At 40.2% G+C, this 51590-nt stretch overlaps 1 protein-coding gene across 4 annotated transcripts; it reads right to left on the bottom strand.

Annotated features, from left to right (window-relative positions):
- Window positions 1-425: 425 nt before the first annotated feature.
- On the bottom strand, window positions 426-43863 carry LOC125770346 (protein rhomboid). 4 transcript variants are annotated; one of them, XM_049439805.1, is made up of 8 exons: window positions 42861-43863; window positions 40591-41594; window positions 10459-10571; window positions 10066-10183; window positions 4427-4569; window positions 4101-4222; window positions 3863-4009; window positions 426-3523 (listed from the first exon to the last, which is right to left on the bottom strand). In XM_049439805.1, exons 2-8 carry the CDS (start codon window positions 40870-40872, stop codon window positions 3213-3215), a joined length of 1236 nt encoding a protein of 411 aa, XP_049295762.1. In that variant the 5' UTR covers window positions 40873-41594; window positions 42861-43863; the 3' UTR covers window positions 426-3212. The 4 variants fall into 4 exon arrangements, with proteins under 4 accessions (XP_049295762.1, XP_049295765.1, XP_049295763.1 ...); XM_049439808.1 differs by lacking the exons at window positions 40591-41594; window positions 42861-43863 and adding exons at window positions 25583-25782; window positions 26368-27239; XM_049439806.1 differs by lacking the exons at window positions 40591-41594; window positions 42861-43863 and adding an exon at window positions 25583-27257.
- Window positions 43864-51590: the final 7727 nt, after the last annotated feature.

The following is a 51590-nucleotide window of genomic DNA, read 5'->3' as shown; positions in this document are numbered from 1 at the left end:
CGTCATAAGCCACCCAATTTAATTACACATCCTTATATGCACCTTTCTTTATGTTTGCAAGTGTTTCTCCAAGTTGAATTTGTATGTATTATTAAATGATATCAATTTTTGGGAGGTTTCATTCCATTAGTGAGATCGTGTATATCTGTCGTTAACCAAATAAACACAAAATGTGATGTGATGTGTAATGTGGCGCCTTGTGGTAAGAGGGAAGCTTGGCTTCCCTTTTATACTATATAATGATGTATGAAAAACAAAATAATAAAAAAACTAAATACGAAATGGAAAGTAGTGGTGGCAACGACAGAAGGGGCGAAAAAAACATGAACCGAATCTACAAGATGCAATAAATAAACTATTTTACTCACCAACTTTTTTAATCTTTTCTTCTTTTTTCATAATTTCCCTTCATCTGTTCTGTCTTCTTTTCCTTTTTTTTTGTTGCTGTTTGTTAAGTAATGACATGAATCGGTTATGTTCAGCGGTGTGTGGTGTTCTAGTCATCTTCTTGCTTCCGTGTGTGATGTTCACAGTTCAAAAAACGGGGGAGAGAATTGATCGTACACGTTACTTAATTGCCTGTTGTTCGCTTCTTTAACGGCTTCAACTATCAAATGCCATCGATCCACTTCCACCATCACATCGGGGTTTTTTTTTCATAAAAAAAGGGATTAGAAATTATTTTCGAATTGTTTCCATTCCTCCACTAGGGTGGAGCTGGTATTGAGGAGAAGGGTGGATGGCGCAGTCTGATTTGCAATGATAATACGTTTGTTTTGATTTATTTGCTTGCCGTGTTATATATTTGAGTGTTTTTTTTCTCTTCTCCCTTCCTATACATACGCGTTGCTGTTCGGTTTGCTTTTTTCTTTTCTTTTCGACGCTCTCTTTTCGTGTATGGAAAAGCAAAAGAGCTCAGTTAAGTTAGTGTAATTTAATTATAGTAATAATAATAATATAATAATAATAATAATAATAATAATTAGAATACAATACAATAATTAGAATATTTCCGTAGAGATTTGACTAGACTTGGTGATTTTTTCCGTATTATTGAATATTATCTTATCGTTTCATTTCGGTTTTTTTTTTCATTTGCCTAACACCAGCACTTCCGACTCGCCTTCTTTCGCTAATCTTCATCTCTCTCTTTTTCTCTCTGCGGATTAGTCTTTAGTTCACTCCTTTAGGATTATTACGAGACACCACCCCAGCGACACGCGACGATGCCCAAGAAACAAAAAAACAATTGTTTCCATTTGGTCGCCTTTTACCAGCACCACTGAAATTCCTGTCCATTCAACACTCAACACCTATACTCACTCGGGCAAACGATATTACCACAGCAGCTTACTAAGGGGTCGTTAGTAAACAAGCAGCCTCTTAAAAGAGTCAATTTTTATTTCATAATAAATAATGTTCACGTGACACACGCAACACACACACTGGCTGGCGTATTGCGAGCTAGTTGGTGTCTTTTTTTTTGTTTCACAGAGAGTTCAAGAATTCTGGGTGGCCCTGGGTGGCGCATCCTTTACAATACCTTCATTTATTCCGGACCAACCCTTTTCTACCCTGCTTCTTGCGCACACCGCGCACATTGTATTTATGGTATTGGTTTCTCTTACATTTGGCTTTCTGGCTAACCTATCTAACACAAAAAAAAACAGGTGAAGGCTGCGCGCGGTTTTTAATGTTTCACTCCTTCGGCAGTGTTGTGTGTTGTTTGTTCTTCTGCTACATATCGCTGTCACGGACGGAGGCTCGATTGATTGTGTGTATGTGTGTGTGTTGATGTGCACCGTACCGACGCGCGTTTACGGCAGTTGCAGTCCATCACATCATTCACCACATCGTCATCACCTTTCTTTGCCGTGTCTCCTTTACCCGGGCCCGGGTAACTTTCCGCAAGGGCTTAAAAACCATCACTCTCTCCAGTTTCGAACTTTGCATTTCGTTTGGCAGTTAGTGGTTACAGTGGAAAAAAAGGAACTCAAAATGATGATGTACGAGCATGTGTATAAAACTTCTATTTGCTCGCTGATTGATTGGCGGATGAAAACGGTGCGAAACGAACGAACCATTGCCCGGTCTTCGTCAGCAGCAGCGAATGAGGGTGTGCTGCAGAGGTGTGTGTGTGTCCGGGAGTACAAAAAAACAGGGAGAAATAACGTTGGACAGAGGGGATCTCCATCTTGGTTCTCTGCTCCCTGCGCAGTCTTTGGTATACTGGTATGTTTTAGTTTGGATTTCATTAGGATCGAGAAAGATTATTTGCGAACAAATCCTTATCCTTTATCATTCTCATATATCGCGCGGTCATTTTGTTCGTCCTTTAGGCGCAATTTCCCTTTAAAACGCACGCGCACACACACACAACATACTGCTGCTCGAACAGAAAGGATGATCGGTCAGTGGTTGTGAGAGTTGTGAGATGATTCGTCCTCCCGTTGCTGGCCGTAGATTTATCGATTAAAATATAAAGTCTATGTACAATCACATTTAGTACGCAACAACTTCCTTCCTTCAATTGCAGTGTTTACGCTGAGGTGTTGAGTTTTCCATTGTTGTCCGAATAATGCCGGAGAGATAGAAACGTGTGTTGTACGTGTGTGTAAATAACGTGCGAGTGTGTGTCGCAAAGCCGTATGATACCCGTGTGTTTTTGACCACCTACACACCTCCTCTCTAGTGGCCCCCCAATTTTCTCGTTAAAGGCAAAGGGAGAGTAGTTTCCCGTTTTTTTTTGTTTGTTTCCTCAGCTGCTTCACACACGCACGCACGCACACAAGTGACTCTTTGGACGTTTTTTTTTGTTCTGTAGGTTACAGCATACTTATGCACGCTAAAGTCTTATCACCCTCCGAATCATCCCTTTGCGGAAGAGGTTGGCTGGCTTCGAATAAGGTGTGGTTGGGGAGGGGATTTTTGTTTCGTGTTTTACTTTCCTGGCCATTCCTGGACAATCCTGGTGGTGAGTGTTGTCATCGACCGTGGACAATATTCTCGTTTTACGACGATGCGAAGCACAGGTGGGAACGGTAGGTGGTGGCGTTTAGAACGCACGTTCGGTCGTGTGTTTGTTTGTGTACCCCAGTGCCCGAATCCGCGTGACACTTGGATATGGAAGGAATGGGGGATCCTCTCGTGATCCTAACCTTAGAGGAAGAGGTCCAGACGTTTGTTTTTTGGTCCACCAACACCAACGCACACTAGAACCCGAAGTTGGTGAATAGATGTTGTTTGAATACCTCTTCACTTTCCTCCTCGAGCCTCTGGACCGTTACCGTGTTGAGCAGGTTGAACACGATGGCGAAGATGGTACAGGCGGCATAAACACCGAGCGCCACCCACCATAGTAGCTGCTCGTGCAACTTCTGTTCGAAGTTTTTCAGCACCAGCAGCCCGATCGTGAGCCCAGCCAGGGCACCCGTTAGATGCGCCACGTACGATACCGAAGGTGCCCCACTGGCCGGTTCCACCGAATATCGGGAATAGATGGCGAAACCTACATCACAGGATGCTGTTGTAATGTAAATAAACAAGAGAAAAAAGAAATACAAAACCATTTTAGTTATGATGATATTAGTGCACACTTGGGATAGATTTTGAACAAAGACTTCTGGAGAATTCTTGAGCGAAATTTGGAAAATTACAGTAATTTCTCTGAACTCTTTTCAACTAGATAAGGAACTGAAATTTTTGTTCAAAATTGATTGAAATCTGTGAGAAGTTTTCTTATCGGCGCTCTGAAGATGTGACATCTACCCTCACATGTTCCAGTTCAACATGAAAAGAGTCCAGAAATGTCGAAACTCAAGAACTTAAAAAAAAACTAAAAATAACTTCCAATTTTACTTACCAAATAGAAATATTGCTAGTAACCGTAGAATGCCATACTGCATATTGCGGTAATTTAGCATTACATTGGCTAAGTGAGCAGCGAGAAGGGCATACACACCCCCACTCGCTCCTACGAGATATACTTCCGGATCGAATACACTCGTACCTGTGAAGGGAAAAATGAAAACCGATTGTTAAAGGCGAATTTATGAAAGATTCAAAAATAAAATTGCTTCGGTGTGAATTTTTTAACTTACCTAACGAACCGGCTAGTACACCCGCTAGATAAACACAACCTATCCTTGCTGATCCGTGTACCATCTCTAATGGTAGCCCAACGAGGAGTTGTATGATTAGATTGAAGCCTAGATGGAACCATCTGTTTTGGAAAGAAATTAAAAAAAAGAATTCGAACATTAGTTTCTTTAGTGGTCTAAATATAATTTTTTTAAGAATTTTGGAGAAATTGAAGAAAGAGACCAAAAGCCTAATCATGAGACCTTTGAGCAATTCAAACTCCTAGAACTCATCAAACTTCTAGCTGATCTAGTCAAATCAATATATAAGCGTAAACATAACTTACCCTGCATGCAGGACCATGTAGAATAGAAATCGCCACACTTCCTGTCGTTTGTCTGGTCGATAAATGAACATCGAATCGATCGGAACCGGACCCGCCGGATCCGCCGGACCGAGCGTTACTGAGTGATAGATGAAGAACCCGAGCTGAAAGTGAGAAGAATGGAAGCACATGTTATAATATTGTTTCATCTACTTCTCAATGAAAGCATAAAAAAAAACTGTGTATACAATATTGAAGAGTTGGCAAAATAGATCAAAAAGGGTGTGTTGAAAACATTTTCCTTGCCCCGGTTTCACTTGTATTGACGAATGTTTCCGGATCCGGTCCTATGTGAATGTAAACGCTCTTCCCATGCAAACCATGAATGAATGAGTTGGGTGAGCAGAGCAAGCTAAATTTAGGATTGCATAAACCTGGCTGCATTTTGGATAAACAATGGTGCGAAATAGTAGATCGATCGAATCGATTACGAGAGAGTGAGCGCATGTCTTGATTTTCTTTAAATAAACTTGTGCATCAACGTCAACTCCAGATGCTCAACTCCTCAAAACTGCCTGTCAAAAAAACCTTTCCCGTGCTAGGTCTTACTGGTTCTAAGATTTACAAGATAAAATGAAGAAGCACTTTAGTAATAAAATGACTCAAACAACAACCGTTGCTAGAGATGGTCTTTCGCTACTCATATTTATCTTGAGACATCTGACCAAGAACCGGATATGGCAGAATTGCTAACAATTGATCAAAGCTCGTTTGAGCTCGTTTGATTGACATTGACTTTCAATAAGGCGTTTCGTTTTATTGCTCATCATGCGAAGTTTTATTGCTGCATCCGGATATTAATTTCTCGGGTCAAGGCAGATTCATTGCCACGAATGAGATCTTGTTAAAATGTTTAACCTTACAAAACAACACATTAAACCCATGTATTTTGGTGTACTAGTCTTAGGATCTCTAAAAATTAATACACACTAAATTGAAAATCATCTCTCCCACACATTTGTTGTTGTTTCGTTTGAACTTGCCTCCAATTCGATAGCAAAAACAACAATTATCCGTTAATAGTATGTATTACGAGAATAATTGCAATAATTTGTTCACCATTCGAGACGCGTTCGGGGGTTTTTCGAGGTTTTATGGAGGGAATATACCGCATCGAGCATTAAGTGGCGCACCGAAAAGTGCTTCACAAGAGCAAGCGTTATTGAACTGTCTACTACTAATCTCACCATCACTCGGGGGAGCGTCCAGAACAAGTGTTCAATCCGGCGCTATAAATGCGTAGTACCGGGGCATGTGGGGGGAGGTGAATCGTTGCCGAAAATCCAGAATATGGCCCCCGAAAAAACAATTGAAGCAAACAGTACCGTACGCTTTACACACACACAGCAGTCCAGGCCTAATGTACTCGACTAATACCGCACACACGTTCTTCTCTGTGTGGGGGGCTCTGCCATGCTCTATAAAACTAAGTAAAGAAGGCGCGCACTCTCTTTTACGGGGAGGCTTCTTTTTCGGGGGCGATAGTTCCCATCCTCGATCGCGCACTTGTTCGGTTTCCCACCTTGCAACGGGGAAGGTGCGCCGCCGCACACGATCGCAACGGTTGATGATGATTTCAATCCGCACGGAACTAATTGTCTGCGCCCCCGCATCACACATAAGCCGCTTCTCTCCTTCGCGTTCTTCCGAGACTTCCGAAAGCGTGGTAAAATTATTGTTCTTAATCCATCCACACTGCGCGGCCAGAGTAGAGGCTCGCTGCTCTCTACCGTTACCGGGACCGGACGGAAAATCACACGACCGTACGACGACCACCACCAACCATCGTCTTCCTCATCTAAACTGTCTTTTCTTCACCCTCCCCCGAATTGTAATATGGACAGACAGACACACAGGTTGGTTTGCTGAACCATTTGTTATGGTCCAACTGCTCATCGTGTGTCTTCAGTTCGTTGTCGCCGTCTACTCCACACCACAAAAGGGCAGTGAGAAAATTCGGAAACGGATTTTCGGGTTCCGAAAAACTGTAAAATGTATTCGAAAAGAAAAACAAAACCATATTTGAAGACTTTATATTTTTCATGCAATGATCATAAAAAGCTTCCTTTTTTCAATTAAAAGGGGCAAACTGCTTATTGCACGTAGTAACAGACGAACAATTACATGATTCGAACCCTATTTCATACACAAAACTGATGTGGTCGCATTGTTTTTTAGATACCTTCATGGGTAATTTAATTAAAATTGATAACTCGATCAAGAACAAACCCAATTTCAGACGGTTCGTCTAAAATATCTAATTAAAATTAATTAATATCTCTATGCTTCCACATGGAAGTATTGGTCGAAGCTAGCGGTTCCACGCGCGCAATTTCCCCCTTTTTCCCACAGTTACGACAAAACTATGGAACCAACACAATCTGACCTAGAAGGAGGCCTGGTCTAGGAGATTTTTAATTATCTCTTTTCTATCCGAAATAAACCTTTCCACGCACAGTTTTCCATGAAAACACGCTCTACACGCATACCGGTCACCGGTTTTTGGGGATGAGCGATCGTGATCATGAGCTGTAAAAATCATTAATAACATTTCAAAACATGCTTCCTACAAGAACTGGGCCGGTCACTCGGAACGATTTGGTTGAGTTTATTTTCATATTACAGCAGTGCTCTTTAGTCTTATACTTTAGCAAAAATATAAGTCTTTTTAAAGTCATATTGAAGAACGAGGAATGAACTGTTATTTGTGTTGTTTATACTAATATATTTCTTATTTTCATTATATTATTAAATTTTGTCCAGATTCTTTATATATTTACAGACTGGTAAGCGAAAAAGCGAAAAAACAGCAAACACCTTAGGTAGAAAACGGCAGCATAAGGGTGGTCCCAACACTCACTCCAGCGCAGTTATACGTGATCGCTTTTTCAATGAATTTCCGAATTCCGTTTTTTTATTATTTTACATCCTGAATTCTTCGCCTGTTACATCCGGACACAGGATGCCAGTGCATAAAACGGAGCAGACGAGCAGATGTGTTCACTAAGTTCACATTCTGTTTCATTTTCCAATAATAAAAAACTGATCCGTACCAGGTTAATTAGGACAAAAATGAAGGATATGTGTTGGCGGATGCATTGTTAAGTAGAAGAATCGCTTCTGTAATGCAAAATATATTTAAAATATACAGTGACACAAAATACCAGTCAAATAAAATAACTCAAAAGATCGATTTCTGCTCTTCTTGCTCTTGTAATTAAATGGTTGCTTATGGTCTTCAGCAAAAATGGGACACGAGCTAAACGGACGTCTTTCAGCATACCTTTGCCTGCCGACAGCAGCTGTTCCATTTTAACGATTCGCTACGAAGTGACACATGTGCGACACACGGTTGGACCTTTTCATTGTATGTAAAGACTCCAACAAAAACCAACTGTTACTCTACGGTCATTTAACTCGTCAGAGAAACAGATTTTTTTGTGAAATTTTTTTGAACCTGTATCTCGAAGTTTATTGTCAACTTATAAGCTTTGATATGATATTAATAATTATTAAATATAATAAATTATTACAAAATAAGTCGAAAAAACATTAATGGAATAATTATTGGGAGCTATTGCAAAATGATCATAACCTCAACAAGCCACTTGAAGTTCACATGTGCTCCGTTAATAGGTTACAAAACAATCAGTTCATCTGGTCGTTTAAAGTGTGGTTTGAAATATCCAGTAGATAAACCGAAAAACATGCTCGAAAACACGTGCCTTACTGCTGTTGGCAGACCCATTCCTCTCAACTCTTTACGGACACGATCGTTGCGCACGGGATGGATCAACTGGTTAAAGAACTTTACTTGCTCATGATCAACAATTTACCGTCTGCTTCATTCGCGTGGAATAAAAACAATGCGCAAACCAAAGACGAACCATTTGTACCACACATTGGTCGCGTGCGGTGCCTTCATTACTGGATAATGCAGGTGCATCTTCTACCCTCAGCTGCCACACATCCAGCAGATCTCCACTGTCCGAAACTCCACGCGGCAAAAGCGAAACAATCGACCGAATCTCGGCGGCTTCTTGTGGTGCGCGGCGGCGGTTTGTGTTTTGCTGGAATTATGATTGGTATATCACGATTCAGCACTTATCCTTTGTTTCTTCGTACTTTTGCCCTGCTGTTTACCGGTGGATTAACAACGCTGCATTTTACACCTTTTCCTTTACTGCTTCCTTTACAAAGAGAAGATCAAAAAATGCATATGGCATACGGCGGGGGACAGATAAAGCAGCTGCAATAATGTTCCAAAACTGACGAAACATAAACCCACACACACATTCGGAGGCGTGTGCGGAAGCATAGCGAAGAGCAGACACACGGCCAGCAGCAAAACGGAAGTAGTTTTATTCGTCATACAATTCAACGAACCTTCAGACGACTCAGGCTTCGGAGCTTCTTTTTCTCTGGAGCACACACAGCTGACAGGTGAGTTTAATGTGTCTCTGGCCACAACTTGCCTAGGTACCATATTATGATCATTTTAAGCTAGTTCTAAGAATCGAAGCAAGGGATGGAAAAGAAAAGGATCCCAAAACGACACCGACTGTACACAGATTTATGCTGTTCATCACGAACCATATATAAAGAGAAGGTCACAGCTTACTGGTGCTTCATTTCTTTATTTATATTTTCCAAACGCGCGTTCCGGTGCATTTGCTGCTTTGCAAAGGAAACAAAAAAAGGGAACTGTCGGAATGTGAACGTGCTCGTGCGCGCAATGCACTAAAACCTTTATAGGATTTCGATCAGCATGCATCAACAGCGCCAGGCGATGATGAATGGAATCATCGGAACAAAAGGGAATCGAAAATAATAACAACAACAAGAAAAACTACGAGAAAGAGTGACAACATCCGGTTGTCGTTAAAAAAAAACAGTACGTCCATGAGCGGAAGGCACGCGTCATACGAAATATACCACAGCGCGATAAAAAAACTAAACGTGTAGGTAACTATACGGAATGTTGATAGATTTTTTCGCAAATAAATAAAAACATGGCAGAAAGCTACATCAAAATATTTTCAATATGTAAGGAAATGTAAGACGAAATCCCGTTATGGTTTATATTATATTAATGTTTTAAAACGAATTAAATAATGAAATCATACAGAGAAAATCCCGATTCACATCTGCATTAATATATGCACTCTACATTATTAAAAATGAACAAAAGATCGCATCGAGTGTCAAGCGACGAACCCCTAAATACTTTTAGCAGTGATGCAGGTATTTTTACCTTTTTATATTGAAAACTAACAATTCAACAGCCAAAAGACAAAGACAAAACAAAAGACTGCATCGAGTTTTGCAAGCGACGAACCCCTAGATATTTGTAGCAGTGATTTTTGTTCCTTTTTTATGTGAATCATAGCTGAGAACGCTGTTCAAAAATAACAATTCAATGTTGCTATTGCGCGACAAATGCAGCATAACACAAGAATGTGGATGCTCTTGGGTAAACATTCACGATCTTGTATCGTTTCTTCCTTTGACGCATATAGAGACCCCCTCTTTCCCGCGCATCTCTTTGCTGAAACTGGCTGAAAAAAAAAACCATTGGTAGAAAAGGAAATGATACATACCTCGACGATTGTAACTAGTATCACAAATAACGGAGGCGGACAGCATGAATAATTGTCTGCATAATATTTCCGATCCCGCTCCTCGGGGAGCACTTCCATTGCAATTACGTGCACCATTCTGTAAGTGGTAGAGAAAAACAAGAGGAAAAATGGAACGTTAAAAAAAAGCGAAAATATAAAATTAAATCAAAGATTTTTGTTCGAATTAGCATACGTGTTATGTGTCTCCACCATAGCACGTTTCGCAAAAACAACGCGCATTTACGATTATTCGATTCAATCCAACGATCAGAAAACACCCACACACGGAATCGTCGCGTTCGTCCTCGGCTGCTAACGACGGGTGTTGGTTGAGTTGTGCGGTGGTGTCAAAGGGAGAAATATTTTGCTTACCTGCGGAATAGTGGTGGATCCTCAAATATCAGATGAAAATCGTTCTCGGAACAAACCTCACGATCGCGATGATGTACTGCACACTTGAAGCTACGTGAACGCTTGCCGCTCATCTGCAGAGAAGGAAGACGAAAAAGAAGGAAAAACAATCGCTGATTAGATTGATTGTCTGTTGCAGAAACAAACATCCGGCGTCTACAGGGAGGCGCATAAACCGCAGCGCGCATAGGACAATTTTCTATTCCCACGTATACGGCGGCCAAGATCATCGTTTAGCACAACATTGGCCTTTTTTTCTTATCACATCTCGCTCACTTTTCTCACCACTTTCATCCCACAATGGACAACACGTGAAAACAGCAGCCTTGCAAAACCCACAGGCTCGGCACGAAGCTACACGATTTCACACAATTTTAGAGAAAGTATAAATTAAAGCAATTAAAATATTAACCCTTTGTAGCGCTCTTATTCGCCACAGAACAAACAAAACAAGCGACTTCAACGATCAGAAATTTCTCAGCAAATAACTGTGTCATTTCTGTACATGTTGGCATGTCTACTGAACGAACGAACTAAACAGAGAGTGATCCAAATAAAGGAAAACAACCTTCATCGAAGAGAACTGGTGGAAGAAAAAAATGCTCCCACCCACAGTTGCAATCATATGCCATAAGAATAAATGCTTGACTTTGTAAAACGATGAATGAGATAATATGCTTTTGCGTAGCGTAACGTTTGCCACAAGAAGACTGGATCATAATCGTTACCACTAGGGAGTAGAGTACACACCACTGTTGGTGCTCGGCGGGTATATTGACCCCGAGAAAGCGGCTGTCTATAAATTCTACCTAGGCTGGGGCACACACCTTGCAATTTGTGGCGCGTTCATGCACATAAACACACATTCAACCATCTTCGCAAACAAAAATTACACGGTGCGTGTAAGAAACGAGACAAAGATCACATCACGGCGAAACAGCAACCGCGTGACATCATCTCTCACCTAAATGTCAATCCCCTAAACAAGTTTTTTTTCGATTCCATTTTGTCACGGAACCACCGAACACGCTCCCCAAAAAAAAAAGTACGATTTACTAGACTTATTTTAGTTTACACACTTCGTACCAACAACAGGTAGCCCCCGGAAGAAAATAATCCGTTCTGCCATTGTTATTCTGCTTAAGGCTTAGGCAGAGCAAGAACGCGCACTTCGTGATACCAATTTGGCATTTGGATTGTTTTCTTGCTTTCCTTCCACACGTGACATTTTGTGGTGTGTTGGGGTAGATGTGCCAGAAATTCAGAAGATATTTTGAAAATATGTATCTTAAGAATTCATTCCAGCAGTTCAATACAACATACATAAACATTATTTTAAATAATCTGGTGAAGATCTAGCGGAGATCTTGGTGAGATCTTGTGGAGATCTCGTGGAGATCTAGTGAAAATCTAGTGGAGATCTAATGAAGATCTAGTGAGAATCTAGTGAAGATCTAGTAGAGATTTAGTGAAGATCTAGTGAGAATCTAGTGGATATCTAGTGGAGATCTGGTGGAGATTTAGTGAAGATCTAGCGAAATTCTAGTGAAGTTATAGTTAAGTTCTAGTGAAGTTCTGGTGAGGTGCTGGTGGAGTTCTGGTGGAATTCTGGTGGAGTTCTGGTGAAATTCTAGTGGAAATATTGCTGCTAAGCATGCATTTTCTTCAACAAAATAAATTTCTTCAAGAAATAAAAAAAGTTATCTTTAAATTTATTTCCCTCAGTGTAGTGGATATACTCTGGAAGCTTTTTTAAAAAAAAATTGCAACTCTTCCAAACGCTAGCGAAGAACAATCCTTCCTAACATACAATTTGTGATATTGCTTTCATGATGACGAAGTACGAACAAGAAAATTATGGCAATATTGAGCACTTGTTATTAAAAGGTTGAAGGATGTATCTTACACCGACTCCAATAAACACAGAAGCAAAAACGGAACGATATAGAAGGATGAAGAAATAACTACATATCTCACTTCTACCGCGTTGGTTCGATGTGCCGCCTCCCTCCCCGGACCTGGTTGATCCGGTAGGCCCAGGAAGAACACACGATCATCGCGAGATAATGATTGATGGCGCACAAGAGAGAGGACCGCATTCCTTACATTTTCACATCACATCGCTGTTTCAATAGCTGTTTGAAAAGGAAAACACACACTGCCACTTTGAACATTGGTTTCATAAAAATTGCTATCAATGAGACAGAGAATTGATAGAAGTATGAATATCGAATTTCGAATATTCAATCTTGCTACTGTATAAGACCAAATGCTTCCAAAATTACTGATACTTGTGCTGTTTGATGTATTAAATCATTTAATCAAACAATTTCATAAACGTCCCTCTTTAATATATCTTTTTTCCCCTTTACATCCATTTGTGCCACAACTTTCACGAGGGTTAGGAATGTGGATATCCCACATTAACCCAGGTCCGCGAGTTCCTCGTCGTACCATTTCCAGTTGCTGTTTTTTTTTTCAAATGTGTCTTCAGGTCCTGTGCATGCAAAACGGTCATTAGCAACGGGGGGCCCAACGACTCCCATAAACCTTCGTCGTCGTCGTCAGACAAATAATGTTCCCTATTACCGAATAGTCACAAGAGTCTTCCGAAACGTCTCTATACACTACCGCCGATCGAAAACCACCATGCGGCGGCGAGAAGACAAAAGTAAGCACAAAAGGCAACGACCGCCGCTATTATCAAATGGTAATAATTCAAAGCACTCAACAGGACGACAAGGGAAAATTTTGATGTGAAACTGCATTTCAAACTGCGGTGTGTGAATATATATGTGAGACTCCTTCGTCTCGTCCGTATAAAGGATGGGTACAAAACGAAAGGACAGAAAATTCAGAAAGTCAGTAGGCGGCAGTATGTAAAGGGCTCCCGGGAAGCGAATCCCTTTAATATAATACACATTTGACAGCTGATGGGTAACAAGGCGCGCGCGTTGTCCTTCGCGCGAGCTTGGGCGAAGGTTGTAAGAGGTTGGCTCCGCCGCAACATTCTCATACCCAAAACGAGTTGGTTGAATAAAGCCAAAAAAGACAACAAGACGAAAAAATGCAGCAGTAGCGGCGCCTTTAGAAACACACACGCAACAGTAAAAGTTGGTTTACATATACACTGACTCGAAGCTGCTTTCGGTTATTTACACCCCAACACCACATCATTCTTCACGGCGAAGAGATCAACCTCTTCCAGTTCCAGAAGGTGCGACTGGAACACTGTTGTGCTTCACACACGGGCGAAGCGTCTGCGCCCGCCTTACACATTTTCTGTAATGTTGAATTTAAATATTTTCTTATGATCTTTCCACATTGTGAGTTTCGTGCTTCCAAACTTACAAGCGGCCAAGCTGTGTACTGTTTCACGATGGACCGAAAGGAATAATATTTGCATGCTTTACAGGTTGGTGTGTGGGTCTCTCGTCGATGCAACCGACACCCGCAACATGTTTTCTCTCTAATCTTGGTCCCCATCGCTTCTTTCCTTCTTTCGCAGGGTGCACAGAGAGTTGCCACTCTCTGGAGCGAAAGCTACCGAAAAAAGGAATTCTTGAAATTAATTGCAAATTGGGTTATCTTTTCCGTGCCGGGGGAATGGAAGATTGCGTAAAAATTGAAGAAGCGGCAACATTTTACGAATAAGGAGACACGATCGGCGAAATGCCATTTTACTCCATCATTGCAAGACGCAACCGTGCGAGAGGAAAACTGTTGAAATGAGTTTTGTGTATATATTCTTTCTCAAATGCTTGAAACGGATTTTTGAGTTCTAAAATTGTTAATTATCAATTAAATAAGAACACATTTAACAGAAAAAAAAATCATAAAAATATATTGCAAATTAATAAACTGCAAATTAATACTCCAATCTTCAAACAGCTAGTGAAGAAATACTAAAGAAATATAAAAATTACTGTCTGTCTGCCATCCTCCACGTCGTTGGGCGGTGTTATCCATAAAAATGGCCCCAAATAAATAACCAATTGAAAGATCAAATCCACACATGTGTCTACAATATTTACATGGTTCATATCATCTCACACCTAGGTGGTAGGCAAGCGCGCCGCCCGTCTAGGTCTGATTAATGATCAGGCGTTTGACTTCACACGCTCACATCTTCGACCGGAATCGGGGTGGAGGTTCGAAAGGCAAGTACAGCATCTGTGCTTGACCAAACCACCGATGATAGTCACACATTCAGCTGATCATCAACATGGAAAAGAGGTATGCACTTATAAACCTGCTACTACTCATGCTCGGTTGCAGTGAGCGCCTTGTAGACATTCGCTTTTGCTTACAGAGAGTGTCAGGAAACTCTCGTCCATATCTCCCCACCTTTACACGCCCGAGCTGGAATAGTTTATTTTCTTTACCGGCTATTATTAACTACCTTCAACCTACGGCGAGATAAACAAAGCCTATAATTGGAGCTATGAAATCCGTAAGCAAAGCGATTTTCCGCACATAATAATTCTCTCATTCACTTGCTGCTACTAGCCAGGCGTGCTGGATCTGGGATTCCAGGAGGATGACCCGACAGCTAAGCGCTTTGTAAACTTTGAGATGTTCTTTCGCTTTGATAAAGTGAAATTAAAAAATTGAGAAATTATCTTCATCATCATCCCATTTTTGTGTCCTACTTGGAACATCGTTCAAGGATATTTTTGAATTAAAACCATATTAAACCATGCATAGTGACTAAAGGTTATTGAGAGCTTAGTTCCCGCCCTTTAGTTCTAAAACTGAGACAAGGTACTAGGCTGAGGCTAAGTTACTATAATCTAAACTCTTTAAATTCATTTCTGATATTCAAAGGAACTCTTGGAAAAGATCAACAGATCTCACTCATTTATAAAATGACATATTAGACGAACTGAGAAAACGATTCCTAAGGGTAATTAAGGGAAAGAACAACCTTGCGGAAACTGACAATTTCTTACCTCACTCATCCACAATTTTGGAGCCGAAGCTAAACTCTTGTTTTTCCCCCCCTGGTGATCGGTTAGGAAAGGTGAGAAATTTATACAACCTACATTTCAAAGAAAAAAAAGCTTCAAAATGTAGAACAGGAAATTCACATTTAGCCCAGACGTGCACCATCTTATCTAGATCAAACAACGCGGCTCACCTTTATCAAGAAATTCCCACAAAAAAGCAGAACTTCATACTTCCGGAAGTTCGGTAACTTCGATTAGCTCCAGTGGGGCTCTTTCTCTTTCTCTCTATCTCTCTCTCTCTCGTCGAATTCTCGTGGTCAAATTATAACCAATTATCGAAACTTCAAGGCAAAGACCAAATATGCTCCTCTGTCTGCTGTATGCGCGCAAGGGAACAGCAACGAGACACGCTCAGTCTTAAAAACAGATAATTATACACAAACTTCACAGGCGACAACACAGCTCGAAACGCCAACGTGTTGATAATTTGAACAGGTGCATTCTTTCGCTTCTCTGCCTGTATTATTTTGTGTCGCTTTTCTACGTTCGATCACGTTCGACTGTCAAACGTATCCTTCTCGCAGACGACGAGAACTTCAACATAATTTGATATATTAACATCACACGTGCGCGAACCAAAACCTATCGAAAGCACGAGACCGGCTTGCCGATAATAACAACCACGAAGAGGCCTGAACAGACAGGTGGTGATGGTGGTTGCAGTTTTACATCCATACTGTTGGGTTTTCCCTTCCTTCTAGCTTTTTTCCACGAGTCTGTTGACCCTCTGCCGATTTAGTAACACAGTACCACTATACTATTTAAGCATTAAGGTTTAATATAATAAGAAAAAAAAATATTACACTACAAATGCCCGGGAAAGGTTGAGAATGTGGCGCTAACGAAGGACCCACGGGCAACCTAGAATTACTCTCACCTAGAAAATATAATATATTCCATGAACGCCTTCTACAGGCACAAAATAACCACCGAACGACTTCGTGTGCGTTCCAGTTATTCTCCTTGAGCTCATTGTCTGAAGGGCACCAGCTGGAAGGGAGGCCACCGAAGTGTAACAATACACACCTTTATTTAATCGCTTTTCTCAGGATTAACGTGCAACGCACACATTAGCGATAACTGATGGATATTAATTTTATTCAACTACATTATTTTTTTCCTTTCATCTTCTATTAAGTAAATCATATATCCTCGTCTACACCGACATTATTTTTTACTGTAAAATATTTTTAAAAAATATTTGAGTTTTGCTCCAGAAATGTAGGAACAACAAGATTACAAAACATTCAAAATTAGAATAATATTCTCAACATCAAATTGAGAACAAGAAATATACACAAAAAAGCCCCGAAAAAGCAAAGATGCCGATCAACGAAATAATTTCACGCCTTGCTAACCCCTCGTGAATCGTGCAGCAGCATGAAAATAAATTCTTCCTTTGGTATCTACTCCTCCGAGGGGAAAAAGAAGTGCTTCGTCATCTATCTATTGTTTGGTATCAAAACACCGCCAAAACTGTGAACAGTCAGAAAATATCGCCAAAAAGATCGATCTAAAATAAGTGGATAAATGTAAAATTGAGAAAGAAATTCCTTTTTCTTATGCTTGTTCCTTATAATACCAGCATTTATGCAATGTTTTAGTTAAGAACAATACCACAATGAATTGTTTTGTGGCAAACAACAATCTCAGAACGTTTTCCTGCAGTCTTTTTCGTCGTTTAACCGTAGCTAAATGAGTGAATTATATAGAAAGCTGATTGAAGCCTCAATTGGCCTTGGAATAAGTCCCATTTCGTTCAAAGCTTTACATAAATCTTAAACGAAAATGAACCGCTTGAGTTTAAAGCGATGGAAAAGAGACAGCATTTAGATACTATTTAACATCTTAAACTGTTTTATCGTTACTTTTTTCTTTATCCACTGCCATACTGCACACATCAGAATTAACCTAATGATGGCTGGAGAGAAAAAGCCAAACTGTCCCAATTTCCATGCTCAAGATTAACGGCGAAAAACATCGACGGGCCCCGCGGTTGATGACCCAATTTTTGAAACTGTAACAAAAAGCAACGGTGTGACATAATTTTATGATTTTATTCCTTCTTAATTCAAACAAAAACTCATCGCCTTTTTGGTGGGAAATTAAGTTTGTTATTAGGAAAACCAGATTGAGCTTTAGGTGAGTAACGTTTATTTTCCCTCCGCCAAACAACAAATGGTTTGCATTTATTTACATTACACACACACACTTGTGTTTTGAGAACTTGTTGCCAAGCTTATAACAACTGTACGCACCCCAGCAGTAAATGTTGAAAAATAAAACTTTTTTTTTATTTAATTCAGTACAAAACACATTTGGTTCACAATTCTTGGATGAAGAAAATAAAAACGATTCACTCATTTTAAAAGGAATATGCACCCGATGCACCAAGATCGCACATAAAATAACAATTTCCCAAGAACACAACTAGGAAAACATGTCCCTGTGTTGGATGATTCATTCATTCCACGCAAAACGAATGGGCCCACACATTATTATAAAGTGTTCCTCTTACTCAACTTTTGGTACCAGCGGGCGCGATCGTTTCCTGCCCCCGATCTTGCTTCTTCGATCTTTGATCATTCGTAAAGTACGACAATGAATCGCAACATCATGTCGCGATCTCTCCTACTCACCAAAAGCACTTCCTATAGGTGTTTTTTTCATTCTTCAATTTCTTGTCTTTCCGGCGCCTGATGTGCGTTCTCAGACGGTTCCACAACCGGACCGGAAAAGGTAGGCTCACAAACATATACTGTGCGCGACCTACAATGACATCTTGTGAACTTTTGCAGACGCCTCATCGAGTGTGGACCACCTCCGCTACATTTAAAAACTTAACACAGAAAGCGTCTGCTTCAAATCGTAATAAATCGTAGAATGTTGGAGATTGAAAAGGTAATGGAACGAGATTGAACACATTCATTATATCAAACGCAACTTAGAGAGGGGCAAGAGGGGAGCGCACAATTAACTACTCCCCCCGGTAGTTGACCAGTCTCCACCGAAAGCTCCATACCACAATAATCGATTGTGGCAGCATAAATTAAAAATGTTAATCTCGTAATGAAACCGCGATTACCCAAAGCTACGTCTGCTCTCACTTGCCCAAATGCCCGGGGTTGATGGGAACTATAAAGCGTAACACCGAAACAAAAAAAAATGGAATCAAAATGCATCGCTCACAAAAGAATGCAACTGGCGCGCAATAAATGGAGTGCATCCACCAACAACTCGAGATCTGTTGGTGTGTGCGATGAAAACTGAACGATCATAAAAGCTTGCGCATTATTTTCCCCAAGCCTCAGACACGTCAAAATGTAAGCGTGGGGGGAGGCCAAGCACAAAACTTTAATAGAATGCAACACGTTTATCACGATATGCAGCAGCTGGGGAAGGAAAAAGAAAAAAAAACACTTACAAATGTATAATGTGAAATCACACAATGGGTGTGTGTCTTGGTTCCGCATTATTTTTTATGCCACTGCAAAATAGTAAACACTCTCAGCTGAAATGCAGAGTAAACGGAAGGGAAAATTGTTGCAATCCACACTTGGGTCGATGGATGCTACTACTATTTCCAGTACTACAACAGTTCCAGAACAGCAACAGTTTGGTGAACTCCACAAAAATGGGAAATGAAATATAAACAACTGCAAAAGCAGACAACTGCGAGGAGGTCAGACCGAGATAAAAAAAGTTTTAATATTTCACTATCCCGATCGGGTGAAGTAAAACCGGAGGGAGGAAAAACAAAAACAAAACAATCTCTCCCCCCAACGACACACAGGTGCATCCGCAACCAAGCGCATCAATCAACGCGCGCGAAAGCACACGAAGCGTGCCCCAACGGGAATTGTGCATTGCGTGTTATTTCTGCTGCTGCCTCTGTTTTTTTTATTCGTTAATGAGGAATATAAAACAAAAACATTATTTACTTTTGTCCGGTTACGGTTTTCCACACTTCTGCCATACATATATATCTCTCTCTCCAGCAATACTGGAGAGGGAATGTGTATTTTTTCTGTGAACTTTGAAACCTCAGTAAGACACCGATGTAGTAAACAAAACAGAAAAAACGGGACTAATCAGAGCGCAAAATGGTAGAGTTATAGTGAGGAATGTCTATTCCTGGCAATAGGGTGGCAGCTGTCATGTGCTTCTCCACGCGACAGAACCGATACCAAATCTCATCTGGAACACGTCTTCCTACACAAAGAACTGAGCAATAACAGTTGCGAAACGAATTCAAGGAAAAGGCAAATCATTCCATTTCCTGAAAGGATTTTCAGGATTCCAAGAGGCTTCTCAGATATTCAAGCAAAAATGGATTTTTTTTTGAGTACATGAGTCAAGAGGTATAAAAGAGGTATCAAAATATGTTTCTTTTATCTTTTTCTTGGAAAGAACCAAACTGATATTCGCAGTTGGTCTTTGACAGATATATTAGAGTTCTTCCATTCTGGAACTCAATATCCTCAGATATTGAGATCTTCAGATTAAATGGTCAGATTTGGGAACTAGTGCGTCAATATCATTATTTAACGTTTGTAGCACTAGCTAAACTAGTCGTATTTCTCAGATGTATACTTCAATATAACCTCTTTGGGACTCAAAGAATTGTAATTTAAAAGCAATTCAATCGGAATCCCTCGCTTTTCAAACCAATATTGTTGAAGACTTGAATCTTCAATAAAAAGAAATGATAGGTCTAAATCTACGCCAGTTTCCAATGTCTAAAAGAAGAGATATTTGTTAAACAAAAATAAAAAGCAAACCGTAAAAAAAATCTTACTTTCATCTGAACTACCGTCAAACAACTTAGAGAAATATTTCTCTCTTAATAGTATTTACAAAACATAATTTGCAATCCCTACAGACAATGTCAATGGGTGAAAATCAAATTAACGTTTGGCGTGCAGCAGAGTGGAAGTTGTTTTGCTGACGTAAAAAGTACATAAAAGCGTGGTGTGTGTGTGTGTGTGTCTGGAGTGGAATGAATAATGACACCCATTAAGTGTGGACGCAAACTGGGGCCACCTAAACAGCGGGCTTGCTGCTTAATTTGGCGTTTAAATCAAACAACCACCAAGCTTAATATAGAAACCTTCCTGGGTTTCCGTGGGTATTAGGTTAACCTCCAGCCGAGTTGGAGCAGAAGAAAATGGAGGTGGTGGGCCAGTTTTTAAGCCACCCCATTTTACGCTTAACTCATTGCGCTACTGTGCCTTCCGCACACACACATGTGGTTGTGGCGTTGTCTTTCCGACACACAGATGTCTAGTGCACAAAAAGCCAAGGCCAATCCGAGTAACTGCCCACGCGTATATGCTAGAGACCCGTTGGTTTCACAAACCTTACCAAAGAACCAAGTGGAGTTCATTCATAAAACTAAGCGTCCAAATAGCACAGTCACAGACCCTTATTTGCCACCTACCAAGTATTGGAACTACGGCGCGTGCTTACGGATGATCGTGTGCTGATCATCATGATTGAGTGATAGGAATTGAGTGGCAAACCAGGCGCTACAACACCCCTCTTTTGAAGGTGGTGATGATCGGGGTGAAGAAAATGGGCGTGAAAATTCACCTTCCTTCTGCATCATCCACCCCCAACACACTGACCTCCTGGTACGGAGTGATCGTGAGCGCGCGCGCGCTTCGACAGTTTCCTAAGCAGAAGCTCTACAAAACACCCGCAGCAGAAGTTAGACGGAACGCGGCGGGATCGAACACGCGGGCCCGCGTGTGCTTCGACCGATGGGTCTTAATTGTAATCCTACCTTTTTTTATTCTCCCTCCTTTTTATGATCACGAGACGATGATCTCGATCTAATAGCTCCTGGCAGGGAGAAGGCGAAGCCCGACCAAGCCCACCAAAAAGCCTATCGAATATCATGCCACCTGATCGAAAAAGGGCAAGACACACCTCAAGAGCAAGTGGACGCGCGTTCGGTAGATTAAAAAAAAACCGCCCGTGTGTTAAAGATGATCATTATCAAAGAGCATCCCCCATCCCAAGAAACGGGAGGATAGAAATTAAAAGTAACCGCGTTGCGAGAGCCAGCGCTGTAGAGCGTCTTTCGTTCATATATGCATGTTTAGCGGCGTTTGTAACACACACGAACAAGCACGCGGAACACGTCTATAAAAATGTGCTTTCAGTAATCTTTGCATGAAATTTCTCCACGCGCCGTTTGTGTTGCACTAGGTCAAGAACGACGGAATTCCCCGACAGTCCGATCCAAAACAGAAAAAAAGCTTAAGTTTGAATCTCGCGCGCTGGTGAGTCATGTGTGTTCGGGTGCACGTGCGTGAATCCGAAGGTCGACCCCATGTCGTCGTAATCGTCATCATCCGGCACCTCCCGCGTAAGAGCACGGACAACACATTATAGCAAACACTTTCGATTACGATTGAAGATTTATCGCCACACTAGAGAGAGTGTGATGACGGTGTCCGTCCGGGACGTCATGAGTTCATCGTCAGTACACATCGGAATGGAATTTTACTCTCCTGGAAATAGTAGTGACAAAGACGTGTGACAACACTCTGAAATTCCCGATTTACTTCAGTATGTAGTGATCTTGTGACGTTTATTATAGAGATATAAACGTCAGAAAAAAATAAGATGGAGGTAGTAATAGGCTAATCGACTAATAACTTCATGAAAATGTGGCGATTTAGGTAAGTTCGATTCAGGATAGTTTCGTAATGGAGAACTGTATGAACTCCAGACTTTTCTTGATATTATTCACCAGTATGGTAAGTAATGACTTATTCTCGTTAGTCATTACACTTGACCAGTTGAGATTCCATCTACGACCTTCGGTATATCAGACCTAACACACGTCGTAGCACAACCGCAATATCTGCAATCGAACTTTAACAGTTGAAAGAAAATAGAAACACTTTTCGTGAGAAATTATCGCCATACCAAATAGGCTCACTTTAAGCGTTAAATATACGATACAATACAGAGACTGCTGGACCCTTCTCTTTTCTCATAGGGTTATATAGGCAGTAATGCATTGCAATTAAAAGAAACCTTCACCTCTACGGTAGAAATGTGTAGAGAACCCATATCTACCATTGGACCACACAGACACACAAACTCACGCACACACGTCTATCTGTGCACTTCCATATGCATTGTGCAACGAACCGGAACCGGAAGAAACGTGTGGGAGAAAAACATGCGTGCGTATAGGGGGGAGTATGGGCGCTTTCCCAAGTTTTTGAAGAGAATTTGTGTTTGTGTGTATGTGTGGTTCAGTTTTTGCCCTTTCTTCCTCAAATGAAGGGTTATACAAATAAAGCAAAGCATATAAAAAATATTAATAAAATAATTTCCTCAATATAAATTCATAAATGTTTATTTAAGACCATAATACGAAGAAAAAAAAATAATAGAAATAAACATTTCATAAAAATTTATGCACACAATAAGAGGTCCATTAAAGTCGCATCTTACAACATCTAAATCTAATGATGTTTGTTTCTTCCTATGGACACAAATCTAAAACATAGCATTTTGGAACAATAAATACCATTTCCGTCATTCCTCAAAAAAAAACCACACCATCAATTTCTCACGATAATTGTAAATTCCCAGCTGCGAGACAGAGTTGTGTTTTAATTCCCATCCTACTAGAAACGAAAGTTGACAAAAGTTTCCAAACCTCAGCCCAAAGGGGCCACACGGCCATGCTGAAGAAACGTGATGATGATGTGCTGGGAATTTTCTTTTCTTTTTGTTGTATTCAGTTCCACTTGATTCGGAAATAAATTTCAAAACCAGAAGAAAACAGACACCACCTTTAACAATAGTCTGTTTTTTTGCAACAACAAAAAAAAAGCAAAAGAAAAGGTGGGAAGGAACTTGAGACAATTTCGTTACCATTCCCGGGTATCAAAATATGGGTATTTAAACTACTCGACGCGAAGCCACTGCTGGAATCGACGACCCCTATGTGCTTCTCGCGCGCCCCTATTCAAAAACGTATCGCGACCTCTCGTTCTGTTTTTGATTTTTTGAGCTTTTTCCTGATTTTTAAGTAGGCGGGGCTGTAGCACCGCTCTACAATTATAGTGTAAGACGTGTAACAGTGTGTGTCATGTCGCATGCTTCGCTGCATGGCAAACACGACGACACACGAACAACACCGAAGAGGACGACAAAAACACGATCCTTCACTGCACACTGGATTAGGGTGCGCGTACGATGCGGCAAACAGCGCAAGAAGAAAAAACGATCCTTCACTGCACACAGGATTACAGTGTGCGCACGGCGAATGACGCAGCACAAAAGAAGCACAAAAGGAAGACGAAAACACTATCCTGTACCAACGCGTACAATATGTTTTGACACTATTTATCACCAAAATACACGCATAAACATTCAAACACCAAACACAACACCAACTGAATTCATCGTCGTGTGAAAATGGGAAGAAGTTTCCACAACATGCACCGAAAGTTTTTTCCCTCACTACATTTCAATGCGCTTGCCGAAGCAAGCACGGAGTGAAGGGAAAAAACTAACACCACACGTTAATGGCATGAAAAGGCACATCAACTCTACATAAATCACAACACTGGTCAGCATATTGCACTGCACAAAGCAATCGCGCATACTTGCAAACTTCCGCGCATCATTTACGCACGCACAGATATAAAATTTTCTAAGTCCCACAACACGTCCGCCCTGGACTTAGCGCACAGCAAACTGAGCTCGTCACAGTGTGGGATGAACGCTAGAGTAAGGACGCAGGATAACAATGTAGGTCAGAACGAGATGGAAACAATTCTAGCTTCAACAAACTCTGTCGGCTCACACACACAATCAAGGGTTTCATGCTTTTTTTCGGGTTTCGCCGTCGTTTTCCATGTTCTTCTTGATCTTTTACCGTAATTTTCTCAAATTTGAGAGAATTTTACCGTCATTCTCCCAAATTTGAGGTCTCTTTGTCTGTCGGGTTGCGCCCATCCCAAACAATCCCACGATGATTACGAAACCACACAAAAAATCATTTTTATAAGGGAAGTTTAAGGAAAATGATAACAAACAACAAACCCAAACACACCACGTTTTTTGGAGAGAGAGAGAAAGTCGCGCACATTATACGGTGGAAATTGTTTGCAATCATTTCCACGAAATAGTTTCGAGAAAAAAAAAAGAGTTGTGTAAAAAATTATAGCAAACTGGATGTCATGTGCTCTTTCTATTTTATTATACCGTTGAAACGAGCGAGTTTATTATCTACGGTAAAATTACACAACAATTTGGCACTATCATCGAAAATCGTGGTGCACGCCAACTCCGAAAGGAAAGTATATAATCCTTGGGCGAATGTGTACACCACTCGCCTATCATCAATTTTCCGGACTTTGAAGGACGCGCGGTGGTGTACCACAAGAAGAGAAGGCGGACTCCTACTCTCGACTTCTGGGCCACCCTAAATCCGAACACACCCCTCCACGTGCATAGAATAATTTTTTTCGTTTGCCATATTTCAGTCTGGATACGTGGTCAGAGAGAGAGTTGTAATAAATTTCCACTTCACCCTAGTGGCCAAGGCTGGAGGGGGGGAAGGAGATTGGGGTTGGAGGGAAAAACTCCGACTCTTCAGTTTTCCCTTTGGTTCCTCTTAGACAGCCACATAAAAATACTCTTCTCTCCTACACAATACACCTTGTGTTGTTTCCTGGTGATTGCCTTCGTGCAAATATCCTTCCGGATGTACTTATCAATCCAGGGCCTTCCCACTCTTAATCTTTTCCACCCTCGCAATCGCAAAAAGGAGAAACGGAATTAGTTGGCAAGAAAATAAATGAAACTTTCCAGACGGGCGGACACGGACCAGACTCGAGACTGTCATAGATACCAGACAGTCGACAGTGAGTCAGACAGCGGTAACGGATACCCTGGTCCTAGTGGAATATCCGATTGAATCGGAAGAATCATTGCACACAACTCTCTTTCCCATATGTCCATCTTGGATGGGATAAATGCTTTTATCCTCACACACTCACCACTTCCTACTTTAAGACCTAGAGAGTGCCACCACTTACCTAACATTGTCACTGAACGTTGGGGATGTTCGTACTGGTTTTTTGGGGGGTGTTTTTCAACGCACGAGCCAGTCTAGGCTAATAACCATCGGAAACCATCGAAGTAGTCGACGCAAAAAAAAACGCCCAAAAGAACTATATTGATGGTGATTTTCTTGCGTTGTATTCAGCACACAGCAATACACCACTGTTGCTACTTGCTGATCAGTGAGAGATGAGCACTTTCATTGCATTTCCAACGAATAAAATCAAACAAATTGCAGATCACAGAAAACGCAACGATGATCACCAAGGAAAAAAAAGACGAATGCGTACACAGACACACATATACACAAACACACGCGCTTTTCCTGGAATGCGCTGAATGACAAGGCGGTGGTGTAACGTTGCTATGTAACGCGTTATGTTGCTATGTTGCTAACGGTTTAATTACTTCCTTCCACATACACGACAGACGGCACACAAACAAACATACACACACACGCACGTTTTGAAGTTGGGGGTGAAGCGAAAAGATCACGACTCTCGTGTATTTCTGACCCACGAAGGACTATGCACACAACATTTACACACATAGATGCAGGACAGCGCACATAAACGGAACGTGTGTAACCTCACTCACAACACACCGCAACACACATTGGGAACGCGAATGCAGTAGAAGACGACACAACAAAACCAGCCTTAAAACGCCACACTAAACACGTAAAAAACTGCACTGCACCAGGACGGACCTTCCCGTGGCAATGGGACGATGGGAGGAGAAGCAGATATTTTATTTTTACCTGCTATTGATTCGCGTTACTCCTTTTCGTCATATGCTCCAATTATTTCACTGCTTTATCGCGCGCTTGTTTTGGAGAGCCGATTGGTAGGTGTGCACGATCGATTCGATTTAGCACAAAAACAACAAAACACATTCCACTAAATCGGCCCAAATCCTGTAATTGTGTGGATTTGTGCTTTGTCACGCGGGGTATTTACACTCGATACCGCTTCACACTTTTGGGGCGCTCCAGGGAGACTCCGCTTTTCAGGCAGCGAGACTGTGCCACACAACTTAGCAGGAAAGCCGGCTTCTTTCTTGCCGGAAATTTCTGTTTGAAGCCTTCGAAATCTTTTGCATTTTTTGTTGTTGGTTGTAACACTCTCCCCCGTTGGAAGTACCTTTCCTTTTGGCGAGACAATTCCCGGTATCTGGCCAACCACACACGACCACGTGTTTTTGGATGCAGAGAAACGAACGGCGAGACAGTAAAACCGCACACCGAATTGCACACACCTTTACACTTATAGCAGATGATCGAACGGTCGCGTGTAGTGGTATTTTTTTCTTCTTTTATTATTTTTGGCGAGGGTTGAGTGCAGACACACGAGTTTTTGAGATCGAAACTTGCGTTTTTCTTAAATGTGTACGAGACGATATATTTTGGTTTTGTCGACTTGCAGTGTACCAGACACACCAAACACGCACGATTTGCAAAAGAGGTGCTGTTAAGTGCAGCAGACACACACACGCGGCGAACACGGGCAGACTTGCGTTTGAGCGTTGAAGCGTGCCGTTTTCGTCGTAGCACACACGCTTCCTTCGATGTCTGGAAAAAAACTGACTGGCTTTGGTTACGCCGAACACCAACTGAACGTGTCTGGTTTGCTCGACCAGTGTGAGAGTGAATTTTGACGCGCGCGAGAGAGAGAGAGAGTGAGCGAGAATGAATTCAAAACGCCGGCAGTTCACGCAGCAGCGAATGATTCATTCGTAGGGCGCGCGTGAGAAAAAAGGAGATGGACAAAAGAAGCGAGAGAGAGGGCGTCTGTGTTCATTTTATAGCATATTAGTGGGGGGGAATTTTCATGCAACAACATTTTTGTGTATGGAATTCGTTGCGTTACGGCTTTGGTGAGTATTTCTTTTTCTGCGCTTCTTCTTACATTCCGTTAATCTCTTAAGCCCAACATGAACATAAGGTGAAGGAGAGATTTTGGCAGCATAAAATGCAACATAACTCCACCCACTCCACACGGTGTTGTGGGGATTGCGTGATCTTTAGCTCATCCATCAAAAGTAGGAGCTTTACTTTCGACGATCAATTTCATTGTAAGAACTATTTTAATAACTTTGACTTTAACATGATCATAACATGTGCTCTAATATGCTGGAGATGAAGTTTGTAAATATTTTACAATAAAGTTTTAATTAATTTTTGTTGTTTTTTTTCAAAAAAACCTATCTTTTACTTGAACACCTGCTATAATGAATCTTATATTGCTTTTATCAGGAAATAATGAACATATGTTAATTACCAAGAAATTTTCCTGTTAAAAAGGGGTTTTCTCATCGCCTGAACGTGCAAAACCAAGAACTTCAAAGTCATAATTATGCATTTTTTTCTAAATCACGTTTATGACAAGGTCAAATTCTTTTTCAAACTAGCAAGATCTTAGAATTCCAGGAATGGAATTTCGTACGCATCGATCTTGGACAAACGTGCCGAATTCGTATGATCAGGCTGCGTACATGTCAACACAATGAAATGAGCCATAACTTCAAACGAAACACGTTCGGCAATTTGATGTACCTGTCCTGCAGTTTCCGCCTTTCCCACACTCACTGCGACTGCATTGTTATTGCATATAGTTCCGCTTTGGTTGCGAAACCATGCTGTTTATGTAGGAGGTTTTCCTCGCACGGGTGGTAATGTTTTTGTTTCATCAGTTTTCTTTTAGAAGATTGCTGTTTGCTTTATTACATTGCGTTAGATCTTTTGCCTCACTTGAACCGACTGTTGTTTTTTTTTGTAAAATTCCTTTGACGATCATTTTTTCTTTGGTTTTCCTCAATTCCAAATTCAATCAGCTACTTATTTCGAAGCACGTACGAACACAGGCGGCGAAGTTAGGAGTCATGCTGCTATTTTATTTTATCATTTTTTGTCTATAAAAATACAGTTTAGTGTACACAAATTAATATTTAACAAAATTAAATTGATTGTAAAAAGTTGTAGCTTTAGTTATTTGTTGGCAACGTGTACAAAACACATTATAAAGAAGTTATAAAAAGGGAAAACAAACCTATTTATACATATTACTGAAAGTGTCAAAACTGTCAAAATATTGAGTGAATTTATAAAATCTTTTCTGTAATCATTTTTGATATTTTAAATGTAAACATTGATAACATTGTAACTGTTACATGACCGTGTTAGAATTAAAAAAAATAGACAAATTATCCAATTTCAACAAAAAAACGTTTACCTATAATCGGCCAGACCGTTCTATCTCAATAAAAAAAAACAACAACAAATTTTTACCAAAAAAAAACAGCCAAGTAAGGTCCAGTCATGCTGGGAAACATTCCTCCTTGTAGCCGGTGTTCATCTTCGTGCTGTCTTCCGGACGTGATGACAACAACAAGGATTAGGCTACCCTTTTGGGATTGCATTGTTTTGTTTGTAGATCACGGTCAATTCTCGTCCCATTTCCGAAAGGGATCGTTCCCGATCGGTACGTGCTTTTGAAGAAATTCAAAACTCCCAGCGAAAGGAAGCAATCACAGCATTCGACAACAAGACATGTATACCGAAACGAGCGAAACGAGCACCAGGACTACGGGTGTTTGGCGGGTGTTCGTTTCCATTTCTGCGGTTCTCAAAATATGCCGACCAAAACTAAGATGAGATGGCAGAATTTTACAAAACAGTGCGACAGAGAGAAAGCAAAAACAGAGATAATTGTATGTGATTTACGGTAAAAGTACGAGTCCCAACTCAAAACATTTGGTTTGAAATTTTAAAATCACAAAACAATATAATAACCGACAAGGTAAGCAGTAACCGAGATCCGATATAGAAAGTAAAAAAAAAACAGAAAAGAAGACTTCTCACCAACTCCTACTTCTAATGCGATTAATTATCACAAATATTTGTTTGAAGTGGAACCGGAAAAACTGAAAGCAAGTGCGAGAGAAAAGGGCTTTTTGGAAAGCAGAAGTTTAGCGTTAACTGTTGGTACGAAGCAGTTTTTGGTTTGTTTTTAACAAATCTCACGCTTTTGTTTCCCACAGGATGTAACAGGATAATCTCGATTTCTCGGTTGGATTGAGCGGCTTTGAGCCGCATTTTGGTTATTGTCTGTGTCTGTGTACCTTATTAGCTCTGCTTGAGAGAGCCTTGTTATCTATTTTTGTATATTGTTTAAGTGTGCATTAAAGAATCATCCTTACGAAATTTAATTATTTCAATTACCCAAAGTTACGAGACAAAGTCAAACCTTAAAAGTGTAAAACAATTACAAAGAGAAGGTATCGAAAATAAAAAAGACGTTCTGCGATCGTTTTTTTTTTGCAAGACTTCTGCTGCAACCAAAAGTAATGCCGGTGGTAAAACATTTTTAACTTCACGCTTTCATTTTGCCACCGGCTTTCAGTAGCTTTTCGAAGGTTCTCCGCTACTTATAATGCATTGCAGCATTGTCTCATGTCTGCGCTTGGAACTACTCAACGCCGCACAATATTTTCCCCCATTAGGGTGAAAAACAATCTCAGAAATTAATAAACCCCAAAAGTGGCTCTAAATGTAGAAAAATCACCATTTGATTGACCATCGTCAAACGCTTGCCGGACTGCGTATCGTTACAGACGGCCGTAAAAGCACGGTTACATGGGCATCCGTACTGTACGCTGCCATTAGTTTCAATTACGCAGCAATAGCGGCGTCCCTGATGATGTCTCAATCAGCTTACAAGCTCCGTTTCAGTTCTGTTTGATGGCTCAAAACGCTAACACAAATACACACCAGAGCTGCTCAGATCAGCATTTTTTGGGCTCAATTTTCCCAATGGACCGCACCAGCACGAAGTGGGAATGGAAAATTCTCTATAATTGGCCAAACAATCAAGTGCACTGGTTAACCTTCGACACACGAGAGGTACGCTTGTTGGGCAGTTTTGGTAAAGAGATGTTTTGGAAATTTTGCATCACTTTAATACGTTTGAAAGCCATTCAGAAAGGGACAAATCAAAATGTACTTCATGGTTGGGAGTTTTTTTATTGGGACAATTTCGTTGTTCATTGGATATTTTTAAATTCTTTATGGAGATGTTCTCAAATCGTTCCTTCAAAAGAGGCAAGTAGAACTCTTCGTGATCATTTCAATAAGTTTGAGTTAAGATATTGATCCTCTCTTGAAGTCGAAACTAAACCTAGATGATTGCTTGGACGAAGTTTATGAAGGTGAAGATCTCGAGAAATCCTCCAAGGAATTCACTAAGAACAAGATATAAAACGAAGTAGCGTAACGAAGTTCGTCGTTTTGGTTTTAGTACTCTAAGTACTCTAAGTAGCATTATTGGATAACAAAATTGATGGATTGTGATAAGCTTTAGAATTCTTTAGGAATATAAGGACAGGGGTTTTGGAAATTTAGTTTTAATCCACATCTTGAATTCTCACGATTAAAATCATAAAAATTAGAAGATCTGTCAAGGACCATTTAGAAATCGTTAAACCTAGGAAAATATTGGTATTTCAAGCATTCGTTGAAACTTTACAACTAGTTATATTTCCTCAAAATGAGCTTAGATTTTTATTTTTAGGTTAGGAAATAAGAACAAATTATTCTCATACAGTTAAACTTCAAAATTTTAAACTTCTGTCTATAAAATTCATGTTGCCTAAATAATAATGTACTAAATGTGTTTTTTATTTAATTTCTTCTACAGAAATTATTTTGTTTGGAAGCTACTATGCTAATTGTTTTTAGTACATCTTCATTAGCGTCCACCAACCCAAACGGATAAGTCTGTGGTAAGTTGTCAGTACATTTTCGTCATACTTCGCTGCATCGCAATAATAAAAAACAGATATAAAATGCATTTCGATTCCCAGCAAGTCGTAAATGGGCCGGTGGTTTAAAAAAACTATTCCGCGCTTATTAAGATAAATCAGATCAAACAGTTGTGCCGCTGTGAGAGTTGCGATTTTAAGAATAGGTTATAAACACAAATATGCCTATTAATCGGAAGCAGAAGCTATTAAAGAGGGTAAAAAAGAACAATTGTTTTGTTTCGTTTATCAGTCGTTACAGATTTTTGGTACTTTTGGTTCCTTGCCATTAATTTTTAATAACTCTTTTTTTATGGGGATGGAAGAACACGTTCGTTCACCTTTTTCTTTGGATGAGAATAATTTTAATTAAATTGAAACGTTAAAACAATTTAATCCGGTTTATAAGGTTTTGCATAAGTAATATGCGTGCTTGAGAAACGCACTCGATCGAACCATAAATATAACTTTCAGTTGTATAAAGCAATTTACATTCCATGGTGATGCCACCGTACAATGCAATACAACATACGCTCCAAAGAATGAGACATACTTCCAAACGAGCCAACTTTGCAAGAACATAATCAATGCCCATCGGAGGATGCCAATGCAATGGTGTACACTATCGAAAAACGGGGAGTGGGAAGAAATTAATAAGCCGCATTAATAAGGTGAGAACGTCGAGAGAACCCTTTTTCTTTGGTTGCGGAGTGTCGAAATTCAATCAATCATCTTCACGGCAACCAACGGCAGGCAAACAGGAATTCGTCCAAATTCATTCGAATTAATTGATGAAATCCAATATTAGCCACTGAGAGGAGCGGTTTTTTTCTCTCTGCTTCTTCATTTGGTGTTCCTGCGTTTTTGGGGGTTTCATTGTAAACGCAGAAAATCACACGCGTCCATACTTTGTGGTTTGTTGTGCGAACAATCGAAACAATCGCACAAAGTTCGTTCACGGTTCTTATGCTTCCTTCGCATTACTTTCGTTCGGCACTTGTCAGCCCGTGCTTTGATCATGTCTTGGGAAGGTTGAGGGTGAGGTGTTCTTCCACAGGCCCATGGTGGAGGTTTCCCTACCAGAATCAATCAGCTAGCTCACATCCAAACTCACATCTTCATCGATCTGCTGCCAACGGAATCGTTCGTTTCTTTTATTCGATCGATATTGCTACAGCCACTCACACAAACAACGGTGTCCTTTTGCTTTTGCTGAGACTAAGATCGGGCCGGTGCTGCTCGCCAGCACGCCACCGTGCAAAAGGTGTACGAAATGTATAATGATGGGCATAAGTATGTAATAACATTTAATTGTACCGGCATCATTTGATTTCATTCAACAAAATACTTTAAAGTACGCTTCATTTCAAGCTGCGTTATGCTCATGGTGCGTTTTGTCTGTCTTTCCCGTTTGCTGGGCTTCCCGTCCCCGTCGTTCGTTATTATCGTTCGTGGGGGAGTGTTTGGTAATACGGAAGCTGTGTGTGATCGGAAAGGAATTCCGTCTTCCGCTTGATCGGATGGAATGAGGAACTGACATTTTCCCACACTTCTGGGAGCGCTAAAGCTGTGCGCCAGTTTTTCATCTTTTAGTTCGATGTTCTGGATTGTGTGTGTTGTGTGTGTTTTTTTTTTCTTCTCTCTTTTCTTATGTGATGCCGCGGTGTCGGACTTTTTGTTGTTGTTGTTTTTGTTTGCCTCCCCCCGTCCCCGCGGACCTGTGCATTGTTCCGGTGTGGCTTGCTCTTGTTCTTCTTCAGCATGATCGGCTACGAAAATCATATAAGTGTGTTTACCTTGCACTGATTGATTTCGGCTTCCAATCAATCTTTCGAAAATTTCGTTGCCAATGATGATGATGATGTATGATGAGGTTTCGGGAATGCCGCCGACAGAAATTATCGCTCATTCGCCGAGAAACCATTACCGGCCCGGGAGGTGGTGGTGGTGGTGGGAAGCGGTAGGTGCTATGTACCCAACGGCTGACCATTTGGGAACGATTATTTTATTCGACCAATGGTCAATCTTCTGCTTAGCAAAAGAGGCAACCTTTCACCAGAAACATCAACGAATTTGAGCTTTGGTTGTTGTTTTTTTAAGGGTTTTTTTAGCAACCCGACAGCCGCACAGAAAATGCGATCTGGCAACTGACTGACGATCTGACTTCCTATTGTTTTGATTATGTATATGCGATTGTTTCTCGCATTCGCTTTTATCCCAAACTTCCCTATATGGGGCGAGCTTTAAGCATACGCAAGACACTCGCCTGCCCCCTGCATTAGCGGCTTCGGGATTTGTAACAAAGGGAAGAAGCGCAATACAGACGAGCTTTTCCGTGGGAAAACAAAACAGTTCCTTTGAAGGGAAAACAGCCCGAAGCCGATTACTGACGCTCTCGGTGCGTGTAATGACAATTATTGATGGCGGTGTCTACGATTGATGATTTGTTCCGTATCGAAACGATCGCGACAGGTTGCTTCCGATCGATTACTATTCGGCGACTAACAAAGTAGAGATTTTTTGTTCTGTTTGCTCTACGATCGACCAAATAAATAGTTTTATTGTACAAATTTCTATTAGCAATTTTTTGTTACTTATTTTATTTTTCTCTCAAGCTATATTTTAAAATATAATAACAAATGGAACACATTTTTGTAATGAATTCTGGTATATTGTCCTTTATTTATTTAAAAAAAACCTATTAACTGTAGTCAGTTATTGATTTAGAGTAGTGATGGGTAATTTATAAATTTTGCCGGAGTCGGATCTGTCCGAAATCCTCGGATCCTGCGAAATTTATTTATAATTTACTCATCACTAGTCGGACTCGATCAAACTCATCTGGACTCATCCGAACCCATCCAGAATCGATCGAACCCATTCGGACTCGATCGAACTCAGGGTCGACAGGACTCGACCGGACTCGCCGGAGTCAACTTTGGTTTTTAGTCGGAGTCGGAATCAATTTTTCATACGCGGAGTCGGAGTGGATTCACGATTCCTCTCCAAATTACACAGGTATGTATCGTTTGAAGATATTTCTTATATTTTATGTTTATTTGTTAGTTACTTTTTTGGTAGAAATTAGTAGTAATGATAACTTTAACTTAAAACTTAAAGCTTCACAGCTTTGCACCGAAAAAGTTCGAGAAAACACATCAGCATCGTTTCGAACACATCTCCAAAAACGAAATCTACCCGTACCGCCATCAATCCGTTAAATGTTGTTAAGTGGGTATTAAAGAGCAAGAAAAGGAAACTAATAAAGCTAAATAATTAATTTTTATTGCACAGCGTTCGGGCAGCACACGCCAGTTGTATCCTTTTTTTATGTGTGGCTGATGACGCCGACGCAAGGATCGTTCAGGAACATTTAGAACCTTTTTTATAGACTTTCTCCACCAGCAACAAAAGGTAGCGCACATATGGGGTTTTGTTTTGGTTTCGCTTCATATTTTTTTTACAGAGGCGTCATGTTAGAAACCTTTGAAATGCAGAACATTAATTGCGTGAAAGGAACATTTGCTCGGTTTAAGAGGGAATGAAATTAGTTTTCGTACTAATTGTGACAGAGCGTTAGAGAGTTAGAACAATAGAGAATATGTTATAACAAATCATTATATATTTTTTTTAAAGTCATAAGTTATTACATTGTGCGTTAAAAAATGATAATCGATGTAAAAATATTACTTTTATGTTGTTAAAATCCGTTTATAAATTTTCACAACTGTCAATAAGTTAAAATTTACTGGCAATAAGAAAAGAGAACGATCGAAGAGTATGATAAAATTCAAAAACATTTTCTTCAACATGAATATTCTTCAACCTCAAACAAGTACCGAGCCGTTGCCGCCATGTGGCTTTTATGAGCTGCCTGGCTACGTTGACTTGCAATAAAAAATGTTGCTTTATTATGTTTGGCGACGAGCGTTTCGAGGTCGAGCCACGTGTAAAGGCGACTTTACGAAAAAGTTGTCGTCTCTGCTACAGAATCTGAATTCTCGTCTGAATCTGAAGCATGGGCAAGAAGATGGCTTCAAATGGGAAGGAACTTACATAATGTTTTCCCCTTCGATAGTTTTATACACTTCGTCAGAATAGATTCCAAATCGATCTGCTCTAGTAGCTTCACTATTTCTAGGTCAAGGTTGTTTAAGAATATCAATCATCTTTTTTCTTTCATCGACGTAACAACTTCCTTGGGTATGCTTGACATTTTTGTACTTATAGATTTATGCTCATCACGTAGCTTTATGCTTAACACTGAGAGGCAATGATGACGTAGTTGGACTGCTAATTCTTAATATAAATAACTGACTTTAAATAGAACTCGAGTTTAGGAGAAAAGATCTAAACAAGAACATGCAAATTTCAGGATTTGGCGAAAAAACAACTAAATTACTTAAGATTAGAAATAACAAAAAAATAATAAAGAACACTTAATCGTACCGAGGGATTAAAAAAAATGAAAATGCTCCAAAATACTCCTAAAAAGGGGTAAAAACAAACTTTACTTAACCATCTGGTAGCATCGAAAAAAAACTCCAGAAGGTAACACTCTATTTGACCTAGATTAAGATCACAGGGTATCCTAAGAGAAGGTTTCCTATTCCAAACAAGCTGGATGAAATCTGAAGCTCTGATTTCTTACCAACCATCTCGTAAATGCCATTCGAAACCTGTCCATTGTAGCACCTTCTTAGGGAAGAAGGTTCGCTAAGATCTCTTGATATCCTCGCCTATGATCGACCAACAGATTGGTGCGACATTGAGAAGCCTGTTGGTGGTTCGTTTGCTATCCAGCTAATTTGTAGGTGTTGAACTGGGAAGGATGTTTTTGGAGGTATAAAGAAAGGAAACAAAGTTTGGTACGCATATTGGTTATTGGAGGTGAATTAGACAATTCATTTTCTCCCAAGGTTTTTGACAATTTACATTCATGCGTTTCCAAGGAAAATTGTGGTAACTTTTAGTTATATCCATTGCCTCGCTCCTCAGAACTCTCACTCAAAAAAAAAGGTACAAAACCTTCCATCAATTAGGGCCAAGAAACAAACACGTCGCTTACTAATGCGACCAACACACAAATGCATTTGCAAGTGTTACGCATTGTGTATAAGCGAAACGGTATGTACTTGCAGCTGGATGTAATATTTTCCCTTTTTCCTTCCTGCCCGTCGAACATCTTTCCACTGTGGCGGACAGAACAAATGTGTTAAACCGTTGTTTTTTTTTCAAGTTCAAAACGGAAGCATTAACTGCTCTTTCGGGAACACCACTTCTGCCAAATGCTGGCGCAGTGTAAAATCATCCGACCAGGATGCAATATTAAAAATACGTGCGCTATATCCTGAAGCCCGAAAAGAGTCCTCCGGCACGGCCAATGCCCAACTGTTACGGCAGACACGTGCGACGGTTTTCTTGCAGATCAGGTTACAAACAGGCAGGATCAGCAGCAGTTGGGCCGGTTGAAACACATCGGCCACCAGGCGCACATTACATCGACTTATGACGGCCCGACCGACCCCGGCATCTTATTGCGGCGCACCGACGGAACATGGCATTATGTCCAGGCTCACGTTCCGGCCCCTTTTTTGTGCAGAAGCTACGGTGCCCACGATGAGCGAAACCAGTTCATATTGCACATCGGCTTGGTGGTGGTGGCCGGGTGCTTTTCATGGTTCAATCATTCTCGCTTCATGCTTTTAGCATCCATATAATTATTCATTCCGTTTCGAGTTTCTAGCCTTCGTGGTTCATATGTTTCGAGACGCAAATTAACTGCTGGAATGTTTAAGGAAGCTGTGAGTAAGTCAACAATCGGCATTATCTAAAAATAAATCAAAATAATTATATTTTTGCGCGTTGCACAAATCGCAAACGAAAATGTTCGATAGAGTTCTTAAGGAATTCGAGACAAGTTGCGGATGAAATGTTTACCAAGAAACTTTCTTTAGGGTTTTAGTGATTTTGTATCAGAATAGAGTAGAAACTAGTTCAAAGATTGTTAAATAAAATTATTAATAATAAAAAATTAAATAACATTGCTTGGCGTAAGAGTTGATAAAGCACAGTAAAAGGTATAAAAAAGCTGTATTGAGGACCATAAAACATATTCTGCAAAAGTGAAGCATTAATTACCACGTGGCACAGCAATTTCTCCAACATGCGAAAGTGGCAACTGTTAAAAAGAAAAACAGACTAGAATCGAGATAAAAAAACAACTCTTCAATCGGGACAAAATCTACAGCTACCACATGTTCCGGAAAAAAGATGATTTTTTGGCACACGACAGACACACGCTTGCTACCACCATATGGCATATGTGCCGCGGATTTTGGGCGAACCACAATAAAAGTGACCTGACCCTGATCCTTCGAACGATTCCGTTTGCCACACAATGACCCAGCAGGGTCTGGCTGCCTTTAGCAGTCTTTTGGAATAGGTTCTTATCCACCGAAGCAACTGTTGCAGTGTGTAACGCAGAAAGTGGCACACACCCAGGAATATCCGCGACCGAATGGAAATGGTCGATCGTTTTAAGATCGGTAGCACCGGAACAATTAAAAAGGTAGCAGCATTCGGGGTTGTTGTGCATGATTTTTGACAAAGCGATTTAGCGCTGACAAGCGGATGCAGGGCTGGAAGGTTGCTGAACAACGACAGCAGGCAAGCCTGCGCTGGAGATTCTGGATGCAGCCAGTTGAAGAATGCCGTTAAGTTCGATTTTGGTTTCGAAGATTATTATTTTGGTATTCGAAGATTATTTCTTAGTGATATAGCTGTGGATACTACTTTTAATTGGATTCTCGTTGTTACTAGAAAATTTGAATTTAAATGCGAAATATCTACTGAGGATATTCCAGCAATATCTATTCATAAAAAGATAATTTTGAATGCGATTTAACAAAGAAGCTAACGGATAAGGGAAAGATGCGTGAATCAAAAAATCAGCTGCTCCGGCAATTCTGTCGCTTGCCTCCCTCGAACAATTTGTTCCGGATAATATAATTCATCCGATGTGATCTTTACTGTTTGAGTCGAGAAAGTAGGAAATTTACAGTTGATCACTTCATTATCAGCTTTTTTTTCTCATTCTTTGAAGTATGTAGAATTGTAAGTTAACCAATATATCTTTCTCTCATCGTTGTTTTGCTGTTGGGTTTACGGTTTGTCGATACCGTGTGCTAGTTAAGAGCAGCTGGTTTTCTAAATTCCTGCCGAACGTGCGTGTGATCTATACATTTTTTTTTCTTTCGAAAAATTGTCCGTCAAGGATCGTATTTCATCAGCTAGTTGCTCCAATTTGGTGTGAAGTTTGACAGTTGTCGATCCATTAGTTGCGTCAGCGTGACTCTTGTCACAGGAGAGATCCGATGAGAAATAGAGTCGAATTTTTTTGTATGAAACGTAGCACATGGAAGGTTAGGGCAAAAAGAAAAAAATCCCAAAGTCCAATTAAAAATAGCCTACAATCTGTCAACCTTCGGAACCAACTACATAGTACCTAACTATTTAATCTTTGAACCCAACCGACACTGCTGGACCGTTGCCTCTTCCGAAGGGAGTCCGATACCGTTTATCGCTGATCATTCTTCTGTGCTCGGGAAAGAATCGGGGTCATTTGGTCGGTACTGGTGACCGGTGTCTCAGATTTATTATCTCAATTTTCCGTCTATTCGATTGCATTTGTTCACAATGCTTTCCTCACACAACAATTGGGTTTTGGAATGGGTGTCCTTACGCTACCTGAATCGTCACGGCGTTAGGTCCTAGGACCTAGGCTAGGCATCTCAGTCCTTCTTAGCGTTTATTCTAACCGCTTTCGTAATTTTTGTGCAGTCTTTGCTCCTATCCATTTGCTGTCCTTTTTCTTCAATGTTTACTGAACAAATAAGTAAAATTGACCAAACAAACCACCCTGAAAAGCGTCCTATGCTGAGGAACACACTGTTCCTGTCACCAGCAATAGCATTAATTGAAGATGAGGAATTCCGTAGAAAATAGTTCAATAAATGACAGCGCGGTAGTTGATGTTGCTGTAGGATTAAAGGTACCGGCTGCATTTCCGGATTCTTTTAAAGCAACACAAATCAGCGGTGGTCCTTTTAAATATCACATCTCATTGTAAGAACAGCTAGAAAATGGCAAGAGTCCTCGGAGGGTGGGATTTTTTTTCGTGTCCTTAACGAAAGCTTTTTTTAAAAGATCACACATCCTGATCACACCTACCGCCCAGGTCGCGGCCGGAGATATGATGAGCTGGAAAAGGCAAGGTGGTAATCACCGAAAAACAAACAGACTACGAAAAAAACAGAATGTCACTCGCAGGTCACAGACTGATTATGTCTAATTTATTTCAAAACCTTCCTCAAACCTATCCTTGATCCCAGACCAGACCTTTAGTAAGAATATTACTCTTCACGTGGTGTCTTTATTCCAAGGCGGCAGCCTGATGTATCTCCAGCTAAAGTGTCCCAAAAAACACTAATGATATTGATCCGAGCAGCAGGGCGGGCGGATTTTTCTTCCTTTCCTTACAGAAACGATCAATTCGCTATGGCGGCAACGTCAAATGAGGAAAGGGTAATAATGATAATGATGATGGCGATGTTGTAATTTTCTAGATAAACTATCTAACGATACAGAACGCAACTTCACCGTCCAAACCGTCCAAAGGCTTGTAAACGAGAGTGACATATTGAACGCGAACGTAATAATGTGCAGCCGCGGTCACCCTTGCTTTGTTTCTTTGGGGGATGTATGGATGTTGAGAGGATTTTATGGTTTGTGTAGTTATTTGATTGCCCAAGAGGTCGCTGACTATGTATTCAGCCATAGAACAAACAAATCAGCTGTAGAATGAAAGACACAGTGACACTCCATTAATGGGTTATTGATGGCGCTACGCAGTCGGGATTTTAGTTCTTCAGATAGTTTAGTGAGGCGAATAGGAAGGCAAAAGTTAGAAGAACAGAATAATCGTACTAGAAAGAGCGTTTTAATAAAGTCATTAAATTTCTTATAATTTAGTACATTTATACAATATAATTATTATAGATTTTTCTTAGATGAACTACAAATATATAGAAGTAAGTATAACATATCCAAGAAGTCAGTAAAAACGGTTCCAGTTTTAAAGCTCCCTGTTAAAAGTCCCAATAAAAAGTTAACATTCTCCACTTACCACATTCACAAAATCTTGAAAAGAGATCGCTTCTACCTTGGAGGTCTTGGCTTTCAGGGCGCGATCGTACAGTATGTCACGTTTGTTAGGCGGTACGTTGGCGAGAAATTCGGGTGATTTGAGTGCTGCGACAAAATCGTCCACAGGAATTTCGCCAAATCCTTCGGGATCGAACTGCAAACGAGAAGAATGCAATTGGATTGGACAATGCACCCAAGATGATGAGGGATCGGTCATGTTTTTTGGTGGTTCATGCTTACCGCATCGAATAATTGATGCCATTTCTGTGGAAATACAAGAATTACAGATCGAATCAGTAAGTTAACAGTTTGGGTAGTTTGCAATTTGGGTAGCACACCAACGACTTCTCAACCCACAGCGATAACGACATTCATCTCCAAAGAGTCTGGTGTGTATACTCACATCCTTCATTAGTTCCCGGCGCAGTTCGACTTCGTCATACTCCGAGTTGAGGTCTGTGTGGTCCGTGTCATAAACTGGTTCGCCGTCACCGGACTGCGAGATGGTCCCGATGCTGCCGAGTGAACCGGCAATCGTTGAAATGTGCTCGATATCGGCCAAAGTTTCTTGTTGACTGTTGCTGGCAGCATCAAGCTTCCCACTGCCCCTATCATAACCGGACCACATGACGTGCTGGTTTGCATGGGCTGGTTGAATCGAAACTCAACAGATGAGCTGTGAGTCACCAAGTATCAGTTATTGAGATGAAGTTTAGAATAGCATGTGTCTGGTTGTGGGGTCTTTTCATAAAGATGTCTTAATACGATTGCTTCCCAAATTCTGGCTTGAGGTGGTTATCGCTCCTGTTGTCATCTACGGCAACCACCGTCCTTTCTTATAGTAATGTTGTCGTTAGCCATCCAGAGGTTCGTCCACCAACTTTGGGCCATGCGTTGAATGATGCAGGTAACTCAAACTCAGTTCACTATGCAGGCTTTTAGAAGAATAGGCTTCTTGACATGAAAATACTGGCATCTAATGATCTGGAGAGAGAATCAATGGAGGATAGTATAAAAAATATATTTAGCTCGTTAAAGTTATCTTCAAAGACTAATAATTGCATTTCATTTTGACGACAAAAATATTATACACCACCTTAACAACATCCATACCGAATATTCTGACGAGAGTAAGGACTATTCTTATGATTGCTTCAAGATCCGGACAGGAGATGTATAAAACACCATTCATTTTCTAGTTCTTTAACTAATTTTACTAATTAGTAGAATTAAGAACTAATTTTACGTTCTTTACCATACTCTCTTCTTGGCTTTGACGACCTTACAGGTCACGCCGGCCATTTCTGGCTTACTAGACTTATTTTTACCACATAGCCGGATAGTCAGTCCTTGCAAGGGGGGACGGTCCGGATGTGATTTGAACCCGGTCCTGCCGTGTGGACTGGCGCCGTTTATCACATGCACCATCGGGCCGCCCCAACATCTTTACATAATTTACAGTTATAATAACTATGTTATACATAACTGTATAACATAAGTTTTTGAAATCCCCCATACAAGGTATCACGGATATAACTATAAATACATTAACTCACAATTAAAAATAAACGTGTAAATTATGTTTATACATAATTTAAAATTATACGTTGATAAAAATAGATGCGTCGTGCATCACTTTAACACTTTGCCACGATAATCAACCACGTAGTCATCAATCAAGCAATCATGAATAGAACATCAATACATTCGGAAGCCGTCCACTAATGTAGCCTTTTTACAAGTAATCTGTCTAGATTTTGCAGGCACATTGCGGTAGGCTGCATTCTGTTGCAGTCAGTATACTGCAATGAATAAATTACAACCATCAGCCGGCCTACTCCCTCAACGTGGAGAACACCAAAACACGAGGAGACCTTAAACTTTCTTCGTGCCGCGTTGGAAAATTTGAACGTCCCGAACCACAGATAGGGTTTGACTGGCCATGAATAAATGAACGCTTCAAATGGCTTGTACGATAGCATGCGGAGTAATAAATATGTTGCTCACTTTGCATATTTTATACCCTGTTATCATGAACACATTCTGCAGTGGCCTATCATGAAGGTATTTACGGAATTTCTTTTCCTAGTGCGGGTAGACATACATAAAAATGTGTTGTGTTTTTTTAATATTGAAAAAAAAATGAAATAAATGTGATCAATGATGATCGCACTGTGAAAAGAAATTTCTTAAAATTACCTAAGTTAAATTTAATATTATTATCAGGTTTATGTATAAGAAATAAATTACCTTGCACAACATTCCGCAAACTGATAAAGAAAGGGATCGAAAGGGATTTTGTACAATCGTTGTCCTGTAAGTCAATTCCTCCAGTAAATATCTGGAAACGCGTAAATTCACTCCAAAATACACGAACTTTTAACTCTTCTTGTCAATATAAAACCCTCTCGCATCGGACGCACCATGAACAACACCCCTGAGGTAGTTTTACGCTACGCTTCCGTTGATTAAATTGCATTACATATTTATTCCCCCGATAGCTAAAACATCACAATTTCGCACGTTCCTGTGTCGGCATGACTCACTGTACGCACACCACGATATAAGGGGTATTAGGCATTCCTGGTTTTATCACAATAGTAAACCATGAACCGACCAACCCTACGGTATAGGAAATAAGCGCGCCTACACCTATACACTTACACGAAACTTTCCCCCTTAGGACGACTGTCACAGAGAACTAGGAATAGCAAATGATGGAACACAATTTTGAGCTATTGTACACTATGGTAAACTTTCTATTATTTTTCAATGTGCAATATAGAACTACAAATTTTGAACAACTTTTACGCTTCAGAGGATATAAACAGCAATCATTCGTTTTGAGCAGAAACGACCAATATATTCACTCACTCACTGATAGCACTACTTCGGAGGCTTCCTCGTGAAATGGTAGTGTCGTAAAATTCTACACACACGTTAAATAATGTCACACATAATGCAAAGCTTAATCACACTAAAGAACATCACTAATATCGAATTTCTCGCGTCACACACTAGTCTATTTCGGGGACACTACTGTTAACTGCATTTAGCCGACGTTGTTTACGCGATTTGTTGTCGTTTTATATCCGCATCTTCACTATAAAAACGCATCCGAAGGGCAAGAGGATCTCTGCAGTGGAAAGGAACACATTTTGATAGACGAAATGACAGGACGCCAACAGTGCGGACTGCGCATGTCTCAAGACGATGGCAAAGGAGATATTCAAAACGTGATACTGAAACATTTCACATGAAATATTTCATTTTGTTTAATTTTTTTTTGTGGTTGGTACTAAATTATTACAAATTTCCAAAAGAATATGTGTTGAAAATTTAAAACCTTGAGCATTAACCTAAAGCAATACACTAGGCACACTGATGTGTCTGCTAACTGGTTTGTGTGTCCATCATGTCCTTTATATTCAGCACGAAACAGGGAATTAGTTTCGGTTAGCTGGTTAACATTTGTGGGTAGAAAATTTTACCGATGCCGTTTCGTCCCTTTATTGTCTTTGTGTTAATTCCCTCAAAACACATTTGTGCAAATGTGCTTTCGCTCGTGTGTTGTGGACCACAGGCATTATGGAAGCTGCAGCCGGAGGCTCACCGGTACGGTTCGATCGTCCCTTTTTGCTTTTCTTAAACAGGCCAACAAATGGTGTCTCAATTTTTATTTTTATTTATTTGTTCTCTATTTGCCGACATTGGTACCGTTTAGCAGGGGGCTAAGAAGAAAGAATCGAAGAAAAAAAGCTTCAAAGAAAGATTTGCCATGGCCGGAACACACATGGTTCGGTGATTTGTTTGAAAATGTTCCACACACAATGCCTTCCATGCATTGTGTGTTTACGCTTAAATTGGTGGTGATTAATACATTAACGCGTACGACCGCATGCCACAACATAGAGCTGTGCACTCTGGGGAGGATCATTCCACGGTTGACAGTTTTTGTTGCCACTGAAGCTTGGCATTGGCTAAATACTGCAAACCAATGCAAATTCTAGCCAGGGATAAATCTTTGGGCTTACTGCACCCGTAACCAATACCCCGGGGATAAGACAATTAATTTATGTCTGGTCAAATTGGATCTTCGTTTTTAAAATTGGAAAATTCGGTCGATTGTTTCGTGTGCACATTTTGCAATGGTTTTTGGATTTGCTTTCTTCCCAAAAAAGAAATTGTCATCGGTTAATAAACGCACAGGAAGGATGTAAGTCGGAACCCCACTGGCAATGTTGTAAGGAAAGCAAGCAAAACGCTTAAAAGTTGGGAATTGCCCGAGACGTTCGTACGGAAAGCATTTTAAACCGTGGGAACTATTTAAGGTTTCTCTCGGTTTGTCGTAAACTTCTGGCGTGAAACCCTCGTAAAATCATATCGGGGTTTTTGTGATGATGTGAGGGCTACAAGCTACAGAGAAAAAGAAATGTTTTACGATTGGGAAAATCCTCTAAATCTCCCACGTCCGTGGGACAGGTAGGTACGTGACGATTTGATCTTAAGGAGTAAGGGCTGAAGGACCCGTCTTGACCGATCCTCGTACCACGGTTCGATGCGTTGTGCGATTTGCATATTTTATTTCAGGAGAGCAGAAATTTCTCACGTTCAACGATACGCGGGGAATGGCCAATAGAGGTTGTGATTCTCTTTTTTTTGGGCATAAACAACTACCGTCAGGATCAAGTACATCTGTTTGTATACGAAAATTCACACTTGGTTTATAGCGCATTGGGTTTACAATGCAACTTATAACGTGACAATAAATCAGCAATACGTGATGATTCTCCTCATACTGCCACATTTTACAATATTTGCAATGTTTTATGAGTTGTGTTGGATGAAGTTTGGAGAAAACAAATACCAATGTAATTGTAGTATAAAGATCACTAGCCTTCGCCAACCATTTCAAACGTTACAAACGAAGTTATATCTTAAACATTGGAAGACTCTATTACTATTCTTGCTATAGCAAATTGATATAGAGCGATCGAGTGATAAGCGTCTAATTGGTCTAATAAATGAACGAGATCCTCGATATTCTGAAGCGGCATACTTAACATACCAGATATTTGTCTCAACTCTATTCAAGCTATTGGTCAATTGTGCTAAATATCATACTCCACATCCTCCTTCCAATTCGCTTCCCATTTGCCTCGCGTTCATGAGGTCCTGTAACTCTGGAAGTGTTGAGGATCAATTTTAATAATATATCACGATGTCCCAGAATTAGCCTCATCAGGACTAAGGTAACCCGTCATCATCAACATCATTCTTGACACTACAAATGGGGGCAGTATGAAATTATTTACGTCTCCTTTTATCAAAGAATATCCTCTCCTCTAAGGACATATCATTGTGGAGTTGTTGCTCTAGAACTATCAGACATGCATTCAATATTTCTCCATGCATTTCGAGGAGTACTGCGTTGAATAGAACGTGAACCTCATCTAGGCGTCTAGTATCTAATGTTCTTAGGTCCTTCAGTTATTGGCTTTAAGTAGTAGAACACACTAGACACAACAGTTATTAAGTTTTAATTTATTGCATCCAATTGTATACAAATGAAAGAGGTTTTTCTGAAGAACATTTAACACATTTTTGTAAAATATTTGAACAGAAAAAGGAAAAGTCTATAATGTCTATTTTCACTGATTTCATTGAACAATATCGTAAAAAATATTGCTTCTAACACTGGATAGGCTACGAATACATCCTTACGATATTATTCATGAGATAAAACAATCGAAAAGGAAGTTGGAAGGCAACTTGGACGATACATTGATTAATGACGAAGGATAGCTACCATCAGAAAACTAATTCTTCCTTGTTGATGCACCACTAGCCACAGGGTGTTCACTGCAAGTAACAGCTTGCTGCATTTAGCAGTAATCCTGCTAAAAAGGAATAGAAGATCCGTCAAAGGTTGCAACAGTTTCTAATGCTACCGCAGAAGGTGTCTTTTGCTACCGCACAAAGACGATGCATCACGATGCGTCCTTCATTTATCAACTAGACTGGCGCAATATGGTACGCTAGCGCAAGTATGTACCGACCGACCCTCACGGTAGTCGTTCTCCAGTGCATTCGGTCAAAGGTTTCGTGTTGATTATGAATTGTCTGAAACTGAAGGAACGGAGCACGCGTCTTCGCAACAACAGATGCTTGGCTGCGAAGGTGAGCTCGATTGGGTAGCTTTATCCTTATCTCTTCGTCGTTGATCTTTTTCTCTATATCTGCCGGATGAAAGCATGAGATGTGGAAAAAGGTACGAATATTTGGGATAGATTTGTTTTCTTCCTTCGTTTTGTTAGCAAACGATGAAAAAGATTAGCAAAAAGGTAAGGGAGAAAGCTACTTTTGTGAAGCGTAGAAGATCCGTGTGATAGATCTGGCCCACTCACCATAATCCCCTCACATGTTGAGGGAATGGTGGGGTGATATATCTTTTATATCAAAAAACGCTAGGTGATGTTTAGGCTCATGTTACTGTAGCTTCTGCGTGTGTTTGAATATCCTTTTTCGGGTTCCTTCGTATTGGTAGCTGCAGTGTTATCAAGATATTCGTTCTTTGTTCTACAACATATTCACAAGTCTTTCTGTGTTCTTTAAATCAACAAGATCTCTTAGTTGTAATAAATAAAACAATATGCATATTATTCAAAATTTTCTCTCTTAGTTTTGTATTGCTTTCGTACATGCATAATGCATCAATTTGAAAAGGGCGAATGCGAAGAAAAGTTAAAATATCCATAACGGTTACTTTAGAAACTGTTTGCTATAATATTTTTCTTTGTTGTGGAAAACGATTGCTATAAAACACTTAATGTTTGAGTATAGTAATTTTTAATTATTTATCTTTTCCTACAAAAAAAATTTACATTCACATCCTTGCTCATCACACAACTTCCCGGTAGTCCCAAAGTCGAAGTCCTCGGGGGCCCAGAAGCGTTACAATAAAATGAAAACAAGCAGAAGCGTTACGGCGCGCAACCTGATCGTCATCGGGTGTTTCGCTTAGCGCGTGCCTTCGCGCACGATGCACCATCTCCGCTTACATCACTTGCCAGCTGTGTTTTTTCTTTGCCTGCGCTCCCTTCACCGAGCTGATCTCGTCCGCACATTCCGTCTTCGCTTCACGAGTCAGAAGCTCAAAACCCTATTCCGAACCTTATTCCTTGCTGACTTCCTGTACCAGCCGGCACCAACATTTTGGGCGGCATCATAAAGACGAACAGGAAATGAGAAGAAAAAAAAACGCATATGGTGCGCTTATGCGATCCTGTACGCCAGGTGTGTGTAAAACTTAGTTTTCTTCGGTCACTTTTGCTATTCGATTGTATTCATATTTTGGGTGGATTCTTTTTTTTCATTAAATGTTTAGTTTGGAAAAAAACTCATATAAAATAGGAATGTTGCTGTATTCAATGATCGTTTCACGATCGATAGTTTCACGTATTCCTTAATATTTCGGCGTGATCAAACAATTTGCCAGCCCAGATTGATTGAATGGGCCATCTGCAAATGTATAATAAAAATAAATATCAACTTTGGTTATGATGATTCATTGCATACCTTCTGAATGTCACCCCGATTGATAGTTCCGGCAATGTTCGTGCACTAATAAATTCCAATCGTGACTTATGTGGTATGCAAATCATGTTTCTTCGCTTCATTATATTAGTATTTCGAAGTACCATAAAGACCCCCATTCAAAAGATAAGTCTTTCGCTATTGTTTCAAACTAGCGTGCATTATGTTAAACAAAAATTAAATCGTGAAGAATTTTAATTATTCATATTCAAATTATTTCGTGATTATCTGAGGGTGTAAAATTGAAATCGGTTTAATTTTTTTACATTTTTTTTAATTTTTTTTGCTTTAATATTGCTTTAAATATGTAAATGTTACATGTAAATGTTAACTTTAAATTTATTTATTTATTTATTTATGTATTCAAAAAAATTCTTATCTTGTCTCATTACACTTTCTTCAAAAATTATCTGCCCTTTTTCTTTAAACCTGATAAAGGAGTATAAAGTTCGTCGACCTGGGTTTTGTTAATTTGGTTTTCTGGTATTTGTACTTAATGTAATTATGCAGTCGATAAAACCTTTGCTTTTTTTTGCTGTTACTTCCAAACATGGGGCGAAAAAAATCAAACAACATGCAGGTGGGTAACGACTCACTCACTCATTTACCTTTTTCGTTCACCCCAATTAAGCACTTCGACACGATATGCTGGCAAGTGCTTGGGACGAATGGTGCCAAACCGGGTTTGATTATCGTGTATGGAATAACTTCAATACTGCTTCTTACCATTAGTTAGGATTTCATTGGAGTGGTAAGATTTAGGATTGATTGGGGGTTAAAAGTTGGTAGCTTTCTAGGGGGAAAGAGCTGTTATAAAAACTAGATGTAAATTTACATTATCCTGCGATGTGCTTATGCAATCGCAAGAATTGGAGCAACATCAAAAAACACTCAAGTTGCGTGTTTGCCTGTGGGCTGGAATTGTCGAGTTTGCGTGACTTTCAACTTAGCACAACGGAGCTCGAAGTGAGCTCCAAATGTGAAGGATTGAAGGAAATAAACACTTTCGTGATATAATTTGTCACACGTACCGTTGAAAAGGATTGTCATGTGGCATGACACTAGGAATTCTTAAAAAAAACCCTGTAAGTTGCAGAGATTTTATTTATTTAAAACAAAACATTTCTGGAGTTTTAAACTGACAGTTTTGACACTTATTATTCTAAGATCTTATTTTGAGGAGATAGTCTTCTAATAACTTTTATATTCGTTGGTTCGTGATATGAGGATGAGGATCATCTTTAATCTGTTTAAGAAGCTTTTTATGCAATTGAAGAAAAAGTATTCAAAATAATGTTCAATTTAATACTTTGAATTGGGAATTTCTTTCAAGTTATTCCAAATCATCGAATGGAGTATTCCCATATCAAGAGATTCAACCACAAACATTCGTTTGGTTTCGGCTTATCAGTGTTATTCCTTACAGTATCATTTTTACTGCTGTACGCTAAACCGAAGGATTATGGATTATTGAAACAGAAAACTGCAAACTCATCGAAAAGAATGGGTTTTGTGTTTCACCTTTCCTGCAGGGTGGAAACACTATGACCAATACAGAAGACATACGGTTATGGACCACAAATTGCACATGCTATATAGAATTCGTTACGAAAGGCAGAAGAAGTATATCAGCAAAACAACAACAAAAACATTAAATAAACTATCATTCTCCGACGATTTTACGCATTCCGGGGACTTCTCTAAAATATGCACCCTTCCCAAAACAAAAAAAAAGTTGTCACCCACCACAATTCTGTACCGCATTGGGAAAGAGGGAAAATGTGCATGAAAAGACCACAAACGACGCACATGTCACGTACAAGGTGCTTCCCGGATCGTCCATTAATGCACCGGCACCCTTCCGAAAAGTGAAGGCGGCAGTTTTTCATGCTTTATTATTAGTTCCGACCTACAGCAAAGCCGAATTGATCGGTACCAGGTTCGAGCGCAAAAAGGGAGGAGAAAGAAATCCATATCCTTACACGAAGGAAAACACGTATGCCCACCGTTGCAGGCCCCGTTTGTGCATTGTCAAGACGTCGTGGATCATGTTTCCCCTAGCATTCGGAGACACCTTTTAATAGGAAGCTCCTGCGGAACCGATGCCGATGATCTTCGGTCTCCGGATATTGGAGTTGGATTACGCCTCCATGCAGGAACCAAGGCTAGCGAAATGTTTGGGTGCTGTTGATTTTTTGGCATACTCTGTGCTGCAGTTCGTGCTACGCATGAACTGAAAGTTCGGAAGCGCAGGTGATGACAATGGCCTATTCTGTCTGATCCGTGCTCTTCCTGTGCATGGGTCCGAGAGCACGTTCCATATGCCGTTCAAAAATTGTGCTCATTGTTGATGTAGTTTAAAGATCTAAAGGGACCCATTGCTGTCAGTTTATTCTGCACTATGGGTAGGTGTCCACCACCAAGTTATTGAATATTATGTGCTCGGACTCGGTGCTCAGACAGAGTTTTCTGACTCAATTATTTTCCAAGGAACCGGAAAATTTCTTTTTCATGAATGTATCCACAAATTATATTTTTTTCAAATGTCGAAGAAGCTACTTTATTTCGATACGACGATTGCCAAGACACTCATATATATAGTTTGATCGCCCTATTCTGGCTCTATTTATCCCTAACTGAACCCATGAGGAGGAACAGAAATGTATGTCCTTTTGTTCAACCCATAGTGCATTTCGTAACGCTTTACATCTGTTGAAATGGGAAAGCCCATAAAATGCTTAGCAGGTGCGATAGAGAAGGTAAGTTCTCTGGCGCGAGCCACATACCTTGTGTACCGAATCCAACAGTCAAATTTTGTAATTTGAACCGTGGTTCGAGCCTACGTGTGGCATTGTTCGAAAAATACAATCGTATAAAAACGCGCAAGGCAAACATAGGCAGGAAGGAAGCATGAATCTGGGGCGAGGTAACGAAGGGCGGCTACGCAGACGGTGAGTTGCCACCGAAACGGAGCATGGCAAGGATCACTCAACATGTAGGATTGCGTAATTAATTGGTAGTAATTTGATGAGACCTCGATGAACCTTCATTCCTGGTGCAATGAAACTCGAGCGGATGCCTGTATTAATGGGATTAGTGCATTAATCGTAGCATAAAGCATGACGCTGTCGGGTGAACGGGAAGCACTACAAAAGAAAACTCTTCGATTTGAAAATCCTATCCTATTTAAAGGTCAAACAACCATTTAGGGGTTTTAGACTTAACAATCCGATTTCAGTGACGTGAATAAGTGTTGTTGAATTTAGATACTTCCAACGCTCGGCGCGAAACTATTCTAATGTGCTTTATATAAATATTTTTATTTATTTTATAAGAAATAGCCAAGTATCTTTTAAAGGAAACACCAACTTTAACTTATAAAAT

Source organism: Anopheles funestus, chromosome 3RL (genome assembly GCF_943734845.2).
Source record: "Anopheles funestus chromosome 3RL, idAnoFuneDA-416_04, whole genome shotgun sequence".
NCBI lineage: Eukaryota > Metazoa > Arthropoda > Insecta > Diptera > Culicidae > Anopheles > Anopheles funestus.
Note: the sequence above shows the minus strand (reverse complement) of the source record. Positions and strands in the feature narration are given on the sequence as shown.

Excerpts from the sequence above, each read along its gene's own strand:
- LOC125770346 (XM_049439805.1), bottom strand. The coding sequence starts at position 40,872 with ATGGCATCAATTATTCGATGCGGTAAGCATGAACCACCAAAAAACATG. Across the intron at positions 4,223-4,426 it reads TACATGGTCCTGCATGCAGG|ATGGTTCCATCTAGGCTTCA; the intron begins GTAAGTTATGTT and ends TTTCCAAAACAG. Across the intron at positions 4,010-4,100 it reads TGTACTAGCCGGTTCGTTAG|GTACGAGTGTATTCGATCCG; the intron begins GTAAGTTAAAAA and ends TTCCCTTCACAG.